The following is a 55,699-nucleotide window of genomic DNA, read 5'->3' on the forward strand; positions in this document are numbered from 1 at the left end:
GATTAAACCACTTCATGATATAGCCTTGACCTACTTCTCTAACATTATTGGTCAGTAGTCTGCCACACAAGTGTTGGGCCATCATGGAGAGGGAATCAAGGATCGACAAACTGGACTATTCCTTGTTTCTTGAACAAGTTCAGTTTTCTTATTCTGTGTGTGTGTATGTGTATATATGTTTGCCTTAGTCCATGCTTAGCCATGTTAAAGGACAGTTTAATTATCTCCTTCCCTGATGACCACTAGCCAATATGATCTTTCTCCTGCATCCCCACTTTTATTTGTATTATATGTATTTTACTATTAGGTTCACATTCATTCCATGAAATAATACATTCTCTGAGGAAGTGGATTGATTTTTCCCTACTTTTTTAGCTTATGGCTACTAGTTGCTAGATATTCTAAAAGTGAAAGACAGAGAGAAAAGATTGGTCTTTGGCATGCCTGGCTGTCTCAGTTAGTAGAGCGCACAACTCTTGATCTTGGAGTTGTGAGTTCGAGCTCCATGTTGGATGTGGAGATTTCTTAAAAATAAAATCTTTAAAAAAATGATAAAAGAGGGGTGCCTGGGTGACTCAGTCAGTTAAGTGTCTGACTGTTGATATTGGCTCAGGTCATGATCTCATGGTCCTGAAATTGAGCCCTGTGTTGGGCTCCACACTGAGCATGGAGCCTGCTTGGGATTCTCTTTCTCCCTCTCTCTCTCTCTCTCTGCCCCTCCCTGATTGGCACATGCTCGCTCTCTCTCTCTCTCTCTCTCTCAAAATAAATAAATAAACTTTAAAAAAAAAGAAAAAAAGAAAAGCTTGGTCTTTAAGTAGATCTACCATCATGTATCACCTATTCAGTGTCAAAGGACATACCCAATTAATGAAACAGATGAGTCCTAACGTCATTTGAGCTTACATTCTAGTGGAGGGAAACTGATATAGAAACATTTTATATATAACATAAATCTTGTATATAATATATATGGAAAGCTGATAAATGCTGTGGAAAATATCTATTAAATTAAAAAAAAATTAATGTTTATTTATTTTTGAAAGAGAAAGAGAGAGAGAGAGAATGCGAGTGGGGGAGAGGCAGAGAGAAAGGGAGTCACAGAATCCTAAGCCGGCTCCAGGCTCTAAGCTATCAGCACAGAACCTGACGTGGGGCTCAAACCCATGAACTTTGAGATCATGACCTGAGCCCAATTTGGATGCTTAACTGATTGAGCCACCCAGGTGCCCTTTATTAATCTTTTTTAATGTTTATTTATTTTTGAGAGAAAGAGAGAGTGAGTAGGGGAGGGGCAGAGAGAGAGGGGGAGACACAAAATCTGAAGCAGGTTCCAGGCTCCAAGCTGTTAGCACAAAGCCTGATGCAGGGCTCGAACTCATGGACTGTGAGATCATGATCTGAGCCAAAGTTGGACACTCAACCAACTGAGCCACCCAGGCACTCCTGTGGAAAATATTTAAATTAGAGTCACATACCCTACTGACTGAACCAGCCAGGTGCCCCAGAAAATTTTATTTCACTTTTTAATCTATTTCTAAAGATTATTATTATTATTATTATTATTATTTTAAAGTTTACTTATTTTGAGAGAGATAGAGCGGGAGCAGGGCAGGTATAGAGAGGGAGGGAGAGAGAGAACCCCAAGCAGGCTCTGTTAAAGGGGGCTTGACCTCACAAATCATGAGATCATGACTTGAGCAAAAATTAAGGGTCAGACACTTAACAGACTGAGCCACCCAAGCACCCCTAGCATGAGACTTTTGATCTCGGGGATCGTGAGTTTAAGCCCCATGATGGGTGTACAGTTTACCTAAAAATATATAATAAATATAATATAATAAAAATAATATAATAAAAATATAATAAAACTGTGAGGTTGGGTAAGATCTAGAGTGAGTGTGATTATAGAAGAGGCCCGCTGACTGAGCCTTGGGACACTGTAACATCTGTAGGTTAGGTAGTTTAGTAGTAACCGGTTGCATAGATGGAAAAGAAATAATTGGATGTTGGGGTGTCTGGCTGACTCACTCTGAAGAGCATGTGACTCTTGATCTAGGGGTTGTGAGTTTGAGCCCCACATTTGGTGTAGAGATAAATAAATAAATAAATAAATAAATAAATAAATAAAGGATGTTGAAATCACTAGACTTGTCAGTTATCATTTATATCAACTTTCCGTCCTTCATCTGGATTGAGTTTTGGAGTTGGGAGCCATTAAATGATAAGCTGAACCTGTAAGGTACATCTCATTGAAAATGGAAACGGAAGAGAAGAGATGTACCAGTATAGCCTACAGGCCTGGGGGAGAAATCCACATTAGCACTAGGAATTGGGGCAGTTTTGCTAGTTAGGTAATTTCTCCTTTGTTGTTACATTAAAAAAAAATGTAAGAAGCTTTCTCTTTGTATTTTTTTATTGTGTAAAATACACTTCATTTAAAATCTACAATTTTAACCATTTCAAAAATTTTTTTAATGTTTATTTATTTTTGACAGAGAGAGAGAGACAGAGCCTGAGCAGGGGAGGGGGGGGGGGCAGAGAGAGAGAGGGAGACAGAATCCAAAGCAGGCTCCAGGCTCTGAGCTGTCAGCACAGAGCCCGACCCGGGGCTCGAACTCACAGACCATGAGATCAAGACCTGAGCCGAAGTCGGTTGTTCACCAACTGAGCCACCCAGGCGCCCCTTAACCATTTTTAATTGTACAATTCAGTAGCATTAATTACATTTACAGTGCAACCATTCCATTTGGGGAGCTTTAGTTTCTACACATTAGACATGTAACATATAAATAATGATATTATTATATAGGTCTGAATTTTCTGGCAGAAACTGAAAATTGGGAACCTGGAGGAAAATAAATTATAAATCTGGACTCATTACTAGTGACTACATGTGTCTAGAAAGATCTTGCAGAAGCATATTCATAGAAACAGAAAGGAGACCGGTGCCAATAATAAGAAAGGTTGGAATAACTATTGAAGAAAATTCTAATATCGTTTCTGAAAGAGACAAAACAAGTTCAGAACAACTTTGGTCATAAAGAATAGGAATGAATTTTGCCCAGCCTGGAAGTGATGAGGGGCTTACAGTAAGAGAATAGTGCCCCTCACCTGGGTGGCTCAGTAGGTTAAGCGCCCGACTTCAGCCCAGGTCCTGATCTCAAGCCCCCCGCGTCGGGCTCTGTGCTGCTCCGAGCCTGCTTCGGATTCTGTATCTCCCTCTCTCTCTGCCCCTCCCCTACTCGTGTTCTTTCTCTCCCTGTCAAAATAGACATTAAAAAAATCTATAAAAAAAGAGAGAAAGAGAGAGAGAAATAGTGCCCCTAAGGAGTAGTTAAGTAGAAGTCTTGGAGTACAGTGCGGGCGCGGAGAAGCAACTGGAAAGTTCCTAAGATTTTATGGCAGAGACTGGGCTGGTGGGGAGCAGAGTTCGGTTAAGCAGAGGCATAGATTCAGAAACGCTGGACAAGCATAGTAATTGTGTAATTTGTAGGGCCCCAAAGAAAGAGCAATCTGCTTTAGCAATATTTCTTTGACAGAGGTGATGGGGTGGAGTGGAAGCTTAATAGGTGGTTAGGGAGAGTAGAAATCGAGGTTCAGTGGGAAGCTCTGAGAAGGCAGAACTGATTTGGCGGGAGATGGTGCAATTTCAGAGGTTCCTGGAAAGAGCAGTGAGGAACCAAAGGTTGTTTCTGGAAAGGATTCATCTGAGCTAGGGCAATTACAAGTCAATGGACGGGGAGAGCTTTCTGAGGTGGGTTTTGGTGGGACCTTCTCGCTGGCCACGCTTTCCTTCTTCCATCAGAACAGAAGAGGCCTGGTAAGCGAGGCCGGGAGGAGGGTCTTGGGTGAGGCTGGACGGGGGAGGTGGCGAGCGTGGGTGACTCCCACTCGTGGCGCGGGCCCAGGCCCCGCCCCTGGTGTACGCCATCAGCCCGCGCCGCGCCGCTTGGTGTTATTCCGTCCCGCCCGCGCGGCGGTCGGTGCTCTGTCACCGCCCGCTCTGGTCATGTCTCCAGCCAGTGGCTTGTAAATTGGCGACCCGACTTCCCGTCGCGGCCCTGGTCCTGATGGCGGCGGCGGCGGCCCTGGCAGCGGCCGATCCCTCTCCCGCGATGCCGCAAGCGGCGGGAGCCGGAGGGCCCACCGCCCGCCGGGACTTCTACTGGCTGCGCTCCTTTCTGGCCGGAGGTGGGTGTCAGCCGAGAGGAGCCGGCGCGCTCGGGTGGCAGGGCGGGATCCTGGGCAGATCCGGTGTTTGCGGCCGCGATGACATTCTTGGACTCTGGCTGCTTCAGTGCCCTGTCGGTTGTTTGCACTGACCTGTTGTAACTCTTTCTGATAACCACTTGACTAGTGACAACAGGATCCTGGGGAAGAAGGGCCTCGAGCGGTCTGGGAGCGTCTGGGGATGTGGACGGGCCGAACCAAGCACCCATTCTTCGGGGTGGGAAAGTAGGGGAAAGAGTGAAGTGCCAGGGTTTCAGTGAGACATGTTGGGCACCCTTTTCTTTTACATGGACCATAAATGACCCATTGTAGAGTTGGATTTTGCTGTTTGCTTTAAAGAAAACAAATACTGGAGGTCAGCTTTTTAAAGATGATGAGGGAAATTGTGTGAAACTGTCTACAACCAAAACTGCTTCCAGTGATCCTAGTAAACTGCTCTATAGTTACATGATAGGTAGCTGGAGCAGCCCTTCTATCTCTGTTACTGTGAGGCCAGAAAGTTCATAATTGTCTCTCAGAAATTTCCTCTGCCTTATCATAAAGAAGTCTTTCAGTCACTGCCTTCTCTTATTTGATTGTCGGGGTTGTCAACACTTAATTACTTGTTAAGGCTGGGAATTTAAAAAATTCCACGTTATGAGGGCTTGTGGAAAGAATATCTGTAGGCAGCAGTAGTATTAATAATTTAATTATTTTGTTCTTCTGATAAAAACGACATTCATTCATTTATACCAGGAATATGAGTGCCTGCTATGTGCCTGCTACATGGTCAGTGTATACCATGGAACAAAACAAAGCTCCTGGAGTTTAGGTTGATTGGGGATTTGAGGGGAGAAAGTAAGTTACATAGTATGTTAGAAGGTGATGAATGCAATGGGGAGAAGTAAAAGGAGAATGGGGCAAGGGAACGCAAAGCTGAGTGGGTGCAGTGTTAAATAGGACGGTCATAAGTCTCTTGGAGAGAATGACACTTGAGCGGACTTGAAGTGAGAGAGTTGAGCAAGTTGATGTCTGAAGAGGAGCATTTCAGGCCAGAAGGAAAGCCATGTAGCTGGAGCCAAGTGGTGTTGATGGGGGAAGGAGGTTAGAGGTAATGGGGAGGCAGAATGAAGAGCTTTGCAAGCGATTGTAAACATTCTGACTTTTAGGGGCGCCTGGGTGGCTCAGTCGGTTGGGCGTCTGACTTCAGCTCAGGTCATGATCTCACCGCCGGTGGGTTCAAGCCCCATGTTGGGCTCTGTGCTGACAGCTTGGGGCTTGGAGCCTGCTTTGGTTTCTGTGTCTCCCTCTCTCTGCCTCTCCCCTCTCGTGCTTTGTCTCTCTGTCTCTCAAAAATGAGTAAACATTAAAAAAAAAAAAAGATTCTGACTTTTACTTAGAATGAAGTAGGAACTGCCAAACTGTTTTCTAAAGTGTATTTGTATTATCAGAGTTTGTGTCCTCTGTGTTTGTGTATGTGTGTGTGTGTGCTTTCCCTTTAAATAGGTGTTTAATGGTATCTAATTGTAGTTTTAATTTGCATTTGCCTGATAACGTATGATGCTGAATATCTTTTCATATTCTTTGGTCTCTTATTTGGTAAAGTGCTGCTTCAAATTTTTGGTAAGTGTGAATAACTTTGAAGATTGTATAGGAATTCTTGGTTCAAGTGATAAGAAAAAAATACCATTGGGCAAGTTATTTAGCCTCCCTGTGCCTCAGTTTCCACATCTTTTATTTTATTATTTTTTAAAGTACTTTATAATCTTTTTTTTTTTAAATACTTATTTTTGAGAGAGACAGAGACAGAATGCGAGTGGGTTAGGAGCAGAGAGAGAGGGAGACACAAAATCCAAAGCAGGCTCCAGGCTCTGACTGTCAGCACGGAGCCCGAAGCGGGGCTCGAATTCATGGACCATGAGATCATGACCTGAGCTGAAGTTGGACACTCAACTGACTGAGCCACCCAGGTGCCCCTGTTGCCACATCTTTTAAGTGGGAAAAGGATAGTACCTACCTCAGAAGATTGTAATGATTAAATGAGATAGTACCCATAAAAGCTTTGGCATAATGCCCTAAGTTAAATCTCTTAGCCTAGTACCTGGTATAAAGTAAACATTCAATACTTGTTAACTGTTATTGTTGATTAGCAGCAGTGTTGGACAAATAACTTCATTTGCTCAAAAGGAAGATAAAAGCTTCACGACCTAACTCAATGGATTGTTGTGATGATCAACTGAGCTATAAAGTAATGTGACGAAGTGAGTTAAGATACTATCAAAGAAAACTACTTACTGCACGCATTCCAAATTTTATAATAATGACTGAAAAGATAATATAACAAAATATTCTGAAACCAAATATACCCAAATGCAAAATATTTTTCATTTATCCTCAATTTGAGGCAGCCATGACTCTTATTTTCATCAGTTAAGAGAAGCTTGTAATATATAAAGCTTATATGTGAATTTGAATACGATAGGCATTTTATTTTTAGATATCTCAGAGTATGGATTTTAATATTAGTTACATGCTAGGCTATTAAATAAATATGAGTGATTTTGTCTTACATTTTAAAAAGTTTGTAAAGTAAGAGTCTATGTTCATTCATTAAACAAACATCTTTTGGGTGCCTATTATGTGCCAGGCCCTGTACTGGTCTTTGGGGATATAGTTCTAAAGGAGACTCACAAAATCCCAGTCCTTTTGTACCTTCTGGATCAAATATGCAATGGTGAAGAGCTTAAAGTAGTCACAAAAAGATACCAAAGAGTTTTAATCCATCATTTTATAATGATAACAGCCTATTTTATCAAGTGCTTACAACATGTAAGGTACTTTACAAAATTGTCTAATTTGGGCTACTATACCAAAAATACCATAATTTAGATAGTTGGCTTATAAACAACATTTTTTCTTCCTTCCTTCCTTCCTTCCTTCCTTCCTTCCTTCCTTCCTTCCTTCCTCCCTTCCTCCCTTCCTCCCTTCCTCCCTTCCTCCCTTCCTTCCTATCAACCTGGAAGCTTCAGACATTTATTTCTCATAGTTCTGGAAGCCAGGAAAGGCAAATCATGGTATCAGCAGATTTGGTGTCCGTTAAGGACCTGCTTCCTCATAGAGGGCACCTTCTCACTGTGTTTTCACCTGGTGGAAGGGGCCAGGGATTTCTCTGGGCTTTTGTTTTTTTTATTTTTTTAAAATTTTGTTTAACGTTTTTTATTTATTTTTGAGACAGAGAGAGACAGAGCATGAACGGGGGAGGGTCAGAGAGAGGGAGACACAGAATCCGAAACAGGCCCCGGGCTCCGAGCTGTCAGCACAGAGCCCAACGCGGGGCTCGAACTCACAGACTGTGAGATCGTGACCCGAGCCAAAGTCAGACGCTCAACCAACTGAGCCACCCAGGCACCCCTCTCTGGGCTTTTATAAGGGTATTAATCTCATTCACGAGGGCTCTACCCTCCGGACCTGATCAATTCCTAAAACCCCCACCTCTAAATACTATCACATTGGGAATTAGTTTTCAACATATGAACAATCTATAGTAAAGAGTCTTTATATATTATCATTTTATAAGCATGCAAGGAGGTAGGGCTGCCCTGGATTCTGACCTACACTAAAGCCCATGTATACACATTAGTGTCATCCATATGTCTCCACAGGGGCATGTGTTAGGGACCAAATACATAATTGCTAGATATATAAATGAATAACTGAATTTTATGGGTAAAAGTTGGTTGTTTCAATGAAAGAGTCATCTAGAAGTAGAGGTTACTTGAAATAGAGCCTCACAGTTGGGTAAATACCTTCAAGTGTCTGTCTCCTTAACTACAGTTAGCAAGATTCCTAGTGTTCATCAGGTATTAGAGGGAAGATTTACACTCTCCGAATTTATTTTTAAGTCTGACATGCTCAATTATTAAGTTACAGGGAATGGGGGCCAATCATCTTCATATCCCTGCAACTGGGCAGTTCTACCCGTGGAGACCAAATTAGAAATCAGGAGGTGTGCTGGCTGAATAAATAACGATTTCCATGTGGAAAGAAATAGTGTGCAATTTCATCCTGTTTAAAAATTTTTCAGGTATTGCTGGATGCTGTGCCAAAACAACAGTTGCTCCTTTGGATCGAGTAAAGGTTTTGTTACAAGCTCACAATCACCATTACAAACATTTAGGTGAGTTAATGGATGCTAAAGATAAAAAATGAATGAAAACATTATCCATCTACTGGGTTGGTTTCCATTTGTGAATTAGTGGAAAGAGGACGCAAAAGGGAATTCAAGTTTGGGAGCAAATTTTGCATGAGATTTATCTCTTATCTACTTTAAACTTTTCATTTGCAATTAGTGGTTATATATATTATCAATTTAAGGGTACTGATATTCTGTAAAGCAAAATCTTAGAATCCTTGAAGTAAGTACTATTTGTTTATTGGGATTAACAAGTCACATCTTTTCCAGACACATGTAACTGCTCGATCTGATTTTTATTTTTATTACTGTTTTCAACATGATTTTTTTTTTTCATTTTAGAGAGAGAGCAAGAGTGAGTGGGGGAGAGAGGCAGAGAGAGAGAGGGAGAGAGAATCTTAAGCAGGCTCCATGCTTAGTGCAGAGTACAATGTGGGCTTGATCCCACAGCCCTGTGATCATAACCTGAGCCAAAACCAAGAGTCAGAGGCTGAGCCACCCAGGTGACCCTCAACCTGATTTTTAAAAAAAATATCCAATTATTGATGGAGGTAAAGTTTATTCCTTTATTTATTATTTTTTATTTTAAAGTAATCTACACCCAATGTGGGACTTGAACTCATAACCTCAAGATTAAGAGTTGCAGGCTGTACTGACTGAGTCAGACAGGCAACCATATTCCTTTAAACACCCAGTTAAACAAGCTCCTAGAGGGGCACCTGGGTGGCTCAGTCGGTTAAGTGTCCGACTTCAGCTCAGGTCACGATCTCACGGTCTGTGAGTTCGAGCCCCGCGTCGGCTCTGGGCTGATGGCTCAGAGCCTGGAGCCTGTTTCCATTTCTGTGTCTCCCTTTCTCTCTGCCCCTCCCCCGTTCATGCTCTGTCTCTCTCTGTCTCAAAAATAAATAAACGTTAAAAAAAAAATTAAAAAAAAAAAAACAACAAGCTCCTAGAAATCTTAGTGCAAATAAAATTCAATGCAGTTAGTATGGATAAACTTCAATTGTTAAAGAATATCAAGCTCTTGTTTGTTCCTTACAAATATAAAAATCGGCCATTTAATTAACATGGATACTCTAATAATATATCATTGGTGGGAGTAGGAATTTTTTTATAGCCTTTTTGGAAGGTGTTTTGGTAATATGCATCAAAAATCTTGAAAAGATACATATTCTTTCACCGTGCAATTCTAGTTCTAGGAAGTTATTGTAAGGAACTAATCAGAAATATACTCAGGGGCACCTGGGTGGCTCAGTTGGTTGGGCGACCTGCTTCAGCTTGGGTCATGATCTCATGGTTTGTGGGTTTGAGCCCCACGTCGGGCTCTGTGCTGACAGCTCAGAGCCTCAAGTCTGCTTTGGATTCTGTGTCTCCCTTGTCTCTCTGCCCCTCCTCCACTTGCACTCTGTCTCTCTCTCAAAAATAAATGTTAAAAAAAAAAAGAAAAATATGCTCAAAGATGTGGGACGCCTGGGTGACTCAGTGGGTTGAGTGCTAGAGTCTTGATTTCAGCTCAGGTCACGATCCTAAGTTGGTGGGATTGAGCCATGTGTCAGGCTCTGCGCCGAGCATGGAGCCTGCTTAAGATTCTCTCTCTCCCTCTGCTTTTCTCCTGCTTGTGTGCGCTCATGATCTCTCTCAAATAAAATAAAAAAAATTTTTTTTAAGAAGGAAATATGAGGGGCGCCTGGGTGGCTCAGTCGGTTAAGCGTCCGACTTCAGCCCGGGTCACGATCTCACGGTCCATGAGTTCGAGCCCCGCGTCGGGCTCTGGGCTGATGGCTCAGAGCCTGGAGCCTGCTTCTGATTCTGTGTCTCCCTCTCTCTCTGCCCCTCCCCCGTTCATGCTGTGTCTCTCTCTGTCTCAAAATAAATAAACGTTAAAAAAAAAATTTAAAAAAAAAAAAAAAAAGAAGGAAATATGAGGCACCTGGGTGGCTCAGTCAGTTAAGTGTCCGACTTCGGCTCAGGTCATGACCTCAGAGTTCATGAGTTTGAGTCCTGCATTATGTTCTCTGCTGTCAGCACAGAGCCCTCTTTGGATCTTCTGCCCTCCTCTCTTTCTGCCCCTACCCTGTTCATGCTCTCACCCTCTCTCTTAAAAATAAATAAACATTAAAAAAAAAAAAAGAAATGTGCTCAAAGACATATATACAAGGATGAAAACATTATTTATGTTAGTAAAACAAAAAACAAACCCCAAAATGTTCAATAATAGGGAATTGGTTAAGTTTAAATAAGTGTTATTTAAATAAATAAATTCATATTGTAGACTATTTTCCAATCACACAAAAACTGTAAAAAGAATATTAGTTGGGGGTACCTGGCTGGCTCTTTTTTTTTTTTTTTTTTTTTAAGTAAACTCTATGTCCAGCGTGGTACTGGAGCTCACAACCCAAGATCAAGAGTGGCATGCCCTACAGGCTGAGCCAGCCAGGTGCCATAAGCATGTGACTCTTGATTTCAAGGTTGTGAGTTCCAGCCTCACATTGGGCTTAGAGCTTACTTTATTTTTTATTTTTATTTTTTATATGAAGTTGTTTTTTATTTTATTTTATTTTATTTTATTTTATTTTATTTTATTTTATTTTATTTATTTATTTTTTTTAATTTAAGTAATCTCTACACCACATAGGGCTTGAACTCAGCCCAAGATCAAGAATGCATGCTCTTCTGATTGAGCCAGCCAGGCATCCCTAGAGCTTCCTTAAAAAAAAAAAAAAAAACAACTATATGTATATGTATATGTATATCTATATATCTATATATCTATATCTATATATCTATATCTATATTGTCTAGGAACAATGTTCATAATGTATTAGATAAATGGAAACATATTACAGGGGCTCCTGGGTGGCTTAGTGGTTAAACATCTAACTTCAGCTTAGGTCATGATCTCAGTTTGTGGGTTCAAGCCCACGTTAGGCTCTGTGCTGACAACTCAGAGCCTGGACCCTGCTTCAGATTTGGTCTCCCTTTCTCTCTCTGCTCCTCCCCCACTTGTGCTTTGCCTCTCTGTCTTTCAAAAATAAATAAACATTTTAAAAAATTTTAAAAAAAGAACATATTACAAAATGGTTTAATCATATTGCATTTTATATAAATATATTCTTAGACAAAAGGCTAGAAATAAAAACATTAACTGGTTAATTTTCTTATTTATTAATTTATTTAATAAATACTTTGGTGAAATTTTAAGGAAATTTTTTCCCCTAAGCTAATATTAATACATGTTGAACATATATTACTTTTTCAAGTAGAGGGGAAAAGACTTAAAAGAAAAAGAATTAATGTGGATAGAGACCAAGAAAGAAATTAGGTCAAGGCAACTAACTCATACCACTTCATTGCTTTATAGGTTCATGCTTTGGTAGATAGGAATGATGTGTGCTCTGTATGACTTATGCAGCATTAGTGTACAAGGAACGTGTTCTACCGAGTGAATGAATCTGTTGTTTTTTCCATAACATATAGAGTTATCAAATCACAGTTGTAAACCTAAACTAATGTAACATTGTGTCAACTGTCTTCAATTAAAAAAAAAAACAAAAAGAATCGGGATGCCTGGGTGGCCCCAGTTGGTTAGCATCCAACTCTTGATTTTGGTTCACGTCATGATCTCAGGATTCATGGGTTCAAGGTCTGTGTCAGGCTGTGCACTAACAGTGCGAGATTCTGTCTCTTTCTCTCAAATAAATAAATAAATAAATAAACAAACATAAAAAAGAGAATAAATTGTTTTTCCAATTGTGTTTTTAAAATGTGATTTTTCTTAAAAGGGGTAATGGATATTTATGTTGTATAGAAACTATAGCTCATTTTCTTTTTTCTTTTTTTAAGTTTACTTATTTTGAGAGAGAGGGAGAGAAACAGAGCATGTGAGCAGCAGGGAAGGGGCAGAGAGAGAGGGAGTGAGGGAGAATCCCAAGCAGGCTCCGTACTGCCAGTGCCAAGCTTGACATGGGGCTCGACCCCACAAACTCTGAGGTCATGACCCGAGTCGAAATCAAGAATCCGGTGCTTAACTGACTGAGCCACCCAGGCACCCCAGCTCATTTTCTTTCTTTACTTTTTTCTTTTTTTTCCAGCTCATTTTCTTTTCAATATTTTTAATACTCAGTAAGTCTCTACTTAAAATTAAAAGAAAAAAGTTGCTGTTATCTTTGCGTCCAGCAATGAGTTCTGGTGGCTCAGTCGGTTAAGCGTCCACCTTCAGCTCAGGTCATGATCTCACGGTTCATGGGTTTGAGCCCCACATCCGGCTCTGCACTAACAGCTCAGAGCCTGGAGCCTGCTTCAGATTCTGTGTCTCTCTCTCTCTCTCTGCCCCCTCCTGCTCTTGCACTGTCTCTCCCTCTCAAAAATAAATAAACATTTTAAAAAAATTATAAAATCTACAACCAAAAAAATTATAGGTATAAATATATGTTGGGGCACCTGGGTGGCTCAGTCGGTTAAGCGTCCGACTTCAGCCAGGTCACGATCTCACGGTCCGTGAGTTCGAGCCCCGCGTCAGGCTCTGGGCTGATGGCTCGGAGCCTGGAGCCTGTTTCCGATTCTGTGTCTCCCTCTCTCTCTGCCCCTCCCCCGTTCATGCTCTGTCTCTCTCTGTCCCAAAAATAAATAAAAAACGTTGAAAAAAAAAAATTTAAATATATGTAGGTGTATATATATATACATATAAATAGTCTTTTATTTTCTTTTTAAGTGTTTCTGGGCATTTTATGCTAGATGCCTCTCTTTTTATATGCAGACATAAGATAGTTTTTAAAATTTTGCCTTTTTAAACATGATTTTTCACAAAGATGATGAGGATGTGCTATGGATAAAACTTCTACACTAACTTCTTTTAAAAAATGTGTAACTTGACTTCCAGGGCATCAAAAACGATTTTTTATTTTGAAGCAAAATTATTCTGGCCAATGAAAAGAAAGGAGTACTATTAGAATTTCTCCTTTCTCCACTTTGCAATGTTAGTATAAAGAATCTTTTTCTGTAATATATTGAAAATCTTTGATTTCCATTTGACTTTGCATACTCAAATGTGATATAAAAATAGGTAGACGAGGGGGGCATCTGGGTGGCTCAGTTGGTTGGGTGTCTGATGTGGGCTAAGGTCGTGATCTCACGGTTCATGGGTTCAAACCCCACATTGGGCTCTGTGCTGACTGCTCAGAACGTGGAGCCTGCTTCAGATTTTGGGTCTCCCTCTCTCTCTCTGCCCCTTCCTGCTTGTATTCTGTCTCTCTCTCTCTCTCTCTCTCTCTCCCCAAAATAAATAAAACATTAAAAAAAAATAGGTAGATGAGGGGCACCTGGGTGGCTCAGTTAGTTAAGCGTCCGACTTCAGCTCAGGTCATCATCTCAGGGTTGGTGAGTTTTAGCCCCGCATTGGGCTCTGTGCTGACAACTCAGAGCCTGGAGTCTGCTTTAGATTCTGTGTCTCCCTCTCTCTCTGACCCTCCCCTGCTCGTGCTCTGTCTCTCAAAAACAAATATTTGAAAATAAATAAGTAAATAAATAAATAAAGGTAGATGAGTCATAATATGATTCTTTAAAAATTTTTACTTTTAATTTTACTGCTTTTATTTATTTTTTTGCAAAAGGAATTTCTATTTATTTATTTTTATTGACTTCTCTCTTTTTTCTTCTTTTTTTAATATATGAAATTTATTGTCAAATGGGTTTCCATACAACACCCAGTGCTCATCCCAAAAGATGCCCCTTCAATACCCATCACCTTCCTTTCATTTTATTTTAATTTATTTATCTTTATTTTTTAATATAATTTATTGTCAAATTGGCTAACATACAGTGTGTACACAGTGTGCTCTTGGTTTTGGGGGTAGAGTCCCGTGATTCGTTGCCTACATACAACACCCAGTGCTCATCCCAACAGTGCTCTCCTCGGTGCCCATCACCATTTTCCCCTCTTCCTCACCCTCCATCAACTCTCAGTTTGTTCTCTGTATTTAAGAGTCTCTTATGGTTTGCCTCCCTCCCTCTCTATTTGTAACTATTTTTTTCCCTTCCCTTACCCCATGATCTTCTGTTAAGTTTCTCAAGCTCCACATATGAGTGAAAACATATGATATCTATCTTCTCTGACTGACTTATTTCACTTAGGATAATACCCTCCAGTTCCATCCATGTTGCCGCAAATGGCATGATTTTATTCTTTCTCCTTGCCAAGTAGTATTCCACTGTATATATAAACCACATCTTCTTTATCCATTCATTAGTTGATGGACATTTAGGCCCCTTCCATGATTTGGCTGTTGGTGAAAGTGCTGCTATAAACATTGGGGTACATGTGCCCTATGAAATAGCACTCCTGGGGGTGCCTGGGTGGCTTGGTCGGTTAAGCGTCCGACTTCGGCTCAGGTCATGATCTTACGGTCCGTGAGTTCGAGCCCCGCGTCGGGCTCTGTGCTGACGGCTCAGAGCCTGGAGCCTGCTTCCGATTCTGTGTCTCCCTCTCTCTCTGACCCTCCCCCATTCATGTTCTGTCTCTCTCTGTCTCAAAAATAAATAAACGTTAAAAAAAAAAAATTAAAAAAAAAAGAAATAGCACTCCTGTATCCTTTGGATAAATTCTGAGTAGTACTATTTCTGGGTCGTAGGATAGTTCTATTTTTAATTTTTTGAGGAACCTCCACACTGTTTTCCAGAGCGGCTGCACTAGTTTGCATTCCCACCAACAGTGCAAGCGGGTTCCCGTTTCTCCATAACCACGCCAGCATCTGTTGTTTCCTGAGTTGTTTAATTTTAGTCACTCTGACCAGTGTGAGGTGGTATCTCAGTGTGGTTTCGATTTGTATTTCCTTGATGATGAGTCACGTTGAGCATCTTTTCATTTGTCTGTTGGCCATCTGGATGTCTCCTTTGGAAAAGTGTCTATTCATGTCTTCTGCCCTTTTGTTCACTGGACTATCTGGTTTTTGGGTGTTGAGTTTGGTAAATTCTTTATAGATTTTGGATACTAACCCTTTATCTGATATGTCATTTGCAAATATCTTTTCCTATTCCATCGGTTGCCTTTTAGTTTTGTTGTTTCCTTTGCAGCTTTTTATCTTGATGAGGTCCCAGTTCATTTTTGCTTTTAATTCCCTTGACTTTGGAGATGTGTCGAACAAGAAATTGCTGCGGCTGAGGTCAAAGAGGTTGTTGCCTGTTTTCTCCTCTTGGGTTTCGATGGTTTCCTGTCTCACATTTAGGTCGTTCATCCATTTTGAGTTTATTTTTGTATATGGTGTAAGAAGTGGTCTAATTTCATCCTTCTGCATGTTGCTGTCCAGTTCTCCCAGAATCATTTTTTTTTTAAATTTTTTTTTAAATGTTTATTTATTTTTGAGAGAGACTGAGACAGAGCTTGAGCAGGGGAGGGGCAGAGAGAGAGAGGGAGACACAGAATCCAAAACAGGCTCTAGGCTCTGAGCTGTCAGCACAGAGCCCGACGTGGGGCTTGAACCCACGGACCGTGAGATCATGACCTGAGCCAAAGTCGGACGCTCAACCTCCTGAGCCACCCAGGTGCCCCTCCCAGCATCATTTGTTAAAGAGACTGTCTTTTTTCCATTGGATATTCTTTCCTGCTTTGTCAAAGATTAGTTGGCCATACTTTTGTGGGTCCAATTTTGGAGTCTCTATTCTGTTCCATTCGTCTGTTTGTCTGTTTTTATGCCAATACCATGCTGTCTTGATGATTACAGCTTTGTAGTAGAGGCTAAAGTCTGGGATTGTGATGCCTCCCACTTTGGTCTTCTTTTTCAGTATTACTTTGGCTATTCGGTGTCTTCGGTGTCTTCTGTGGTTCTATACAAATTTTAGAATTGTTTGTTCTAAAGGAAAGCTGGTGCAATTTTGATTGGGATTGCATTGAATGTGTAGATAGCTTTGGGTAGTATTGACATTTTAACAATATTTATTCTTCCAATCCATGATCCTGGAATGTTTTTCCATTTCTTTGTATCTTCTTCAATTTCATTCATAAGCTTTCTATAGTTTTCAGCATTGGTTTTACATCTTTGGTTAGGTTTAGGTATTTTATGGTTCTGGGTGCAGTTGTAAATGGGATCGATTTCTTGAATTCTCTTTCTTTTGCTTCATTATTGGTGTATAGAAGTGCAGCTGGTTTCTGTACATTGATTTTGTATCCTGTGACTTTGCTGAATTCATGTATCAGTTCTAGCAGCTTTTTGGTGGAATCTTTCACGTTTTCCATGTAGAGTATCATGTCATCTGTGAAGAGTGAAAGTTTGACTTCTTTGCCAATTTTGATGTCTTTTATTTCATTTTGTTTTCTGATTGCTGATACTAGGACTTCCAACACTATGTTAAACAACAGTGGTGAGAGTGGACATCCCTGTCGTGTTCCTGATCTTAGGGGGAAAGCTCTCAGTTTTTTCCCATTGAGGATGATATTAGCTGTGGGCTTTTCATAAATGGCTTTTATAATGTTTAAGTATGTTCTTTCTATCCTGACTTTCTTGAGGGTTTTTATTAAGAAAGCATACTGCCAAATGCTTTTTCTGTATCTATTGACAGGATCATATGGTTCTTACCTTTCTTTTATTAATGTTATGTATCACATTGGTTGATTTGCAAATATTGAACCAGCCCTGCAGCCCAGGAGTGAATCCCACTTGATCATGGTGAATAATTCTTTTTATATGTTGTTGAATTTGATTTGCTAGTATCTTGTTGAGAATGTTTGCATCCATGTTCATCGGGGATATTGGTCTGTAATTCTCCTTTTTTGTGGGATCTTTGTCTGGTTTAGGAATGAAGGTAATGCTGGCTTCATAGAATGAGTCCAGAAGTTTTCCTTCTATTTCTATTTTTTGAGACAGCTTGAGAAGGATAACTATTAACTCTGTTTTAAACGTCTGGTAGAATTCCCCTGGGAAGTCATCTGGCCCAAGACTCTTATTTGTTGGGAGATTTTTGATAACTGATTCAATTCTTCACTAGTTATGGGTCTATTCAAATTTTCTGTTTCTTCCTGTTTGAGTTTTGGTAATGTGTGAGTGTCTAGGAATTTGTCCATTTCTTCCAGGTTGTCCAGTTTGTTGGCATACAATTTTTCATAGTATTCTCTGATAATTGTTATTTATTTATTTATTTATTTATTTATTTATTTATAAAAAATAAAAATAGGTAGATGAGTCATAATAGGATTCTTTAAAAATTCTTACTTTTAATTTCATTGCTTTTAAAATTTTTATTTTTAGTTTTTTGAACGTGTGATGTTTTCACAAGTTTATAATTCAGCATGTATAAAAACATCTTGTTCCCTCCCTTATTTCTTCCTTGGAATTAACATTTTTACCAGTTACTTTCATTTCCTTTCAGAACTAATGTATATATACACAAGCATATGCTATATTTTACCAAATGTTAGTTCCTTCTAATCCTAGCTTGATAAAATAGGTAAAGATGCAGGGAAGGATTTAAATAACACAAGCTTGATATAAAAGATACACAGAGAACTTTGTACCCCCCTACAGAGAATAGTCTTTCCAAACATGCTTGTAAATGTGTAAGAATTAGTCCAGTGTTATACCATAAAGTAAAAATATGCCAAAGTAAAAATAGTACAGACTATAGGTTAAAGGAGAAAAACAACACTATAATCATCTCAGTGTATATTTAAAAGCCATTTGAAAACATACAACATTCATTCTCGCTCTTCCTTTCTCTGTTATTTTGTTTTAGGTAAGAGTTTTGTAAAAAGCATATGTTAGATATGGACTTTTAACAGAATTTGAGGATCTTTGGCTTTTAATAGTGGAATTTCTGTATTTCTGTTATTTTTTGTTTTAGGTTTTTTTTTTTGTGATCACTGATTTTTTTCACTCACCATCATAATGTTTTGTTTATTGTGTTTTCTTGTATTCCATCCTCCCCAGCAACCTCCCCCACTTTGTTTTCTGGATTTCGTTTTTTGAAATTGCTATATCTATTTCACTTCTACTAGTAGTTTCTGTTAAAATCTGTTTTAACAAAATATTTGTGGTAATTAAAGAGTTTTGAAGACTAATGTAGAAAACATATGTGGACCCACACAGAGATTCAGAAATAAACATTACTGGTACATTTGAAACCTCTACTTCTCCCTCATCAACAGCCTTCCTGTCTCCACAAGGTAGTTATTGTTCTAAATTTGATTATCCTTAAATTGTTACGAACACATTTGAAACAAATTAAACAGGGCTTAACCTTTGCCCCTTCTTTTGGCAAGAGGGCGTCTTTAACAACAATTTTTTTGGGTGTGGGGAAGTATATTTAGTTTAATATTTCATGTGTTTGGGAAGAATTTTACATGCATATTATATATTATACATATATATAGGTATATATAATATATATAATATAGAATTCTTTTTAATAAACTATTAGTTCATTTAGATATCTACTTATTAAAAAATGCTTTTAGGACATCTTTTTTTAATGTTAATAAGTACCTACAACTTTAATTTGCAGGAAGAGATCAAAGGGTTATTTGCATTCTAAAAATTCAAACTGATTTATTTTTATATTTGATCAAATTTTTGTTTGAAAAATTTGGAAAAGAACCTGAATTTAAATAGTTTAATAATACAAGGAGTGATGTGTTTATGAGAAGTCTGTACAGCAAATAGGACTAGTATTGATATTAATAGAGTAAATTATATATATATATATATATATTTATATAAATGTACAGGATCAGAACTCAGGCCTTTGTTTATCACTCTTCCTAACTAAAGTGTTCTAACAATGAAAATTCCCCCCAAATTTAAATAGTTATAATAGGTAGTTTTGAAATTTTTTTCTTTTATTTAGCAGTTTCCTTATATAAACAAACCACACATGTATCTAGGTCAGTCTGGGAAACCTTCCTTCATCCTTTCAGAGTCAACCACCTGCAGTGTAATATCTGGTTGTTGAATATATTTCTGTTAGATTTTCTAAATTTCTGTAAAATAATATAATTTGTGATAATTATAATCTACTACAATTTATAGCTGTTTTTGCTATAATATGTTTTATATTTTTATATGAGGTATGTTTATGTAATTTGGACTTATATATTTTAAGTAGGTTTAACTATTAAACATAAATTACAACTCATTTAATTCCTCATGCAAAATTGTATCATGAATGATGATATAGTAATCTTTTCTGTGATTGTCATGAAAATTTGAATTTAGTTTTCTCTGTTTTAATAGTATTTTTCTTCTAAACATTTTTCTAAAAATAGGAGTATTTTCTGCATTGCGTGCTGTTCCCCAAAAGGAAGGATACCTTGGATTGTATAAAGGGAATGGTGCAATGATGATTCGAATCTTTCCCTATGGTGCAATCCAGTTTATGGCATTTGAGCATTATAAAACGGTATTTGAACTTTTATCTTGTTTTCCTTTTGTGTTTGAATATCATACTTAGTTGACAGGCATTTGCTTTGGCCTTTAAAGTTACTTTGGATGAATGGGTAAAGTAATGCCTTTTTGAAGGAAGAAGACTTGTGATAGTTTAAATTTTTTTTTTTAATGTTTACTTATTTTTGAGAGAGAGAGACAGAGCATAAGTGGGGGAGGAGCAAGAGAGAGAGGGAGACACAGAATCAGAAGCAGGCTCCAGGCTCTGAGCTGTCAGCACAGAGCCCCATGTGGGGCTCGAACCCATGAACAGTGAGATCATGACCTGAGCCAAAGTCAGACGCTTAACTGACTAAGCCACCCAGGCTCCCCTAAATTTTTAAATGTAACTTGGTTTTGGAGTTATCTAGTCCAGCATTGTTAGTCATTTAAAAAAAATTTTTTTTTAATGTTTTATTTATTTTTGAGACAGAGAGAGAGCATGAGCAAGGGAGAGGCAGAGAGAGAGCGAGCCACAGAATCCGAAGCAGGCTCCAGGCTCTGAGCTGTCAGCACAGAGCCCAACGCAGGGCTCAAACTCACAAACCGTGAGATCATGACCTGAGCCGAAGTCAGACGCTCAACTTACTGAGCCACCCAGGCGCCCCAGTTGTTAGTCATTTTTGAGCAAATTGTTTATGTATACATTTACGAAGAAGAGCCAAAATATACTTCAAATAGGTAATAATAAATACAGAAAATATTAATAGCTTTTTAATGTGCTTTTTGTTTCTCAGTTATAGGAAAGGAACATTGTAGCTTTGGATTTCTTACAAATAAAATAGTGAAATCATATTGTGAAAGTCTGTTTTTGAGTAATGCAATCAATTAACAACTTTTCCCATCCTACTCATTGATTGACGTTCTCTTTTCTGTGGGAGTGAAAGTGACACAGAATGGTTAAGTATGCTAAATTTCATAGGGTGTCTTAAAAGGAAAAGTAAGCAATAGAGATGAGAACAACATTCCAAGCTAATCAGTCAGAATTGGTGTCATCAGTATGTCAAGACTTCATTGTAGTGGCATTTTATTTGTACTACTGCCACTCACACTTTAAGTATATGTGGTCATGAATGTGCAATATAGTATATTTGACAATTCTAAGTTAGATTGTAAAAGAGCAGAATTGGCATAAAAGCTACATAGGAAATACCTGACCTTATGATGTGTTACAATTGTGGTCACTTCATTTACTAATTTTCTTTTCACTAGTTGTGTAACTCTTTTTTGAAATTTCTTCATTATTAAACAGTGAAATGAGAAGTATTTTTAAAATATTCCATTTAATTTGGTATTTTGGTTTCTAGGTAATTACTACAAAACTGGGAGTTTCTGGTCATGTGCACAGATTAATGGCTGGATCCATGGCAGGTAAGAGGAATGGGTATATTTCATTTCTGACAAATTAATTTTCTACTAAAATACTTAATTTGGTTTAGATAATATTATGACATTGATTAAGTAACATAAATTTTTCATCTTCCTACACTCAGTTATATAAGAAATCATTAATATCCCAACTCAAAAAAAAAGTATTTTACAGTAGGAGAAGGTAAGGAATGGTCTAAATGTACAATTATGAATAACATACGTTCCCTTTAACAATTCTACTTCTGGAAATTGTTTTTTTCTTTCAAATATTTTTTTTAAATGTTGGAAAAAACAAGAGGCCACTGTGCCTTTATAAAGAAACAAACATTTGAGGGGCGCCTGGATGGCTCAGTCGGTTGAGCCACCGACTTCGGCTCAGGTCATGATCTCACGGTTTGTGAGTTCAAGCCCCGCGTCGGGCTCTGTGCTGCCAGCTCAGAGCCTGGAGCCTGCTTCTGATTCTGTGTCTCCCTCTCTCTCTGACCCTCCCCCACTCATGCTCTGTCTCTCTCTGCCTCAGAAATAAATAAACATTAAAAAAAAAAAAAAGAAACAAACATTTGAATGCCTGGGTGGCTCAGTCGGTTAAGTGTCTGACTTTGGCTCGGGTCATGATCTCACCGTTCGTGGGTTTGTGTCCTGCATCAGGCTCTGTGCTGTTAGCTCAGGGCCTGGATCCTGCTTTAGATTCTGTCTCTCCCTCTCTCTCTCTGCCCCTCCCCTGTTTGCACTCTGTCTCTGGCTCTCAAAAATATTGGGGTGCCTGGGTGGCTCAGTCGGTTGGGCGTCCGACTTCGGCTCAGGTCACGATCTTGTGGTTCACGAGTTCAAGCCCCTGTGTCGCACTCTGTGCTGACAGCTCAGAGCCTGGAGACTGCTTTGGATTCTGTGTCTCCCTCTCTGCCCCTTCCCTGCTCATGCTCTGTCTCTCTCTGTTTCTCAAAGATGAATAAACGTTAAAAAAAAATTTTTTTTAATGAATAAACGTTAAAAAAAATTAAAAATATTATAATGACTATAATAATACAAACTCTTATACAGTGCAATACTTCCACTCCCTAAAAACAATCACTAATCACTATTAGCTGTTTCTTATGTATACTTTTTTTTTTTTAAGTTTATTTATTTATTTTGAGAGAGAGAGAGCACAAATGGTAGGGCCAGAGAGAGAGAATCCCAAACAGGCTGCGCACTGTTAGCACAGAGCTTGACATGGGGCTTGAACCCACAAACCAAGAGATCATGACCTGAGCTGAAATTGAGAGTCATACACTTAACTGACTGAGCCACCCAGGTGCCCCATATGCTTTTTCCAGTACTATTCTATAAGATTGGAACCTTTCTTTTACCGTTATCGCGAGACTGTTTTCTATATCAATACATAGATCTTTCTTATTTTTTTTAAACGACCTGTGTTATATTCTAATGAATGAATGTACCATGCTTTTTCTTTTTTAAGTTTTTGTTTATTTATTTTGAGAGAGAGGGAGAGAACAAGTGGGGGAAGGACAGAGAAAGGGAGAGAGAGAGAGAATCCCAAGTAGGCTCCGCACTGCCATGTGGGTCCCAAACCCACGAACTGAGAGATCACTACCTGAGCTGAAATCAAGAGTTGGATGCTTAACCAGCTGAGCCATCCAGGTACCCCTGAATATATCATGCTTTATTTAATCCAGTCCCCTATTGATTGGTCTTTGGAATATTTTCAGTTTTTGTTTCACAAATAACCATTATACTTGTATTATTATATCTGTAGAATAAATTTTGAGAAGGAAAATTACTTTATCAAAGGGTATGTGTATTTAAATTTTGATAAGCATTGTCAAACTGATCTTCATAATGCTTTTAATGGCTTTTCCTCCTACTATACCATACCAACAGTGGGTCTTATTAGATTTTTAATATTTGGCAATTATTATTATTATTTTTAATGTTTATTTATTCTTGTCAGAGAGACAGTGTGAGGGGGGGAGGGGCAGAGAGAGAGGGAGACACAGAATCCGAAGCAGGCTCTAGACTCTGAGCTGTCAGCAAAGAGCCCAATGCGGGGCTCAAACCCACGAACCATGAGACATGACCTGAGCTGAAGTTAGACACTTAACCAACTGAGCCACGCAGGCGCCCCGATATTTGGCAATTAATTATGAGTAAGGCTGATCAGCTTTCCAATGTTTATTGACCATTCGTATTTCTTTTACTTGCAACCTGAGTTGTTTCTATTTTTTAAATATTTGTTTTTGCTTAAAACAACTAGGAAAAATTATGTTTATAAGTTTGGGAATTAGGACATTATTTTTTTTTCTGTCAAGTATTGCTAATAGTTTATTTCTCGGGTTTAGATTTGTCTTTTAACCTTATTTGTGATTTTTTTAAGAAAAATCATCTACTTCTGAAACCAATATTGCACTGTATGTTAACCAACTAAATTTTAAATAGAAATTGTTATTATTATTATTATTATTATTATTGTTATTATTATGAGAGAGAGAGAATGTGTGCATCAGCAAGGGAGGGGTGGGCTGGAAGGTAGAGAGGATCTGAAGCAGGCTCTGTGCTAACAGCAGAAAAAGCTCAATGTAGGGCTTGAACCCACAAACTGCAAGATCATTACTGGAGCTGAAGTCAGACACTTAACCAACTCAGCCACCCAGGGGCCCCTAAATAGAAATTATTAAAAAGAGGGAGAGAGAGAGAGAGAGAAATAAAGTACAATGTAAAAACAACAACAAAAAAGAATAATCCTCCACAATTCTGTCTTACACATACACACAAATATACATACCCCACACACCCATAAGTAATTTTACATGCCAGTTGGTTAGTCTTTTCCTCTTTGGCTTCAAAAATTTTTGTGGTGTTTAGAAATGCCTTCTCTATTCTAAGATAAAAACATTTGATCATGTTTTCTACTAAAATGTTTTTTATATTGATGATTTTTATGTTGATTTTTTTCATATTTTATTTATTTATTTTAAGGCACTGACAACTTTTTTTTTAAGTTTATTTATTTTGAGAGAGACAGCACATAAATGAATGCGTGTGTGTGTGAGCAGGGGAGGGGCAGAGACAGAGCAAGAGAAGGAATCCCAAGTAGGCTTCATGCTCAGTGCAGAGCCTGACGTGGGGCTCTATCCCATGACCATGTGATCATGACCAGAGCCGAAATCAAGAGTCTGATGCTTAACTGACTGAGCCACTCAGTCATCCCTAGTGTTTGTTTTTATGTAAAAAATGAAGTAAGGATTAAATAAAAATTTTTTCCAAATGACTAGCTACTTATGCCAACATTATTTACTTAATAACATGCTTTTTTCTGATTTTAAGCCCCATCTGTATCATATACTAAATTCAGTGATTTTATTTAAGAGAGGAAGTAAAGATGTATACAGTGATATTTAACAACAGATGTTCACTGCAGTTTTATCATATCAAGTTATTTTTTTATTTTTTAATTAAAACACATTTTTTAAATTATTTTTTTAACATTTTATTTATTTTTGAGATAGGGAGAGACAGAGCATGAACAGGGGAGGGTCAGAGAGAGGGAGACACAAAATCTGAAATAGGCTCCAGGCTCTGAGCTGTCAGCACAGAGCCCGACGCGGGGCTCGAACTCACAGACCGTGAGATCATGACCTGAGCTGATGTCGGCCGCCTAACCGACTGAGCCATCCAGGCACCCCTAAAACACATTTTTAATGTTTATTTATTTTTGAGAGAGAGAGAGAGACAGAGAGACAGAGACAGAACGCAAGTGGGGGAGGGGCAGAGAAGGAAGGAGACCCAGAATCTGAAGCAGGCTGCAGGCTCTGGGCTGTCCGCACAGAGCCCGATCCAGGGCCTGAACCTATGACCATGAGATCATGATCTGAGCTGAAGTCCAACGTTTAACCGACTGAACCACCCAGGCACCCCTCAACAGTTATTTAAATATGTAGCTATAAAAGAGTGGTAAAAAAAATTCCACATATCAGAATATCTAAAGCCCTTGAGATCTGCATATGTGGTATGATGTGGAGAGGAATGGGGACAGATGTGTTGAGCATGTAGGCCTCAAAAGACAACAAAAATCTGGATAGCTGTTGGAGACACTATGACTATAGATAATCATCTATCTTCCTGGTTGGGACGACAGGCTTGCTCTTGGATGACAGGTCTCAGGGACTTTCCAGGTAGAATATCACACTCTGAAACCAAGGACACTCAGCCTTACCTTTCCACCTAGATATATAGTCTTTTTTTTATGGTTCTGCCTTATCCAGTGTTTATTTAGCTCGTTTTAAAAAAAATGTTTATTTATTTTTGAGAGAGAGAGGGAGAGACAGATTCCGAAGCAGGAGGCTCTGAGCTGTCAGCACAGAGCCTGATACAAGGCTCCAACCCACAAACCATGAGATCATGACCCGAGCTAAAGTGGGACGCTTAACTGACTTGAACCACCCCGGCACCTCTGTTTAGCTCTTCTTGACTCCTGGTTGGCTGATCCAATTTCAATAAGTAGTAAAAATGATCAGGAGTAATATTCAAAATATTTAGCAACACAACTATAGAGGTACTAATAAATAGCACAGGTTGTGAAAACCTCCAATTAACTTGTTAGTGTCTGTAGCATGAGATAGCATGTGGTAGTAGTGGTGGTGGGAGTTCTGGTGGGTTAAGAGGGGTACCAGAGCCATGGTAGGGATCTTAGGGAGTTGGAGCAACAGCTGTTTGCCAACTGGTATCGAAATATTTCAGTATGTTACACTGGTATGACAGTGCTGGTTAGCTAACATTAGCTAGCAAGTATTGATTATTTGCTATGTACCATATATAGACCTGAGCACTTGACATGTAATCCTCAGGCACTTAATATGTAGTTTACAGAAAAATACTATGTGGAAAATGCCATGATTATCTTCATTTTTATAGAAAAGAAATTTTAGTAAAGATTCCAGATTATAAAATGTATGATTTTGTACATTACTGTTTAAATTTTCTTTTAGGCAGTTCTTTCTGCCCATGGTTCCCATCCCTGTGCTGTAATAAAAACACCTAAAATAAAAATAGGTAATAAATGAATGAATGAATGAATGAATAAATTTTCTGTCTTTTAAATTAAAAAAAATTTTTAATGCTTATTTATTTTTTAGAGCGGGAGAGAGAGAGAGAGAGAGAGCACAAGCAGGGGAGGGGCAGAGAGAGAGGGAGACAGAGGATCCAAAGCAGGCTCTGTGCTGATGCAGAGACATCAATTCACAAACTGTGAGATCATGACCTGAGCCTAAGTTGGACACTTAACTGACTGAGCCACCCAGGCACCCCACTGTCTTTTAATATTTAATTTTTTCATTTTAATGTTTAGTTATATTTGAGAGAGAGGCAGATTGTGAATGGAGGAGGGGCAGGGAGAGAGCTGTCAGTCCAGAGCCTGACATGGGGCTCAAACTTAGGAACTGTGGGATCATGACCTCAGCCAAAGTCAGATGCTTAACCAACTGAGCCACCAGGCGCCCTGTATCTTTTAAATTTAACCTTACAGGGCCGCCTGGTTAAGCCTCCGACTTCGGCTCAGGTCATGATCTCGTGGTCCATGAGTTCGAGCCTCGTGTCAGGCTCTGTGCTGACAGCTCAGAGCCTGGAGCCTGCTTCAGATTCTGTGTGTCCCTCTCTCTCTATCCCTTGCCCACTCACACTCTGTCTCTGTCTCTGTCTGTCTCTGTCTCTCTCACAAAAACAAACATTAAGCGGCACCTGGGTGGCTCAGTTGGTTGGGCGTCCGACTTCGGCTCAGGTCATGGTCTAGTGGTTTGTGAGTTCAAGCCCCACGTCAGGGTCTGTGCTGACAGCTCAGAGCCTGGAGCCTGCTTCAGATTCTGTGCTTCCCCCTCTCTCTGCCCCTCCCCTGCTCACGCTCTGTGTCTCTCTGTCTCTCAATGATAAATAAGCGTTAAAAATTTTAAAATAAATAAATAAATAAATAATCATTAAAATAAATAAATAAATTTAACTTTACAAATGACTGATCAAAATCCTTTCTTTGAAGGTTATAAGAAAGATTAAGTTGGATTGTGAACATGTGTTAAATCATGGAGACTTTATTTCCTTTTCACAGCACTTGGTATTATTGAACAGCATTATTCATTCAAATGCTATTTCTAGTTTCATTTTTCTGAAATGAAAGACATGTTAACATCTAGTTTTCAGTACATATTAGAAAATAATAATAACCATAGGAACTTTAATTTAAAATTTTTTTTTAAGTTTATTTACTTCAAGAGAGACAGAGACAGCTGAGCAGGGGAGTGGCAAAGAGAGAGGGAGAGAGAGAGAGAATCCCAAGTAGACTCCACACTGTCAGTGCAGGGCCCTACTCTGGGCTCCAAGTCATGAAATCACGACATCATGACCTGAGCAGAAACCTAAGAGTCAGACGCTTAACCAACTGAGCCACCCAGGTGCCCCATAAATTTTAAGTTTTAAAGAAAAAAGTTTTTAAAAATTCTAGCAATTACAGATAAGACTAGTGCCTCCATTATTCAGTATTTCTATTTTTATTACCATGTTTAAGTATTATAATTTACATTTTGCTTCTATGATTATAAATCATTGAAATGAGTGTTCTAGTTAATTTTATTTATATTAGGTATCTTTGCTCCTGTACCTTAGGTGGCCTTTGAAAGTATGTTTGGAAATTTCTATATCTGCCAAAATAAAAACTGGTGTGTTTTTCACAGTCATTTCAACAGAGCTTATTTTAAAGTTTTTCTGAATTTCAAACTTTTCCCTCATCCTATAACTACAATCCAGTACATGTGGAACCTCAGTCAGCCAGAAAAAGGAAAAACTAGTGACTGAGAATCAAGGTTTGTATATTTACGGAGGTCTTCCTCTTCTTTCCTTCTGTTTCAATTGTTTGAAATCAGTCTTGTTCTGACAGTTCTTATGGAATGAACAGTGACAGGAAAAAGAGAGAAGAGTTAGAAACTAGAAGTGATAAGCTGAGTTTTGCTTGCTTATCTCAAGCTTTGCTTGCTCTGGTCTACTCCGCTTTGGTGTTTTGGCTCAAGGCTGGGAGGTCAAATGTACTGAATGCTTCCTGGATCCTGGCTGGCCTCCATTATATTACATTGACCATGGGCAGATCATTTAAGCCTTCTCTAATTCACTCTTCATTTGTTAAAGTGGAGTTTGTGTTTGCCCCACTCCCTCTCTTTCTGAGTTGTTCTGAAAGTCAAAGAACTGCTATGAAAATATTCTGAAAGATCTGAGGTCCTCCTTAAATATGAGGGAATATTATTAAACCTTCCATGCCAGCTCAAGAGACTTATTACATGCTCTTGAGCCAGCCACCTAAATTCCTTATTCCTCTTTCTGTCTCATTTGTAACACAGGGAAAATTTTAGTTTAAATAAAGGTGATATTGGGGGCATTCACTTTCCAATGCCCCCCTCTGTAAAGAGAACTCTCATACTATTCTTACTTTCTGATATTATACTCTAATAAACTTTTGCCTGCTGCTCAAAAAATAAATGAATAAACAAACAAATAAAGGTGATATTAAAAATATTTAACAATCAGTATAGCATGTGTAGCAACCAAGCAGGTTAGGCTGGATGTCAGCAGTGAGAATGGCTTTACGGTGCTATTATTAGATTATTATCAGAACAGGTTGATTGTTAGAACAAACTGCTCTTTTGAGACTCTCAAAGAGGCATAGAGGCACATTTCCCAGAGAATTTAATATTTAAAAGAGAATGCTATTCTCCCTTGAGCCCTGATCCAGAATCTAGATGCAATAAGCTTCCTATATTTTTGGAGAAATTACTCTTCTGAGCTAGTAGTATAACTCTTGATTTCAGAACTTACTTTCTTTAGTTAATAGATTTGAGGCCTGATTTGAATGTGGGATGGGCATGATGTTCAGATCTCTGCTCTCTAGCCCTTTGGCTCTTTGACTTAATGTCATGCAGTTATTGAAATATCTGATTTCCACATGAAACTACTATACTGAAGGCATCCAGTCACACACAGTTATTCTTTTGAGTAATAATGATTTCAAGTGTGGCTCCCGAATGTCATATTTGAATTAGAGGTTGCACATAACTGTAGACGGGTTATTAGTTCTTTACAGTTGATATTTTTTTAATCATCAGGCTTGACGTAGTGATGTGGTTCCAAAAGACAGGATATAGTAGAATTGAACTTTCTTGGATATCTACTCTAGACCAATTTCCTTAGCTTTCCAGCTTATCTTTTGTATCTATGATGCATGGAGCCCTTCATTTGTCTAAAGTGTTTATTTCGAATGCATTTGTTTTTTTCATTGAACTTTAATCTCTTAGGATGTGTACATGAAGTCTGGATGCTGCTCCTACATGTAGCCTCAGATGGAAAGGAAGGTAGTGAGTGAGGAGGGAAGCCATCTCTGAAAACTGAAATCTACTTACATATTCATTGAGAAGTTGGAGAGGAAGGAGTTTAATTGATGACGGCTTGGATATGCTCCTTTGCTTCAACCCTGTATTATCCAATTTCTAATACCTATTCTGTTCTTTGTAACTGGGGTACAAGAGCACCTGGCTCTAGGGGTCCCAAGCAGACCAGGTTTGGCCACTCCCCACTGACAAAATCCAAAGGCAGAGACTGAGTGGTAGTGAAATAAAATGAAATTTGTTTCAGTGAGGCCAACACCTGGAAGACAGTAGACTAATGTCTCAAAGACTGTCTCTAAAGTGCCGAAAATACTTCTAGGTTTATATAAGGAAAATGTGGGACAAAGGTCGGTGGACAGTAAAGGTCAGGTCAACCATTGTCTTGGTGTCATTCACACAGGGTCCTGTTGGCATCTAGCAGTCATCGTTGCTTGAGGGGGTAGTTTCAGTTCCCATCAAGGATGCTTGCTGGTCTTTTGCCTGAGTTAAGAGATAAGTTGGAAAGACAAACTTAAGCAATTAGAAAGTATAAATGAGGTCAAAATGGAGGCAGTTGAAGTCCTCCTTCATCTTCCTTCTACTGCCTCGTCCTTGTACAGTGTTACTTCCTCTGGTAAGAAGTTCTTTATGCTTCTTGCTGGAGCAGAATAAAAAATTCATATTTTCCATATTTTCAGAATATGATCTCCAAAGTTTTAATGACCAAGGATCTGTCTTTGGTATCGTGGTTACAAATCGAATTTGCAATCAGAGGATTTTTGTTTTTTATACAGTGATTATGAGGTAGTGTTGAGCTCTTTGAAGCTTTGCAAATCAGCAAAATCTAATTGCTGACTAAAGTATGTCCTTGCTTTACCACAATTCCTGGATTCTAGACTATAGAGATAATAATAAGATTAGCATTTAGGGAAGAAACAGTCTTAGTTTGGATTCATCATTAAGTCCTCAGTTTCTTGATTAAGGGAGAAAAAGAGAAGTTTGCACATAAACAAGGATTGCAAACATGTCTCAACTTGATTGAGTCTCATTGCTTCCTGGTAGGTGAAGATACACTGCTCTCTGTATTAGATTGTGGTTGTAAAGTGGGGGAATAGGAAAACTATCACACTACTATTTGAAGTAGGTATTTTCTGATTTCCCTTATTTGCCCTTGGAGGACTTTTTTGACCTCTCTGTAAAGCAGGGCTAGTTAGAATAGTAAGGAAGAGATATGTGATTATAGAAAAAAGGCCAGAACGGGAGACATTAGGTTTATGAATTGAAAATCCCAGTCACCATTTGGATATATATGTCAGTCTGATTACTAGCAGTCAAGTTAAGTTCCCACTCAGTTGCATATTCTTCTTCAGTAATCTTCTGATGTTCTTTTTTCTTTTTCTTATTTTTTTGTACTGTTCTTTTTTGATTTTTTTTCTTTTTATTTGAAGTCTTGAAGTGCAGGAAGAGATTGAGAATGGAGGAATTTGGGTCAAAAGAGGAGACAAATGATTTGGTTCACAAAAGAAAAGGTCAAAAAACGAATGGCTTGAAAAAGAACGTATTGGGAGAGTAATAATAGCTAACACTTAGATATAATATTTACTATATGTTGAGAATTATTTTAGGCATTTACATATATTAACTCACTTAAACTTCATAAAACCCTGATTTGGGTAATGACTTATTATGATGTCCATTTTATAGATTCTGAAGCTGACACCCAGGTTAAGTAAGTTGCTCAAGATCACACAGCCAGTTAGTGGTAGAACCTGATTTGAATGCAAGCAGTCTCACTCTTGGGTCCATACTCATAAGTTCTTTTGACCATTTGATCAATTTTGATCACTACAGTCAAAATTAGTCAGAAATAAATAATATAAAAATAAATTAGCTGAAATGAGAAAAGTTCAAGCCAAGAAAATCTAGTGCTGGATTACTTGACAGGTAGACTATATACATGCCTAAGTCTCCGGCAAAGCAGGGACATTTGGTATTTTTAAAAAGCACTGATGTCATCATGAGGAAAATCAGAACTTAGATGTCCTCAAACTTATTTTACAGTGCAATATTATTTTTAGTTTCAACAATGCAAGACATAATAATCTTTTCTGCAGTTAGGGTTTGTAGAAATCTACATCTAGCCCTGTGAGAGGGCTTTATACTTTTATATTTAGAGTGAAGGGTAAAATATGATTATCAGAGGAATATTTCTTACTCCTCTTCATTCCAAAAATAAGTAAACATTTAAAGTCATAAAGGAGTTTTCAAGATTTACAGAGTACAAAATTATTAAGAATCCTCCGCTTATATTTCAGGGTTTAAAATTATATTGAAATCATTAAGTTGCTTTTAAGAATATTAAAAACCAGCAACAAACCTTGGTGATTTTTGTATCCTTACGTTAAGTAACAAAATTCAACTGAAAAAATTTGAGGATCATGTTGGCTTTATTCAACAATTCTTGCATTGGGTAGCATCCCATCTAGTAAGTAGAAAGGAGCTCTGAGGAGGTGTACAAAATGGAAGACTTCTACAGGCAGAAGGGGAACGGGATAAAGAAATAGTGGGCACATTCCTGGAGAAGGTTGAAACTGCAGTTAGGTTAAGTATTAAGACCTGGTTTGGTGACATGGACTTAGCACAAGTGGCTCCATTTTGGGCCTTCTTTTTTGTTTTTAAATCTGCTATTTCCTTAAAAAATTTTTTTCTTAATGTTTATCTTTAAGAGAGAGTGCAAACAGAGGAAGGGCAGAGAGACAGGGAGACACAGAATTCAAAGCAGGCTCCAGGCTCTGAGCTGTCAGCACAGAGCCCAATGCAGGGCTTGAACCCACAGATTGGGAGATCATGACCTGAGCCAAAGTCAGCCACCTAGGTGCCCTATAAATCTGTTATTTCTTTTTAACATTTGTTAACAGATTTGTTTTTCTTTAGGAAGATTTGATTGATTGTTCAAATTTAAAAGAAACATACCATATAAAAGTATGGTAAAATAAACTGGCTAAAAAAAATTGTGAAACTAGATAATGAGTTTAGCCTTCCAATAATCATTGGCATCATTTTTTGCCGTTCTCTTATGTGCAATTAGGTTATGCCAGTTCCTGTCTGACTCATAGTCTTGCAACTTTTAGGCTGATGCCCTGTTTACCTTTTACAGATTTCTGAATATACTCATTTTTTTTTTTTACCAAATCATCATTTTGCCACTTTGTTAATTCAGTTATTTTATGTTAAGCCACCCAAAGCCAGTAAGGAGACAACTAAAAGATTTGGAACATTGTGAGAAGGAAAGAAGAAATAAATGGAGTCAGAGAGCAAATTGGAGAGGCAAGACCAAAGTGATACTGATTAGGGAAGAGGAAAAAAAAGTTGTAAAAATTAATAGAAGTGGTAAAAATAAAATGGATACTGATGAATTGGGAAAATCTTAGCAAAATCTGATGTTTAGCCAGGTTGTGTTATGTCAGCACAATCAAGCCTTAAAATGGTCAGCCCTTTGATTCTCTTCTTTATTAAAACTTCTTAATATGAAATATACCAATAAAGATGGAACTAGTTTATAGAGAATCTCTCCTAATTTTATTTTCTAAAAATTTCCCTTGCAAAATCTTTATCACAAGCTGTAAAAAAAATTAAGCCAACTTGCAAAAACATATAGTTTTATAAATATCTGGATAATAAGGTATTTGCTGTGACTTTAATGTTACTGCCAAACCTTGTCTCAGGAACATCACCTTTGTACTATATTAATTTAGATGCAGCTTAAAAGACACCATTTAGGAAAGCCACTGCCTTGCCAGGCTTAGGTGGCTGACTTGAATAGCGATAGCTAACATATAAATATGTTACATAGTTTGAAAATGAATGGCTTGAAACAAATAGCACAGATAAAGAAGGAGCTCACAAATCAAACTGCTACAGTGGGGAATTGACAGTTCTAATCTCTGGACTGGTGGAATTTCTGAATAAAAAGTTAAGTATAGAAATTACTAAGCAAATGTTTAACAAGAAAACAAAATTACAAGAAGCAACATATGTCATGATGTGAGTCAGAAAACTTTGTTTCAAATCCTACTCTGTGATACAGAAACTATATGAATTTTGTCAAGTTACTTAACTACTTTGAACCTCAATTTTTTCATTTGCAAAGCAGTAATAATAATATCCATCTTCTACCTGGTAGGATTGTTGGTGGTGTCTGGCATGTGAGGATTAGAGGTGGTATTTATAGAGAGCCTGGTATGGTGTGCTTGGCACATAGTGGCTACTTTTTATTGCTATGGGCAAACTAAAGAAAGGAAGGTTTAAAATATCACTTACAGCTAAACTACAGATATGGTAATCATAAATCAGCCTTTCTTGGGGCACCTGGGTAACTAGGTCTGTTAAGTGTCTCTAGATTTCTGCTCAGGTCACGATCTCAGGGTTTATGGGTTTGAGCCTTGTGTCCTAGCTGTCAGTGTGGAGCCTACTTGGGATCCTCTCTCTCCCACTTTCCCTTTTGCTCTGCCTCTCCCCTGCTTGTGCACACTCTAACTCTCTCTCAAAATAAATAAATAAGCATCCTTTCTTAATAAAAACCCTTGAGAAAGTCGGGATAGAAGGAACATACTTAATGGAAAGAGCCCAAATGTCCATTAATGGGTGAGTGGATAAAGAAGATGTGGTATTTATATACAATGGAGTATTACTCGGCAATCAAAAAGAATGAAATCTTGCCATTTGCAACTACATGGATGGAACTGGAGGGTATTATGCTAAGTGAAATTAGTCAGAGAAAGACAAAAATCATATGACTTCACTCATATGAGGACTTTAAGAGACAAAACAGATGAACATAAGGGAAGGAAAACAAAAAAATTTATAAAAACAGGGAGGGGGACAAAACAAAAGAGACTCATTAGTATGGAAAACAAACAGGGTTGCTGGAGGGGTTATGGGAAGGGGGATGGGATAAGTGGGTAAGGGGCATTAAGGAATCTATTGAAATCATTGCTTCACTATATACTAACTAATTTGGATGTAAATTTTAAAAAATAAAAAATAAAGTTTAAAAATAAATTTAAAAAAAAGAAGGAACATACTTAAACATCATAAAAGCCATTTATGAAAAGCCCACAGCTAATATCATCCTCAATGGAGAAAAACTAAGAGCTTTCCCCCTGAGATCAGGAACACGACAGGGATGTCCACTCTCACCGCTGTTGTTTAACATAGTGTTGGAAGTGCTAGCATCAGCAATCAGACAACAAAAGGAAATCAAAAGCATCAAAATTGGCAAAGATGAAGTCAAGCTTTCACTTTTGGCAGATGACATGATATTATACATGGAAAACCTGATAGATTCCATCAAAAGTCTGCTAGAACTGATAACATGAATTCAGCAAAGTCACAGGATACAAAATTAATGTACAGAAATCAGTTGCATTCTTATACACTAATAATGAAACAACAGAAAGACAAATAAAGAAACTGATCCCATTCACAATTGCACCAAGAATCATAAAATACCTGGGAATAAACCTAACCAAAGATGTAAAAGATCTGTATGCTGAAAACTATAGAACGCTTATGAAGGAAATTGAAGAAGATACAAAGAAATGGAAAAACATTCCGTGCTCATGGATTGGAAGAATAAATATTGTTAATGTCAATACTACCCAAAGCAATCTACACATTCAATGCAATCCCAATCAAAATTGCACCAGCATTCTTCTCGAAGCTAAAACAAGCAATCCTAAAATTTGTATGGAACCACAAAAGACCCTGAATAGCCAAAGTAACTTTGAAGAAGAAGACCAAAGTGGGAGGCATCACAATCCCAGACTTTAGCCTCTGCTACGAAGCTGTAATCACCAAGACAGCATGGTATTGGCACAAAAACAGACACACAGACCAATGGAATAGAATAGAGACTCCAGAATTGGACCCACAAAAGTATGGCCAGCTCATCTTTGACAAAGCAGGAAAGAATATCCAATGGAAAAAAGACAGTCTCTTTAACAAATGGTGCTGGGAGAACTGGACAGCAACATGCAGAAGAATGAAACTAGACCACTTTCTTTCACCATTCACAAAAATAAACTCAAAATGGATAAAGGACCTGAATGTGAGACTGGAAACCATCAAAACCCTAGAGGAGAAAGCAGGAAAAAACCTCTTTGACCTCAGCCGCAGCAATTTCTTACTTGACACATCTCCAAAGGCAAGGGAATTAAAAGAAAAAATGAACTATTGGGACCTCATGAAGATAAAAAGCTTCTGTACAGCAAAGGAAACAATCAACAAAACTAAAAGGCAACCAACGGAATGGGAAAAGACATTTGCAAATGACCTATCGGACAAAGGGCTAGTATCCAAAATCTATAAAGAACTCACCAAACTCCACACCCGAAAAACAAATAATTCAGTGAAAAAATGGGCAGAAGACATGAATAGACGCTTCTCTAAAGAAGACATCCAGATGGCCAACAGGCACATGAAACGATGCTCAACGTCACTCCTCATCAGGGAAATACAAATCAAAAGCACACTGAGATATCACCTCATGCCAGTCAGAGTGGCTAAAATAAATCAGGAGACTATAGGTGCTGGAGAGGATGTGGAGAAATGAGAACCCTCCTGCACTGTTGGTGGGAATGCAAACTGGTGCAGCTGCTCTGGAAAACAGTGTGGAGGTTCCTCAAAAAATGAAAAATAGATCTACCCTATGACCCAGCAATAGCACTGCTAGGAATTTACCCAAGGGATATAGGAGTGCTGATGCATGGGGGCACTTGTACTCCAATGTTTATAGCAGCACTTTCAGCAATAGCCAAATTACGGAAAGAGCCTAAATGTCCATCAACTGATGAATAGATAAAGAAATTGTGGTTTATATACACGATGGAATACTACTTGGCAATGAGAAAGAATGAAATATGGCTTTATGTAGCAATGTGGATGGAACTGGAGAGTGTTATGCTAAGTGAAATAAGTCATACAGAGAAAGACATATGTTTTCACTCATGTGGATCCTGAGAAACTTAACAGAAGATCATGGGGGAGGGGAAGGGGGAAAAAAGTTAGAGAGAGGGAAGGAGGCAAACCATAAGAGACTCTTAAAAACTGAGAATAAACTGAGGGTTGATGGGGGGGTGAGAGGGAGGGGAAAGTGGGTGATGGGCATTGAGGAGGACACCTGTTGGGATGAGCATTGGGTGTTGTATGGAAACCAATTTGACAATAAATTTCATATTAAAAAATAATAAATAAATAAACAAAAAAAATAGATCAGCCTGGGGCACGTGGGTGGCTTAGTCAGTTAAGCGTCCAACTTTGGCTCAGGTCATGATCTCACAGTTTGTGGGTTCAGACCCCACCTTGGGCTCTGTGCTGACAGATCAGAGCTTGGAGCCTGCTTCAGATTCTGTGTCTCCCTCTCTCTCTGCCCCTTCCCCACTCATGCTCTCTCACTCTCAAAATAAATAACCATTAAAAAAATTAAAAAAAAATAGATCAACCTGTCTTCTATGAGTCTAACCTGTTCAGACCATCATTAGGCTAATCTTGATCCAAAATACTGCTTGTGTTTAAATTAAATTCCAGAGGCACCTGGGTGGCTCCGTTGGTTGAGTGTCTTTCTCTTGATTTTGGCTTGGGTCATGATCCCAGAGTTGTGGGATCAAGCCTCTTGTTGGGTTCTGAGCTGAGCATGAAGCCTGCTTAAGATTCTCTCTCTCTGCCCCTCTCCCCGCTCGCGTACTCTCTCTCAAATTATAAATTAAATTCCATTACTTCACATGTTATTCAGATTGACTTTCCCTTCATTGTCTAAAGGAATTTAATTTTTGTCATTCTCAAGAGAGAACTAAGGGTTGCGTGTGTTTGCATTGAAGTATTACCTGTGTGTTAGCTGTGTAGGTTTTTAGCTCAGGTAATGTTTTAATCACCTAGGTAGAGATGCTATGAAAGTTACCTAGATAATAACGTAAGAACAGTCTTTTCCAACTCCTGTATAAGGATGGCAAACTGATGTAGATTTTTTTTTAGAGAGCAGTGGAAGTTTTGAAAGTTAGTATAGATTTAGGTGTGCGCTGATAAAAAATGGATGCAAAATTACAACAGCATTTGCTAAGTAAATGGGGTAAGATATGTCAGGTCTATTAAGTAATATTAAACAGATACTAAAAAATAATTTAAAACTAAAAAGTTAAATTAGGGTGGGACGCCTGGGTGGCTCAGTCAGTTGGACAACCGACTGCAGTTCAGGTCATGATCTTGTGGTCTGTGGGTTCGAGCCCTGTGTCTGGCTCTGTGCTAACAGCTCAGAGCCTGGAGCCTGCTTCAGATTCTGTGTCTCCCTCTCTCTCTCTACTCCTTCCCCCTTATGTTCTATCAAAAACAAATAAACATTAAAAAAATTTTTAAGTTAAATTAGGGCAAGAAAATGGAAATTAAATAAAATCACTTTTACATTGTTGGCTAATCTGAGTCAAAGTTGTGGCATAAAAGTTTTATTTTTATTTGTTAAGACTAATAAAAAGATGAACTTATCTTATTTAAAAGGTAGTATTAAAAGCCTGGGCGTGCCTGGCTGGCTCAGTTGGTGGAATGTATGACCCTTGATCTCAGAATTGTTAAGCTTGAGCCCCAAGTTGGGTGTAGAGATTACTTAAAAATAAAATCTTAAAAAAAAAAAAAAAAAAAAGCCTATGTAGGAAAAGGAAGTCATGACAATACATTGCACTCTCCCTTCCCAACCTGGGCCCAGAACGGCTCTGCAAAGAGGGATGGTGAAAATAAGGCTGTTCTGCTGACTACAAGGTAGTGACCAGAGAACACACCTTACCATCCACAAGTACATCCATGGAGTAGTCTTCAGGAAGCATGTGCCTCATGTACTCATAGAGATCCAGAAATTTGCCCTGAAGGAAATGGGAACTCCAGATGTACACACTGACATTAGGCCCAACAAAAGTGTCTGGGCCAAAAGAATAAGGAATGTCCCTCACACTGTATTCATGTGAGGTTGTTCAGAAGCTGTAATGAGGATGAAGATTCATCAAAGAAGCTATAGGTGTTGGTTACCTATGTACCAAGCAGGTAACCACTTTCAAAAATCTGTCACCACTTTTAAAAAATCTATCCAAACAAAAATGTGGATGAGAACTGGCAACTGAGTGTCAAATAAAGTTATAAAACCTCAAGGAAAAAAAAAAAGATAAAAAGTCAAATGAGAAAGAAGGCAAAATAACACAGAATGCTTTTTGTCCATGAAATGTTGGGGAAATTATCCAATAATTGAATATTCTGATTGTCTAATAATTATCTAATACTCTGAGAAGTCAGGAAAATAGGACTTTTATTCCAATGACTGACATTATAAATTGAAACAATCTTTCTGGAAGACAATTTTTCTATTAAAAGCCTTACTCTTTTACACCTGAAACCAATTTTACCGTATGTTAACTAGTAGAATTGGAAAAAAAAAAAAAAAAGCCTTACTCTTTGACCTAATAATTCTAATTTAGGAATTTATCCATAGTGGAAAGGATAAGGATGCACAAAAATATTTAGTTATAAAATCATTTACCAAAACCCTGTTCACTGTTACAATATCATATAACAAATAATGGAGCATATATCAAATTAGGTTAGACAACCTAAATGTCTAAGAGGATTGTTTTAATAAATTTTGATACATCCAGGTGATGTTTTTCTCACATGGGAAGATGTTCATAATATAACATACAGTAGAAAAATTGACTACAAAATAGAATTACATATTAAAATTATTTTTTAAATTTACTTTTTTTATTTTTTAGTAATCTCTACACCCAAAGTGGGGCTTAAACTCATGACCTGAAGATCAAGAGTCAAATGCTCTCCTGAATGAGCCAGCCAGCTATCCCAGAATTATACTATTATCATAATATATATGTGGGCATGTGTTTACATGTGTAAATGCACATGTATAAGGGTTTGGGATATTATATATGTAGGTGGTTATTACTGGTGGATGAATATGTATATGTTTAATTTTATTATCTATTTTTTAAAATTTTTCTACGCTGAACATACATTTCTTTGGTATTTTACAAAAATAGAAGATTCTTACAAAATCAAAAATAAACTATTGAGAGTACATCAAAATAAAAAGCTTTTGGGGGCACCTAGCTGGCACAGTCCATAGAGCCTGTGACTCTTGATCTTGGGATTGTGAGTTTGAGCTCCATGTTGGGTGTGGAGATCACTTAAAAATAAAATTAAAAACAATAAACAATAAAATAAAAAGCTTCTGCACAGTAAAGGAAACTATCAACAAAACTAAGACAACCTACTGAATGGGAGAAGATATTTGCAAATGATATATCCAATAAAGGGTTAGTATCCAAAATACATAAAGAGCCGATACAACTCAACACAAAAAACCAAATAATCTAATTAAAAAATGGACAGAAGACATGAACAGACATTTCTTGGAAGAAGACATACAGATGGCCAATGGACACATGAAAAGATGCTCAACATCATTCATCATCAGGGAAATGCTAATCAAAACCACAATGAGGTATCACCTCACATTTGTCAGAATGGCTAAAATAAAAAACTTCAAGAGCGGCACCTGGGTGGCTCAGTCACTGGTTAAGAGTTTGGGGCGCCTGGGTGGCTCAGTCAGGTAAGCATTTGACTTCAGCTCAGGTCATGATCATGGTTCGTGAGTTCGAGCCCTGCATCAGGCTCTCTGCTCTCAGTGCAGAGTCTGGAGCCTGCTTCGGATTCTATGTCTCCTTCTCTCTCTGCCCCTTCCCCACTCATGCTTTGTCTTTCTTCCTCTCTCAAAAATAAACAAACATTAAAAAAAAAAGTTCAACTCTTGACTTCGGCAGGTAATGATCTCATGGTTCGTGGGTTCTTGAATTCAAGCCCCACATCAGGCTGTGCGCTGACAGTGCAGAGCCTGCTTGGGATTCTATCTCCCTTTCTCTCTGCCCCTCCCTGACACGTGCACACGTTCTCTCTCTATTGCTGTCTCTCAAAAACAAACAAACAAACAAACAAAAACAATATTGGCAGGGATGTGGAGAAAAAGGAACCCTTATGCACTGTTGATGGGAATGAAAACTGGTGCAGCTACTGTTGTAGACCACATGGAGTTTCCTGAAAAAATTAAAAATAGAATTATTATATGATCCAGTAATTCCACTATTGCATATTTACCCTAACAATACAAAGACATTAATTTGAAAGGACGATGCACCCCGATGTTTATTACAGCATTATTTACAATAGCCAACTTAGGGGAGCAGCCCAAGTGTCCATCAATAGATGAATGGATAAAGAAGACGATAATACACACACACACACACACACACACACACACACACACACACACACAGAGTAAAACCTTGGTTTGTAAGCATAATTCCTTCTGGAAACATGCTTATAATCCAAAGTACTTGTATATCTCTCTCTTTCAAAATAAATAAAAAATAAACTTAAAAAAATTCCTTTGATTAGGTAAACATCTCTATATTTTAGGATTAGAGATAATACATAAAAAGTCAAATATCTTGCCTAGTGCTAGGAGATAGTTTTTCCTTTCTGGTATCTTACCTGGAAATAGACAAGAAATAGAATTAAAAAAAATACTCATCATACACCTACACTGCACTGTTTTGGTGTTAATAATATAACTTCACAGTGGGAAGAATTTCAAAAGAGTTTACAAACTGACCCTTTGCTTGCAAGATTGTTTTTCAACTGATAATATTATGATTTAATTCTGTAAGTAATATCACTTTCGATTGCATTGGGTTTTCATCATAAGTATATTTTGAGAGCACTACTAATGATCGGAAAGAGATATATATTTTCTATTACATTTTTAAGTTTCTCCTTTTGTTTTCAGGTATGACAGCAGTTATCTGTACTTACCCACTTGACATGGTTAGAGTACGCCTAGCATTCCAGGTGAAAGGGGAACACACTTATACAGGAATTATTCATGCATTCAAAACAATTTATGCAAAGGTATTTCACATTTACTTTTCTTGTTTATATTGTGTCTTTTTTTTTTTTTAATAATGTGAGTTTTATGCCCGACATGGGGCTTGAACTCATGACTCTAAGACCAAGAGTCACAAGGTCTACTGACTGAGCCAGTCAGGTGCCCTTATAATGTGTCCTTATATATTTAGAAAAATATTTTGAAAGTTATATAAGCTATCTTATTTATAGTTATTGATGTTAATAATGATTGTGACACATTTGTGTTTCAGGTTGGGTCCCAGAATAATTTTTTTCATTGTAATGTATGCTTTTGCTTTTTGATGTTTATCATAATAAACACAATGTAATCTCACTTCTACTTTTTCTTCATTCAAAAGGAAGGTGGTTTCCTTGGATTTTACAGAGGCCTGATGCCCACTATATTAGGAATGGCTCCATATGCAGGTATTTTCAAATTTGGCAGAATCTTGATCTTTCATTTTTTTCTAAGAATGATTTTTAAATTGTAGCATTTTGTATTTAAGCCCCAATTCCTTCAGGAATTATTTCTTTCCTCCCTAAGGATAACCATTTGACCCAGCACCATAGTCCCTCCTTTCCCCAGTGATCTACGGTGCTACTGCTTTTTTTTTTTACAGTGCTACTTCTAAAAATAAGAATAAAGTGCAGTTTTATGCACTCTTTATATTTGGTAGGACAAGTCCATTTACCTTATGCTTTTTTTTTTTCCAGGAATGTAGGAACTATAGATATTGTTTCCTGCACATTTTAAAATCCATTTTGAAGTTGCACAAAAACACTTGCTGGGATTTTGAATGAAATTTTATACAGTTCCGGGACATTTTTGTTAGATATATTTATAGATACCATGTAAGCTGTGTTGTGTCTTTTAGAAAATTACATTTTTAGTTTATTACTTGATTTAATTTTATGATTTTATAGCTAGCCATTATCCTACTTGTTGGTATCATAGCCAGCCACTGTGTTACTTGCAGATGTTTTGGGTTTCCTATGTGGGCAATCGTATCCTGTCCACATGGTGTCTTTTTCTTATTTACATTCTAATCCTTATTTCCTTATTTATTTATGTTTATCTTCACTTACTGTACGATGCTAAGGACTTACAGTGCAGCAGTGAATAGAAGTGATGATAGTAGGCATTTTGGCTCATTAATTATTTTAAAGGGACTGTTTGTAATACTTCTTCATTTAGTTTAATGTTCATTTATGATGTTAAGGAAGTTTTGCTAAGAATTTTTATCTGATTTGGTGTTGAATTTTATCAGACACCCTCTCCTGCATTTATGGAGGTAATCATATAGCTTTCTCCTTTAATATGTTATTATGATAAATGATATTAATAGATGTTCTAAGATCAAGTCAAATTGGCTCTGACATAATGACCTTTTTATATCCTGTTGGATTAAGTTTGCTAATTGTCTTTAGAGGTTATACATCTAGGGGCACCTGGGTGGCTCAGTTGGTTAAGCATCTGACTTCGGCTCAGATCATGATCTCCCCGTTCATGAGTTCCTTCTTTGGCCTAAGTGCTGACAGCTTGGAACCTGGAGCCTGCTTCGGATTCTGTGTCTCCCTTTCTCTGCCCCTCCCCTGCTGGCACGTTGTTTCTCTCTCTCTCAAAAAAAAAAAAACATTAAAAAAAAAAAGAGAAGTGTGGTTTGGGTATCAAGGTTATATAAGTCTCATAAATGAGTTGTAGAGTATTTCCTCATCTTCCATCTCTATAAGATGATTAGAATTATCTGTTTCTTGAAAGTTTTCTTTGTGGGTGATTTTTTTAATACTGGTTTAACTTCTTAAATGGTTGTAGGACCATTCAGATTTTCTATCTTTTGTGAAACATTTTTGGTAATTCATGCCTTTCTTTACCATTTTGAATTTGACCTTTTTGGATTAATTTTCAATTTTTTAGCAAAAGATTTCCCTTATTTCTTCATATCATTTTGACATCTACTCTATTGCCATGCTCCTTTTTTCACTTTTTTTTTTTTTTTTTTGATCAGTTATTGATTTTGCAAAGAATCAATTTTGGCTTGTGTTTTTCTCTAGTCTACCTTTATTTTGCCTTTCATTGATTCTTGTTCATTTCTTAATTATCTCCTTCTTTGTCATGTTTATTCTTCAGTTGGATACTTACCTCTTTCATTTTCAACCTTTGGGTTTTTTTATTCCTAATGTGGGCTTCCTACCCACCCCCCCCACCCCCCCGCCCCGCCATCATGCTTCAGCTGCATCCCATGAGTTTATTATTTTATTAATTGTTTTTACTTAAAATTTGGAAATTTTGAAATGTATACAAAAATAGACAATAGTATAATGAGCCACCATGCACCTATGACCTATCTTCAAAAGTGATCAACTCAGGACCAATCTTGTTTCATCTGTGCCCTTAAATACTCCCTCCACTCTCATTCCAAATTGTTTTTTTTTTTTTTTTTTAATTTTTTTTTTAACATTTATTTATTTTTGAGACAGAGAGAGACAGAGCATGAACGGGGGAGGGGCAGAGAGAGAGAGGGAGACACAGAATCTGAACCAGGCTCCAGGTTCTGAGCCATCAGCCCAGAGCCCGACAGGGGCTCGAACTCACGGACCGCGAGATCGTGACCTGAGTTGAAGTCGGACGGTTAACCGACTGAGCCACCCAGGTGCCCCTCATTCCAAATTGTTTTAAAGTAACTCCACAGTATCTCAGTATTCAGCTCTCTATGTTTTTTAGTTTTTTTATTTTATTTTTTAAATGTTTTATTTATTTTTGAGAGAGAGACAGAGCACGAGTGGGGAAGGGGCAGAGAGAGAGGGAGAAACAGAATCTGAAGCAGGCTCCAGGTTGTCAGCACAGAGCCGGATGTGGTGCTCGAATCCACTAGCTGTGAGATCATGACCTGAGCCAAAGTGGGACACCTAACCAATTGAGCCACCCAGGTGCCTCTCTATGCTTTTTTAAAAAGCATAACCACACACTATTATGAACTTTAAAAATATTTTTTAAGTTTATTTATTTACTTTGAGAGAGAGAACGTGAGTGGAGGGGCAGAGAGAGAGAGAGAGAGGGAGAGAGAGAATCCCAAGCAGGCTCTGCTTGTCAGCACAGAGCCCCGATGTGGGGCTCAAGCTCATGGACCATGAGATCATGACCTGAGCCAAAACCAAGAGTTGGACACTTAACCAACTGAGTCACCCAGGTGCCCATAAAAAGTTCCTTAATATCATCTAGTATATTATCATTGTTCAAATCCCTGCCCCCTCCCCTTAACTCATAATTAGCTTTTGGACAGATCCAAGTTAATATTTGCCTAGTATATCTTTTTTCATCCTTTTATTTTTTACTTTCTCATATCTTTATGTTTTAGGTATTTCTTTTGAAATCATTATATAACTGGATATTGTTAAAAATCTGGTCTGTAAAATCTTTAGTTGCCCATTAGTTCACCTGATAGTTATTGTGATTATTGATACATTTGTACTTGCTCTGTACCTTGCTATTTGATTTCCACCCGAGGCTTTTCTTTTTTATGTTTTTAAATATTTCTTCCTTGTTCACTTATTTTGCCTAACTCTTACCTGCTCTATTATAAATGTATAAATTTATTTGCCTCCTCCTATGTTGGTGGTCTTTAATTATGAACCCATTACTTGATCTGAATCTCTGAGTTTCAGACCCAGTGATTCCATCTTCTGTAGACCCAGTAGCAAGATGCATCTCAATAGCTTTGCTGCTATTGGCATCAATATGAAAAGTCACTTCACTTCTTTCATGGGCCCACAACTCCCAAATGAGCTCCAGCTTCTATTTTTAGAAGGTGGTGGTGCTGGGGTTCTTGGAGACTTTCTCATTCTTTTTGCAAGACCTGTAGCAATGACAAAGTCATTCAGAATACCTAGATTGCCATTATGCTGGAAGAAGAACTCTTTAATTTTTTGGTCTTATTTTCCTCTCTTTCTAAGTTTTTTGTTTTTAAAATATATTTTAACCTAGTTATAGCATATATATAATTTTGTTTCTTAATTTTTCCCCATTTCCCAAACATTTTTCACATATATCTGTACTCTTCACAAACATCATTTTATTAGTTGTGTCATATTTTCACTGAATACTATTCCACATTATTTAGGTATTTCTAATTTTTTTAACTTACATTTAATTTGCTACGAATTTCACCATTGTGAACTTTTTCAGATTTTAGATTCAGTCTTTAGTGTATGAATATATAAAAGCGTATGAATATTCTAAAATTGTATACTGTCATTTCAAAATACTATAAAGTTATAAGAATTTTGTATAAGGAATAAATGCATATATTGAGGTATTCTCCTAGACTAAATTTTTGTTAGTGCTTATTTCTTGTTAAGCATCAAGTATATTTTAAATATATTTTCAAATTTAGTAGATATCAAGGTATCTTGAATAATGCTTAGTTGATAGGATTGCTTGAATTCTATTCTTGATTTTGTTAATGTAAGACTTTAATGGGTCTATTATACAATCATAAATGTTCAGCAAGCACTAAGTGCATATTATTGATAATTTAATATTTACTAGATTTCATGTGTTTTGTGATTCAATATGAACATTTATCTCATGCTTACCACTCTTCCTTGGAGACAAAATTAGGCACTGAGTTAAAATAACAATTTTTTGTCACTTCTGAATGTTTTGTTTGTATCTTATCACCATCATTGTTATTGTGAATTTAAGTTGTAGTATTTACTTGTAATTATTAATCATGAATTTAAATTTTACTGATGTGAAACCTTGGAAGACTACTTAATCCTATTAATATATAAGGTGGCATTTATGCCCAACTACTGCCTTTATTCAGTAAATTGAAGTATAAGTGTATGAAAACCATAGCGATAATTGTTATAGGTATCTTGTTATCTTTAGGTTACTTATAAACATTAATTAAGCCTTTTTCTTTCAGAAATCAGGAAATGTATAGTTTGTTCTTTGAGTTAATTGGTTATTATAAAGAATGGTATCTTTTCATGGTTTATGAATCTTAAGCATCATGGTGAATTTATGTTTTATTTTTCAGGTGTTTCATTTTTTACTTTTGGTACCTTAAAGAGTGTTGGGCTTTCCCATGCCCCTACCCTTCTTGGCAGACCTTCATCAGACAATCCTAATGTCTTAGTTTTGAAAACCCACATAAACTTACTTTGTGGTGGTGTTGCTGGAGCAATAGCACAAACAATATCGTAAGTTTCTTCATTAACTTAATCCAATCAAATTGCAGTTTTTCAATCTTGATTTTCAGCATTATTCATTTTATTTTTTATTTTATATATATATATATATATATATATATGTATATATATATATATATATTTACCACTTTGCAGATCTTCTTTTTCTTTTTTAACTTTATTTTTTATTTTTTAAAATTTACATCCAAATTAGTTAGCATATAGTGAAGCAATGATTTCAGGAGTAGATTCTTTAATGCCCCTTACCCATTTAGCCCATCCCTGCTCCCTCTCATGTATATATATATATTTAATGTTTATTTATTTTTGTGAGAGAGAGAGAGAAGGGGGGGGGGAACGAGTGGGGGAGGGGCAGAGAGAGAAAATGACAGAAGATTCAAAGTGGGCTCTGGGCTGTCAGCAGAGAGCCTGATGCAGTTCGAACTCATGAACCCTGAGATCATGACCTGAGCCGAAGTCAGATACCCAACTGACTGAGCGACCCAGTCACTTCTCTTGCATTAAATCTTGAAGACCTCCTTTGTGTCAGACAATATACTAAGTTTTGGGACATTTGCTGAATATAGATAAAGGGATTGCTGTATTGTAATTGAAAAAGTAGCTTCAAGGGATTTCCCTAGTCCAAGAGAGATTGTGTAGATGAGATAAAAAGGGGCTGGAACACTAAGAAGCAGGAATTTTTCAGGAAGAAGAAGAAAAGCTTTCTGTGACTGAGGAGTATCCTGAAAAACAGGATGTAGTATTATCACAAAGACGAAAAAGAGTATCCAATGGAAAAGAAAAATCAAAGTAATATAAGTACTGAAAAGTAAGGTGTTCATTGGATTTTACAGTCAAGGATTACTTGTGTGAAAGCAGATTCCGTGTACTTGTGTGTGGAAGCAGATCATACTAGGTTGAAGGTGAAGAAAAAAAGGTGGTGGTTTACTTTTGGCAATCTGGCTGTGGAACCTTGCGCATTTGTAGAAACATGATCACCTCTAGTTATTTTGATTCTCTTCTTGCTCTTACCTTTTTCTTTACTACTACTCACTTCCAATCTAGATCCTTAAAATCTTTTCTTTCCCATTTCTTTTCTTAAACTGTATTCTATACCCATTGACTCTTACCAGATCCAAAGGCTCCCTCTTAGTTCTTTTGCTTCCTTCCAATTGTTCTAGTTCCTTCATTTTTGTAAATTTTTTTTAATGTTTATTTTTGAGAGAGAAACAGAGTGCAAGTGGGGGAGGGGCAGAGAGCTAGGGAGACACAGAATCTGAAGCCAACTGCAGGCTCTGAGCTGTCAGCACAGAGTCAGACGCAGGGCTTGAACTCACAGACCGCGAGATCATGACCTGAGCCCAAGTCGGACACTCAACCGACTGAGCCACCCAAGGCGCCCCTAGTTCCTTCAGTTTTGTAACAGTACCTCTCCTTGGCCATCTGCCTTCCCAACCCACCCACCCCCACCTTTTCAAGTATCTTACTGATTCATATCTTCCTCTTTCTTCCTATCCATGCTGAAATTTTAAGGCGCAGCCTGGCTTTAGTCCTATGCTCTTCCCATAAATGTGTAGAATAGCTCATCTATCTTTATGGTTTCAGTGGTCACCTCTGCACAGATAACAAATTTTATTTAATTCTCCATTACTTCCTCTCCATTACTTCTGTAGCAAGCTCTTAGATATTTCTGCTTGGACTTCTGCCATCAGGGCAAACTCCATAGTTCAGATATTAATTCCTTTTTTCCTCTTGGTGACAATCCTCAGCTCCCAGCTTTCTTATTTGTTATTGATAACCATTAATCTTCTAGCCCTAATACTACCTTGAAACCATTTTTCACATTGTACGTATCCAAATACTCACTATGTCTTACTGTTTGTTACTGTAGAACATTGCCTAGAATGCTATTTTCTTTCTTTCCCATTGTTCTTTCCCGTATTCTAATCCTTGTACCTTGTCTTCTTACATTCTCTCCCTTCTACTAACCAATTCCTTCTACTCACATACGTCTTTTCCGGCTTGGAAACTGAATCCTTCAGACTAGGTTTTTGTTCCCTTGATTCCCATAAAATTTCTTCTTCTCACTACCCCATTAAAAAATAATTCCTGGAGATGCTACTGAAATGCATACAGAACTTCAATTATTGTTAATGCTATTTCTTAAGCTGTTTGGTTAAAAAAACATGTTTTTTAATTATTAAAAAAAGTTTTTTTACTGAGAGGCAGAGAGAGACAGAGCACAAATGGGGGAGGGGCAGAGAGAGAAGGAGACAGAATCCTAAGCAGGCTCCAGGCTCTGAGTTGTCAGCACAGAGCCCGACACAGGGCTCGAACTTACAAACCATGAGATCCTGACCTGAGCCGAAGTTGGACACTCAACTGACCGAGCCCCCCAGGAGTCCCACATGTTTTTTTAATTATAACATATCATTATGAATATAAATATAGGCAGCTCTTCCTGCCCACGGGTCCTGTCCCCATGCTTTGATAAAATCACCTTATCATTATTTTTGTCATATATCACTTAAGTATATGTTAGGTACCATGGAGATCTTTGAATAGGAAAGTAAAAAGCAGCTTTGTGACACTTGAGAATGTAAGATTCAATTTTATTAATGTTGGGATAGCAATACCTATTTCATGCAATTATGAAGATGGAATGAGATAAATTACATAAATTGTTTAACTACATTGACAAGTAGTCAATATTAGCAAAATAAAAGTAATTTAAAAAAATCACCTGGGGTCCCACTCTTAAGAGAGATTCCTTTTGTATATTTCATTTCAGGCATTTTATTTTATTTTATTTTATTTTATTTTATTTTATTTTAGTTAAGTGTACCTAATTTGAGAGAGAAACAGAGCATGAGCAGGGGAGGAGCAGAGAGAGAGAATCCCAAGCAGGTCCCACACTGTCAGCACAGAGCCCAATGTGGGGCTCAGGCTCACGAACTGTGAGATCATGACCTGAGCTGAAACCAAGAATTGGACTCTCAACCAACTGAGACACCCAGGTGGCCCTCAGGCAAATTTTTTAACAGAATTTTCTCTGTTCTCTAAATGCAGTATCTGTATTGTTAATTTTTGCCTTTAAGGAAAATTTTTTGTTGGTCTACTGTATACAAGGGGGCTTGCTGAATATTTTTAGAGTAGTGGTTCTTAACTAGAGGTGATTTTGCCTCCAGTGGACATTTATTAATATCTGGAGACAATTTTGGCTGTCACAGCTGGGGTTATGCTATTGGCATGGAGTGGGTAGAGGCCAGAGTGGGTAGAGTGGGATGTGCTTAAACATCTTACATTGAATAGGATAGATCCTCACAATTAAGAATTATCTAACCTAAAATGTCAATAGTGCCAAAGTTGAGAAACCCTGTCCTAGGGTTCCAACAATGAAAAATACCCAGTTTGTTTCTTCAGAAAGTGGCATTGAATTTGGCCTTGAGGAATGAACTCTATATTGTGGTGATGAGAGAGAATCATCTAACCCAATAGAACCACATAAGCAAAGGCAAGACCTCTTTATTGCTGTTTGATTGTATTCATGTGCTTATGTCCTGACTCCTAAATTAGACAAAACAATAAAGGTATAAGAACACATTATTTCCTAGGGAAATAACATGTAGGACTTTGTATTTAATAATTGTTGAGTAGAATGCTAGAAATCATTTTTATATCCTTCTGCCTTTTTCTTCTTTTAGCTACCCATTTGATGTAACTCGTCGGCGAATGCAATTAGGAACCGTTCTTCCAGAATTTGAAAAGTGCCTGTAAGTTTTCCATTTGTCATTGTTCATTTTCTTTAGGAAATGTAATGTTTAAAGTAGGTATAGAGATAGGACTGTGGTCTTACCAGTAGTTCAGATCTTCCATAGTATCCTTTGGTAAATTTACAAACTTTCAATCTAGTCCCAATCCCTATATATATATATATATATAATATATATATATATATATATATTTAATGTTTATTCATTCTTTTTTAATTTTTTTTTAACGTTTATTTATTTTTGAGACAGAGAGAGACAGAGCATGAACGGGGGAGGGGCAGAGAGAGAGGGAGACACAGAATCGGAAGCAGGATCCAGGCTCTGAGCCATCAGCCCAGAGCCGGACGCGGGGCTTGAACTCATGGACCGTGAGATCGTGACCTGAGCCGAAGTCGGATGCTTAACCAACTGAGCCACCCAGGTGCCCCAATGTTTATTCATTTTTGAAAGACAGAGAGACAGAGCACAAGCAGGGGTGGGGCAGAGAGGGGGACACAGAATCCGAAGCAGGCTCCAGGCTCCAGGCTCCAAGCTGTCAGCACAGAGCCTGACGCAGGGCTCGAACTCACGAACCGTGAGATCATGACCTGAGCTGAAGTCGGCCGCTTAACCGACTGAGCTACCCAGGCACCCCAAGTCCCAATCCCTATTAAAAATTTCACTTTAGGGGCACCTGGCTGGTTCAGTTGGAAGAGTGTGCAACTCTTGATCTTGAGGTTCTGAATTTGAGCCTCATGTTGGGTGTAGAGATTATTTAAAAGTTTGTTAAAAATTCACATTAGGGGCACCTGGGTGGCTCAGTTGGTCAAGTGTCAGACTCTTGATTTTGGCTCAGGTCATGATTTCATGGTTTGGGTGACTGAGCTCTGAGTCAGACTGTGCGCTGACAGCTCTGAGCCCACTTGGGATTCTCTCTCTCCCTCTGTCTCTGTCCCATCCTCACTCACTTGCTCGTGCGCATTCTTTCTCATTCTCTCTCAAAAAAAAAAAAACATTTAAAAAATCACTTTAGAGCAGCTTGGTTAAATAGAAATATAATGTGAGCCACTTATATAATTTAAAATTTTCTGGTAGCCACATTTAAAAAAAAGTATAAAAAAACAGATGACTGTTTTAAAATCTTTTAATTTAGGGGCACCCGGTGGCTCATTGTGAGGAGCATGCAACTCTTGATTTTGGGGTTGTGAGTTTGAGCCCCATGTTGGGTGTAGAGATTACTTAAATAAATAAACTTAAAAAAAAGTTAAATATTTTAATTTAACCTAATATACCAAAAATATTATCACTTCAACATCTCAAGACTTTGCATCCTTTTTTTAATACTAAGTGTTTGAGGGGCACCTGGGTGGCTCAGTCAGTTAAGCGCCAGACTTTGGCTCAAGTCATGACCTCACGGTTCGTGGGTTCGAGCCCCACATCCGGCTCCGTGCTGACAGCTAGAGCCTGGAGGCTGCTTCAGATTCTGTGTCTCCTTCTCTCTCGCTGCCCCTTCTTGGCGTGCTCTCTCTCTCTCTCTCTCTCAAAAACAAATAAACATTTAAAAAAATTAAAAAAATAAAGAAACTAAGTGTTTGAAATCCAGGGTGTATTTAATACTGACAGCACATTTCAATTTGGACTTGCCACATTTTAAGTGCTCACTAACTATGTATGGCTAGTGGCTACCATCATTACCCAGCACAGCTCTAGAGTTTTCTATAATCTGTAGAGATTTAGAATCATTCTGTTTTCTGGGTGGTGTGTTGTTCCTCAGGGGAAGAGCAGAACATTTGCTCAGGACTTTGAATTGCCTTTGAATTGCCTAAAAGGTTTTTTGAAGATTTTAGTCCAGATTGCCTATCAAAAGAGAAGGGCAAAAGCCAAAATGTTTGAAAGGAAGGAACACTGAAACTAGAAAGTCTTTATTGCCTATATCTGATAGTCCTCTAACCTTTAGTTCTATAACCATCTGCTAGTTGTAGTATAAAAGTTGAGTTGAAATGGAAGCTTGATGGGCAACTGAGCATACATCCGTCAAAAAGAATACATAAATATTTCAAATATTTTTATGATATAGTGTTGCCAGTAAATTTTACATAGTCCAAACAAAGTAAATTGTATTAATCAGCCGGCAATTCTGTGTATAATGCTTGTACTTGTTTGGAATGAATTGCTGTTTTATGGTGACTTTTCACCTTGTTTTAACACTTGCTTTCCAAAAGCTATTCAAGATGACATTCTGGCTTTTTTTTTTTAAATGTTTATTTATTTTTGAAGGAAAGGGAAAGAGGGTGTGTGGGAGGGACTGAGAGGGAGACAGAAGATCTGGTGAGTAGAGGAGGGGCAGAGAGAGAAGGAGAGAGAGAGAATCCCAAGCAGCTCCTCACTGTCAGCACAGAGAGCTATGTGGGGATCTTAGTCACGAACCTGTGAGATCATAACTTGAGCTAAAGTCAGATGTTCAACTGACTGAGCCACCCAGGTGCCCTTGACATTTTGACTTCTTTTAAAAATGCTATTATGGATCCTGAAAATATCTCATGAGTGGGCATAAAGGTGTCATCGTTTAACTATTGTCTTTCAGTACCATGTGGGAGACTATGAAGTACGTCTATGGACACCATGGAATTCGAAGAGGATTATATCGTGGCTTATCTCTTAATTACATTCGCTGTATTCCCTCTCAAGCAGTGGCTTTTACAACATACGAACTTATGAAGCAGTTTTTTCACCTCAACTGAAGAAAATCGTGATTTCTTTTCCTGAGTAAACTCTCACAGGGAGACATAAATGTTCTTTTAATTTTGAGGGGAACATTACTTGAAGGGGGCTATTTGCCTAGTCACAGGAACCACTGGTATTTTAGTACTTGATTTTTTTATTCATAACAAATCAAAAGTGCTTACCGTGCTTTTTGATGCCAAAAGTTATAACTGAGAACATTGAAAAAAATTCCTAAGCTGATGCTGGCTAATCAGTTAGGTTATTTGAAACTGTTTTAAAATGTTTTTTGGGAGTAGCACTAACTTAAAATGGGATTCAAGAGGTTGCCATTAGGCTTTATCATGCTTTAATTCCAAGCTTTAAGTATAATCATGATTTTCAAAGACTCTAACATTGGTTATTATTATTGTAATAAACAGGCTTGGTTATATTGCAGCAGAATGATGAGAACTGAATTTTTATGTTTATAAAATGTAGCTTAGGGGGCACCTGGCTGGCTCAGCCAGAAGAGCATGCGACTCTTAATCTCGGAGTCATAAATTCCAACCCCATGTTAGGTGTAGAGATTACTGGGGCGGCGGGGGGGGGGGGGGGGGGGAGGGAAGTAGTTTAGAAGCCAGCATTGAACATTATTCTTAGTATCTCTCTTCTCATAATTCTGCTCCACTGCATAAAAGGACTGACACTTTTTCTCTTTGTTTTTAAATAAAATAAATGCTGTATTTAAAAATTAGCCTTGTAGAAGCTCAACAATAAATGAAGAATTTTCAGGTGTTGCTCAAATGTTATTACTAGGTACTATGACTGACTTAAATTTGTTTTTAAAAGTCAATATATTTCCCAAAGGCAGTAATAATAAATACTGAATATCTTTGCTCTCAAAACAGATTAGCATTATAGATTTGTTTTTGTTAGATGATTTGGTATATACTAGAAAACTTATTTAAGTGAACTGTGAAATATCTATTAATATAGATGTGAATGTCAAAGAATGTTTCTAAGGTATTTTGTCATGATACATCAACTAGTTCTTCCATGTAAAATAATTTTAGTGCAATATAAACTTAAGTAGAAACATAAAACTGATTTGATTTGCTATCCTTTATATTAAAATGGTTTAAAATATAAGAATTCCATTTATTGTGTTTAGAGTACCTTTTATCTTTTACTGTAAGCATGACAGAAGTGGAAAGGGAACAAATACAGTTCTGTCCTCAGACATAGCAATTTGTAGAATTGATGTGATTTTTTTTGATCAATGCAAACTATTTTAACTGCTCTAACTTTATAATTTTTTTTATTGAGGTAAAATTGACATATAACAATATATTAGTTTCAGGTGCACAATGTAATGATTCAATATTTGTATTTACTGCAAAACAATCACCACAATAGTCTAGTTACCATCTAATTGATGTGATTTTTAGGACATTAGAAAACTAAATCGAAAAGTGTTACTTCTGCTTCAATTTTAATTTTGTTTGCATAAAAGATTTCTTGTTATACTTTGGTAAAAATTAGATGAACTGGTTTCATTTTCAAAGTCTTTATTTTAAAATAAATATGTGTCTTTGTATGATTTGTAAGTGTACCCCACAGGTAGAAATACGTGTGTTCTTGAAAGTATTTTGTATATTTTCATTTCTGGGCTATATTGTAGCTAAATATTGTTATCAAGTCACAAGATAATTTAAATGTACGAAATAAATATCTCAGTTATGTTATCAATAAAAGAGGACTGCAAATATTTTTTTAAATAAAAATTTGCATTCTATGTTACAGAATTATATTTGGATCATTATTTCTCTTTTTTAACTATTCACATTATTAAAGCACAAATGATAAACATCAATAGTCAGAATGTAAGAATATTTAAAATAATGACTATAGTTATATTTGATTTATTTCAGATTGATGACCCAAAGTGTATCTTGCCAGGTTATCTTCCACTGAAGATTGACTATTTCTGTTTTGATTTCCATTGTTACTCTTTTACTGCTTTTTTTGAGAATACCCCTTTGATCTATAGAATGGGACAGTGGTCTGGTCTAGGCAGTAAGTGAGGTACCACTCCTAGTTTTCAAGGGTATGGAGTTAGAATGGTTAATGGGTAGGGGTGCCCGAGTGGCTCAGTGAGTTAAGTGTCCGACTTTGGCTCAGGTCATGATCTCGAGGTTCGTGAATTCAAGCCCCACATTGGTCTCTTTGCTGTCAGTGCAGAGCCTGGTACCTGCTTCGGATCCTCTGGCTCCCTCTCTCTCTCTCTGCCCCTCTCTGGCTCACGCTCTTTCTCTCAAAAATAAATAAACATTAAATAAATAAAACTTTTAGGGGCGTCTGGGTGGCTCAGTCGGTTAAGTGGCCGACTTTGGCTCAGGTCATGATCTTGCGGTCCGTGAGTTCGAGCCCCGCGTCAGGCTCTGTGCTGACAGCTCAGAGCCTGGA

General features: G+C 37.6%; 1 protein-coding gene across 2 annotated transcripts; it reads left to right on the top strand.

The window, feature by feature from the left end:
* Positions 1-3,966: 3,966 nt before the first annotated feature.
* SLC25A16 (solute carrier family 25 member 16) lies at positions 3,967-55,038 on the top strand. Of its 2 annotated transcripts, none has more exons than XM_060642584.3 (9): positions 3,967-4,194; positions 8,297-8,389; positions 19,653-19,786; positions 21,117-21,180; positions 41,467-41,588; positions 41,945-42,011; positions 46,628-46,790; positions 50,483-50,551; positions 53,087-55,038. In XM_060642584.3, exons 1-9 carry the CDS (start codon positions 4,074-4,076, stop codon positions 53,190-53,192), a joined length of 939 nt encoding a protein of 312 aa, XP_060498567.2. In that variant the 5' UTR covers positions 3,967-4,073; the 3' UTR covers positions 53,193-55,038. The 2 variants fall into 2 exon arrangements, with proteins under 2 accessions (XP_060498567.2, XP_078290443.1); XM_078434317.2 differs by having other exon boundaries at positions 53,115-55,038.
* The last annotated feature ends 661 nt before the right edge of the window (positions 55,039-55,699 follow it).

This window comes from Panthera onca, chromosome D2, assembly GCF_046562875.1.
Source record: "Panthera onca isolate mPanOnc1 chromosome D2, mPanOnc1 haplotype 2, whole genome shotgun sequence".
NCBI lineage: Eukaryota > Metazoa > Chordata > Mammalia > Carnivora > Felidae > Panthera > Panthera onca.

Coding starts and splice junctions, on each gene's coding strand:
- SLC25A16 (XM_078434317.2), top strand. CDS start 4,074: ATGGCGGCGGCGGCGGCCCTGGCAGCGGCCGATCCCTCTCCCGCGATG. Junction 42,012..46,627: donor AGGAATGGCTCCATATGCAG/GTATTTTCAAAT, acceptor TTTATTTTTCAG/GTGTTTCATTTTTTACTTTT. Junction 46,791..50,482: donor GCAATAGCACAAACAATATC/GTAAGTTTCTTC, acceptor TTCTTCTTTTAG/CTACCCATTTGATGTAACTC.